This window comes from Otolemur garnettii, unplaced genomic scaffold (assembly GCF_000181295.1).
Source record: "Otolemur garnettii isolate 467f Iridium unplaced genomic scaffold, OtoGar3 scaffold00023, whole genome shotgun sequence".
Taxonomy (NCBI): domain Eukaryota; kingdom Metazoa; phylum Chordata; class Mammalia; order Primates; family Galagidae; genus Otolemur; species Otolemur garnettii.
The window spans coordinates 3,736,452-3,805,884 of NW_003852418.1; the positions used below are offsets into that span (position 1 = coordinate 3,736,452).

The 69,433-nt window shown below is 41.6% G+C and overlaps 1 protein-coding gene across 1 annotated transcript; it reads left to right on the plus strand.

The window, feature by feature from the left end:
* The first annotated feature begins 22,059 nt into the window (after positions 1–22,059).
* Positions 22,060–58,065, plus strand: TOP1 (DNA topoisomerase I). The gene is made up of 14 exons (XM_023511909.1): positions 22,060–22,365; positions 28,763–28,878; positions 32,400–32,521; positions 33,403–33,525; positions 36,738–36,925; positions 37,847–37,991; positions 47,319–47,462; positions 48,361–48,546; positions 50,176–50,244; positions 50,777–50,891; positions 51,952–52,079; positions 55,194–55,288; positions 55,513–55,662; positions 56,773–58,065. Exons 3-14 carry the CDS (start codon positions 32,408–32,410, stop codon positions 56,873–56,875), a joined length of 1,560 nt encoding a protein of 519 aa, XP_023367677.1. The 5' UTR covers positions 22,060–22,365; positions 28,763–28,878; positions 32,400–32,407; the 3' UTR covers positions 56,876–58,065.
* The last annotated feature ends 11,368 nt before the right edge of the window (positions 58,066–69,433 follow it).

A 69,433-nucleotide genomic window follows, 5' to 3' on the forward strand; every position in this document is an offset into this window, starting at 1 on the left:
TGGTTAACATAGCCTTCATGTTATTTTCTTAGTTATTGTGTTAAAACGTTCATATTCTACTCTTAGAAAGATTCACTTGTACCCTTGTAAGATAAACCACAGAAGTGATCCCTCCAATCCCCCTCCCTCCACCCGTTCCCCCCTCCCCCCACCCCATATTCTTATACAATCTTATATACTTCTTTTCAACACAGCATGTTTTTTAAAACCCCTGAACCTTAAAACATGCTGATGCTGGTTCTGTAATACTTCTTAGCCCTCTTAATATCATTCTTTTAGTTGTAATTTACCCTTGACTTCTTCTAAGTATCTTTTCTTCCACCTCCTATTAAGTGCTACTCTGTGTGGTCTCTGGTACCCTGAGTATATCCCTGTCTTAGTAATTACCAAGTTGTGTTTATGTTGTAATTGTCTCATTACTTTTCTGTATGCCCTATTGAGACTTTAGGATCCCTGAGAGCAGAGTTGGGGGCTTTAGTATTCATTTTACATCCTTAAGGCTTACTATGGTATTGATACATAGCTGGAACTTGCTAGTATACACTACTGGATCATTGACTGAATGACCTATGGGTACACCAGTTCCCATCTTCTCCCTTCTTTCTTCTCACATATTCCTAATCTTCTGTAGGACAGTTATTCCCTCCAGTTTTTGTGTGTGTTTGTGGTAAAATATATATTACATGTGGCTCAGTGCCTGTAGCTCAGTGGTTAGGTGCCGGCCATATACACTGGGGCTGGCAGGTTTGAACCTGGCCCCAGCCTGTTAAACAACAATGACAACTACTACTACAACAACAAAAATAGCTGGGCATTGTGGCTGGCACCTGTATTCCCAGGTAGTTGGGAGGCTGAGGCAAAAGTCCAAGAGTTAGAGGTTGCCGTGAGCTGTGATGTCATGGCACTCTAATATTAAGTACATTGACAATACTATGTAACTATCCATCTCCAGAACTTATTATCCCAAACAGTCTCTCACTTTATTAAACAATAACTCCTCATTCTCTCCTTCCTCAATCCAATTTCTTTTTTACTTTTTTTGTCTTCTCTGTTTTCTGTCTTTATTAACTTGCCTATTCTAGGTATGTCATACAAGTGGAATTTGTCTTTTTTGTGTTTGGCTTATTTTCCTTAGCATAATTTTTAAAGATATATCTATGTTGTAGGATATCAGAATTTCCTTCCTTTTTATGACCAAATATTCCATTGTATATCTGTATCCAATTTTTAAAACTCCATCTGTTGGTGGGCACTTGGGTTATTTCTGCCCTTTGGCTCTTGTGAATAATGCTTGTGAGTCTCTGCTTTCAGTTGGTATGTATCTAGGAGTGGGATTCTAGATCATGTTAAACAATTATTTTCTCCTGCCTATCATGTTCATGCTGTGCTAGTTGATGTGACATGTGAGAAGAAGAAAGATAATCTAATCTTTAGGCCTGGTGCAGTGGTTCACGCCTGTAATCCCAGCACTCTGGGAGGCCAAGGCAGGCGGATCGCCTGAGCTCAGGAGTTTGAGACCAGCCTGAACTAAAAAAATAGCTGGGCATTGTGGCAGGTGCCTGTAGTCCCAGCTACTTGGGAGGCTAAGGCAATAGAATCGGTTGAGCTTGAGTTTGAGGTTGCTGTGAGCTGTGATGCCAGGGTGACAAAGTAAGACTCTGTCTCAAAAAAGAAAGAAGAAAAAGATAATCTTTGATTATTAAGAACTTTATCATCCGAGGAAGGGGAAAAATACGCTTACAGATCCAATGAAGAAATGCTGATTTTTATGTTATTAGAAATCTATTCAAGATGACTTTTTTAAAAAAGAGGTTAGTATTTAGAACATAAGCTTTTTAAAACTGATCTCATCTTCTCTGGCACACCCTATTTCACCGACCCAAATTTATGATTGTGGTGGTGGGATGGGGGAAGAGATGGTAAAGTGGCATAAAAGGGCTCTGGGAAATAAATTTGTCCCTGCCCTATTTTACCAAACTCTTCTTTTTAAAAAGGATGTGATTTTGGTAAAAGTCCTGTCTGCTTAGATCTCTTGTGATCTTGGCTAGGTTACCTAACCTTCCTCAATTCAGCTTCCTCATCTTCATCTTGACACATTTCAGAGGGCAGCCGTGGGAGTTGTAAATCCAGAAGCTCTTTGACTGTGAACTGCTCTGCAGATGTGAGGAGAGAGATTTTATACGTCTGTTAAAAGCATACTTTCCCAAGATTATAGCAAATTGAGGAATTTGTTGTATGTACTCTTATGCCTTTGTGTATTTTCTTCATTTCTAAACAAAATACTTAAGAAAATAATAGCCTGTTTGCCAGGAGGTACTGGAAAAACCTGGCCTGCATTTCTGTTTAGGTATGACTAAATCTAGCTCTGGAGATCTAGTTGGCATGTGAGTAAGTTTAACAGCTTAACCAGATGATGTGTTGTAAGCAAATGTTTAAGTACTTTCTTTTTTGACCTCTGCTGACACAGTTCCTCTTCATAACCAAGCAAGTAAGTATATTGGTTATAGTCCAATAAATTCTATATACTGGCTTGGCACCTGTATCACAGTGGTTACAGCGTTAGCTACATATACTGAATTTGGTGGGTTTGAACCCAGCCTGGGCCAGCTAAACAACAGTGACAACTGCAACAAAAAATAGTTGAGCGCTGTGGCAGACGCCTGTAGCCCCAGCTACTTGGGAGGCTGAGGCAAGAGAATCGCCTAAGCCCAGGAGTTGGAGGTTGCTGTGAGCTGTGACTCCACAGCACTCTACCAAGGGTGATAAAATGAGACTCTGAAAAAAAAAATCTTGTATACTGGATCCTTTTATTTATTTATTATTTTTTTTCTTTTTTAAGACACAGTCTCACTTGGTCACCCTTGGTAGAGTGCTGTGGCATCTTATAGCAATTTCAAACTCTTGGGTTCAAATGATCCTCTTGCCTCAGCCTCCCAAGTAGCTGGGACTACAAGTACCTGCCATAGCGCTCAGCTTTTTTTTTTTTTTAGACATGGGGTCTCGCTCTGGTTTAGACTTGTCTCGAACCTGTGAGCTCAGGCAATCCACCCACCTCAGCCTCCCAAGTGCTGGAATTACAGGCATGAGCCACTGTGCCTGGCTACTGGATCCTTTTAAAATGACTTTTGATCTATTAGTTTTGGGTTTCCTTAGTTTGCTTTTTGTAGCAGATTAAGGAAGCCTTGAGGATTGCTTAATCAGATGTTAGCATATTCTGTTCCAAAGTGCTTTCATTTATTCCAACTCTTTGCTAATCAAACCTGGCTAGTTTTGTGGCCATCTGTTAGAAGGAAGCATCTGTTTGTAATGTGTTTCGGTGTGCCTTCCTTCTCTGTTAGACATTTGTCGACATTTGTCATCAGGTTACACTCCGGCACTTTACCGTCCTGTGCAATAGTAGTACTGCAGACTTGGAGACTCAGCAAAAGGGAGAACAGCTTTTCTGCCAAGAGAGAATGGGGCCATGGACCCCCCCCCCCACTCAAGGAGATCTCATCTTATTCTTTTCCTCTTTATTATTCTCACTTAAGTACAAAATAAAGGATATAAGATCATTTCATCTCTTCTTTGTGGTCAAGAGTCTGAGGTCATGTGCCCAAAGTCATACAACAATGTGGTAGCAGATAGAGGATAAGAGACGAGGGCTTCTGAGACCCCACTATATAATTTTTCCTAATTTAGAAAAAAAAAAAAAAGCATTGGCTCGGCACCCATAGACAGTGGTTACTGCACCAGACACATACACTGAGGCTGTCATGTTTGAACCCAACCCCGGGCCAGCTAAACAACAGTGACAACTGCAAAAAAAAAAAGAAAAATAGCCAGGTATTGTGGCAGGTGTCTGTAGTCCCAGCTACTTGGGAGGCAGAGGCAAGAGAAATGCTTAAGCCCACAAGTTTGAGGTTGCTGTGAGCTGTGACACCATGGCACTCTCCCGAGGGTGACAGAGTGAGATTCTGTGCTAAAAAAAAAAAAAACCCAAACCTCCATCTGTATGGTAAGTTAGTTGTGTATAGCCAAACTGTTTGAATGTAAGCATTCCTCTCTCGTATGCATGTGGTAGGCAGCTCACATTTTAAAATGCGAGATCATCTTAGGCACTGCCTGTCTCTTTGGGCCCCCAATCTCTAAGACTTTTGGCGTTGAAAGTATTAAGCTTGTCAGATTCCGACCCTGTGAAAACCCTGCCTCTGACTTTCTTCTGTTTGGTTTTACAATATCCCAGGAAGAGCTTACACCAATGTCAAAGGTAATTCTCTTCAGTCATCATTTATCTTTTGACACTGTTTTCTATTAGCATCAATATTATGTACTTCAGATTCTTTTAAAAAATATATAAATACTCTCAGAAGAAACAAAAGGAATTCAATTCTATGCAAGGAATTACTGGGCTGATAGGAGTTCACCCGGATACCTTTGTTTAAAGGGTTTTCTTCTTAGCCACAAATTATCTTTAGATTTCTTATGTAAACAAAGTATTAAAAGCAATTTGGAGAAAGGGGCTTGAATTAGAAAATAAAAGAATATTACATGAAAATAGGGTTCTTCCTCCTAGTTTTTGGCTGTGTTTTTCTTGCCAAATTTAAACCTGGCACTCAGACTGGAGTGACAACTTTGTGGAAAGCAAGAGAAAACAGAAAATTACTGCTGTGAAATAGCAAGGAAAGTACTTTTCCAGCCACATCGGCGGTGCTAATCTGTACTGTCAGTGTGAGGAACATCCGCGAATAAGGATGCTTTTGGGCTTCCTTTCCCTTTAGTTCCAAATCTACCTGAATTAACATTCAGAGAATATAGCATTTTAGTAATATGAACTTGAATTAAGCATTCAGTTTCTCAGATTAAGGGGGAATTTTCTGAAAGTAATCAAATTTAAAAGATACGTTTGCTTTTTTCCTTGTGAGTATTTTGTCCAAGCACTTCATTTGTCTGCATATCCTAACACCGGCTTGTTTGAGGGAAACTAACAATTAATTAACATAGGTAGGCAGAGAAAGTTGTGTAGTTTAGAAGTGAGGGAACTGAGTACCATCACTACCACCATTCACAAGAGAGTCAGTGTGATGTACTGAAAATAGAAGTTGAGAGACCAGCTTCTGTCATTTACAAGCTATGTAAATGTTATGTGTCATAACCCAGCTCCTTAATTTCTCTGAGTGTCATTTGTCATTTTAGTCAATGAAATACCTGCCCTGTGATGCTTTCAAGGTTGTTGATGTATGTGACAGCCCACTGGAAACTAACATACCAAATAATTGAGATAATGATGGTCATGATGATTATCATAAAGCCTAGTAGAATATCATGAAGATAAAGTAGAACTTTTGATTTTGGTAGTTGAGTATTTCAGTAATTAGTTATTAATAGCAAATAAGTTGGAGCCTTGATATTTTCCATTATAGCTAGCCCTGTTGTAGCAAACCATAATCATTGTTTTTAAGATTACATGGTGAAGGCAGCATTGAGCTAGCCTTTTGAAAGATGGTTCAGATCTTGACAAGTGAAGGTGATGGTTAGAAAGAGGGGCTTTCCAGACAGTGAGAAAAGCATAAATGAAACACGGAGCATTGTAATATATGCTTTGTTTGGGGAGGAATCTAGTTATGCGGGTGCCTGGGTTACACAGGGTGTGATACCTGGAGGTATTTCCCTTCTGCCCTGGTGCAGAAGTAGCTGAGGCCCCAAAGTAGCTTGAGGCAAAAATGTTTCAAGAAGTTAGTACTTGATTCTGAAGGGGGCTAGAAGCCATTGGAAATGAGTAAGAAAGAGGGATATAGGACTTAGCCACAAATGACATGAAAGGGTCTAAGAAAAAGGGTTTGTATCTTGGGTAACTAGGCAGCTGTTTATGTTGTCAACAGAGATACAGAACTTAGGGAAGGAATGGGAGCTCAGACTGTATTGGTTCTGGCATCTATGGACACATTCTCTTATCCTCTTTGACCTAAAAACAAAGATTAAATAGTTTCTAAATTTCCACTTAACTCAGAGTTTTGATAATTCTATAACACTAAACTCCAGAGTCCTTGTGATATTGCTCAGTTAACCTATAATGATGAAGGGCATTAAGAAACCTGCATTTCTGGCTCGGCGCCTGTGGCTCAAGCGGCTAAGGCGCCAGCCACATACACCTAAGGTGGCGGGTTCAAATCCCCAGCCCGGGCCCGCCAAACAACAATGATGGTTGCAACCAAAAAACATGGCCAGGCGTTGTGGCGGGCGCCTATAGTCTCAGCTACTTGGGAGGCTGAGGCAGGAGACTCGCTTGAGCCCAGGAGTTGGAGGTTGCTGTGAGCGTGATGCCATGGCACTCTACCCAGGGGGATAGCTTGAGGCTCTGTCTCAAAAAAAAAAAAAAGAAACCTGCACTTCTGAGAGCCTTTCAGAAGTTGCAGTCTTTTCCCAGATGCAACTTTTGAAGTTACCTAGAATTTTAATTTAACAAGCATTATTTAAGCTTTAACTATCTGCTTTCTTTATAAGGGTCATTGATTTCCCTGCTTCTGTGGCTTTGAAGCCCTCTGCTCCCTCAAGAATCTTTTGTGATCCAACTAGCTGTAACCTGCAGGGGTCTGCTGCCTTTAGTGTGGATAGGTAGCAGGGCTATTGGTGGCCAAGTCCTATTCTTAGAAGATAAGGAGTTTCTTCCTACCTCTAACAGTGCTGTGTTTTTACTTTGTTTTGGAAGTATGAGAGTGGAGAGGTACAGAGCTATACTGTTTCTCAGGCTGGGCACAGTGGCTCTCACCTGTTAATCCCAGCACTCTGGGAGGCTGAAGCAGGTAAATTGCTTGAGCTCAGGAGTTTAAGACCAGCCCGAGCAAGAAGGAGACCCCATCTCTAAAAATAGCCAGGTGTTGTGGTAGGCACTTATAGTCCCAGTTACTTGGGAGGCTGAGGCAAGAGAATCACTTGACCCCAAGAGTTTGAGGTTTCTGTTAGCTATGACACCATGGCACTCTTAGCAAGGGTAACAAGTGAGACTGTAAAAAAAAATATTTCTCTCTCATTAGATGTGTTTCCTTGAGTGAGTTACTTAACCTTTCTGTGCCTCTGTTTCCGTATCTGTAAAGTGGAATTACCAATTTTATTATGGGGGTTAAATGTGCTTGGATGAGTACTTGGCACTTGGTGCTATTCAAGTATTTGTTATGCTTTTATTACTAATAGAGAACAGATTTGAATGGTTTCTCAGTGCCAACATTCTAGCTTCTCAGAGTATCAGATATAGGTTTGTTTGTTTTCTTTCTTCTTAAAGAAACAATAAATGCTTTTTCAGGGCAGAAGGGAAATACCTCCTGGTACCTACTGCCAAATACCTCCTACTTCCTACCTGTACTCTTCTCCCATCCTCCTGCCTAAGTGCCTTAGAGAAAGTGCCTAAGTGCCTATCTGCTTAGCTCCAATGAGAGTCACAGATCGAGGGTTTCACTATTAATCACTTTCAAAATAATGTGGATAACTTTTTTCCTTAGTGAATTTAGCTAATAGAAGCATATTATAGGCATGAACACTCTGGAAATAAAGGCTTTGAAATCGTTTCTATTTGTTCTCTTTAAGGAATTTTATCCCCAGGCAGACACAAACTCTGAACCAAGGAGTTAGCTCTTGGGCGTTTTTTCTCTTAGAGTTCCTCATGCCTTTCATAAATTCATATTTCATCTGGAAGTATGACCATTACAGAGGTTTTAGTAATGTTGTCTGTGTTTTGGCCTTCAGCATATCCCAGACTAAACTTGTTCTTAAATGTTTGTCCACATCATTCGGTTCCTTCCTACAGTTGGTAAAAAACTTTCTTCCACATATTTTTCTTATTTAGCCCCACTGAAGTTTCTTCAGTATTTAGGCAACTATTCTCCAGCCTGAACTAGTCCTCCTGGTATCCTTTAGATGTATTTAAGCTCATGAGAGGATCACTTGAGCCCAAGAGTTCAAGACTAGCCTGAGCAACATAGTAAGACCGAGACCAGCCTGTACAACAAAAAAAGACGCTATCTCTCAAAAAAATAAAAAATTAGCTAGACATGGTGGTACACACCTATAGTCCCAGCTACTTAGGCTGAGCCAGGAAGATCACTTGAGCCCTGGAGTTCGAGGCCACAGTGAGCTGTGATTGCACTCCAGCCCGGATAGCAGAGCAGAATCTTATATCAGAAAAAACAAGATATAAAGACAAGGGTAATGTCTTTTGAAACAGTCAGTCAACAACATGAACTCTGCTGGTCAGAATTTCCATCATCTCACTATCAATGGAAAAGATGCAGCCCTCTAAACCACCATGAAGGTCAAACTCATCTTAAGCCTTTTGGAAAAAGACACACGTTAGAAAATCTCCAATGATGAGTCAGCCTGACTGGCCCTGCGTTGGCTCCATATTCTACATGGGCCAAATCCCGTTTCTGACTTTTATGGCATAGCCTTAGGCACACTCCTGTATTATAGGACTTTGTCTCCCAGTGCTTCTGCTACTTCCTTCAGATAGATTTTCTGATAGAGTCCTAGAAGAGAGTGGCAGTGGGGCTTGCTGTTTGCCATTGCTCTTCCCAGTGTGGGGGTTATGGAGAGTTGGGCTCCCAGGTACTTTGTTCTCCGTTAATGGAGGCAGGGACACTTAACAGCACCTGACAAGTAAAGATGTTAGCATTGTGCTCAGAGGCCTGATGTGCCTTCAGAAATCCACATTTCTAACAGTCTTGCATGTAATGCCTTATACCACAAACTTTCCTTAACCCTAAATCACCTGAGCTCAGCTAGTATAAAAATCCAAACCTGCTCTCTTATGCCTAAAGAATTAGGAGGAGAGGAAAGTTTGGTTTGGTTTCCTTTGGAAAGTCAGAATGATAGCTTACATTCTGGACTTTGTGATTAATTACAACCAATAAAAGGAGTTGCTACTCTAACAGGAACTGTGAATTTCCTGTATAGGTTTCCCTCTGGTTAGTAGTCAGAGGAAGTATCATTGACCTTTTTTGGCTTTCTTGTAGTGGCCTGGATACTGTAGTGTTGCCTTGTCATTTGTTGATTTCCTTTTCCTTGATCTCTGTTTGCTGTAATGATGAACAGCAAAGCTGGAAATCAGAGGGTCGTGCGCACATTTGTAGGTGCCCATGCTGATTGTCAGAGGGCTAGGAAGCCACTTTTCTAGTGAAACAGACCAATAATGTTCTAAGAGTTGCCTTTATTGAGAGGAACAAGGCGGGTGGGGAGCGTGAAACAAAAAGGAAGATGGCATGTTCTTGAACTTAGATCCCTGAATCAGCCATTTATAGTTTCTTGGCAAGACAAATGAAAAAAAGAAAAAAAGCAATCACCAAGATTTTATCCTTTCAAATACCCAAGATCTGTATTCCGGAAAGTTTCTACTTGGTGGTAAAATATAGTTAGACCTTAATACATCAAATCTGAAACTCACCATGCATTTCTCTATAATACCAGTCGACTTTAAGTGGTAGTTGTTAGTTTACTGGAAGTGTAATGGTATCAGTGTAGTAGAAGTTACTCTGAACTTGGAAATGGAAATGCTCAATTTGAATCTCAGCTTTGCTTCTAACATTGTAAGTTTCAGTAATTCTTAGTAGACTATCTCCTTTGTAAACCAGTATCGAGGGGTAGATAATAAAACCTACCTCATAGGAGTGTTGGGAGTATTGACTGAAATAATGTATTTGAAAACACCAAGTACAATGCTTGGTGGAGTTATTTTTGTACTCAGTAGGAGGTATATTCATCTGACAATATTATGGATATAATAATTTCATTTTTTGCTTTTAGGTAAAAGCTTCTATAGATGACTATTAATTCTTCTTATAATTGGTGTTTTTAAAGAAATAAACCTGTAGTGCTTTTATAATAGAATAATAAACTTAAACATTTTGCTGGTAATACCCAAACCATGTACCCATGATAGATATGTGTAAACTCCTGAAGAATCAGTTGCAGTCTCAGCAGCCTTGCTGGTTTACCATTCATTCTAAAACAGAAAAAACTAATGAGAACTGGTAGTAGCAGTGCTAATGCAATTGGGAGACTTTTTTTTTTTTAAACAAAAGATTATAGGAATATATTAAGTGACATAGTAATGCCAAGAACAAGAAGCCTGGTGGGAAAACTTGGTCACCACATGCATCCAGCAGTTCCTGCCCTCATGAGTTAGAGAAACTTTACATTTAAATGTGTGGCAGGTATAGCAACTTACCAAGAGCAATATAGAGGGAAGAATATGATAATAAGGGAAAGTGGGTATTGATTTTTATCGTCTTTGCGAGTACCTGGACCTGTAGTCCTGTTTCTAGTAGACCCTCTGTACTCCTGGCTAGATTTCTTAAGACTTTCTGCTTTTTATGATCCGAATGCCTGTCTCATATTGCAGCTACTTTTGTGTACAGTATGTGACTGCAGATGTTCTCCTGATCTGAATTTAGTGGCTCTGCATTACTGGGCACCATCATTTATTTCTCATCCTTTGCTCATCTGTATAGCCAGATATCCCTTTAGAACAAACTTCATGGGATGGATATAGTCTTAAGAGGCTCATTGCCGGTAAAGTCTTATTTTCCTCTGCATTGGTTAGTGCAGTGAGCACGGTCCTTAACTGCCAGCTCCAGTGCACTGAAGCAAACAGTGTTCTTCCACCTGGAGCTATAGCTTGTGCTTTGCTTCTTGCCTCCTTAGTCTTTGTGCACATGCATGTTCTTATACTTACGTACAGTTGCAGTCATTCTGTATATTCCTTTTCCATCTGTATATTTGTAGTTCCTCGTGATTATAGCATAATAGCTACATAATTTATTAATCATTTAGGTTATATCTACTTTTTTTTTTTTAAACTGGATTTTATTTATTTATTTTTTTGAGACAGAGCCTCAAGCTGTTGCCCTGGGCAGAGTGCTGTGGCATCACAGCTCACAGCAACCTCCAGTTCCTGGGCTAAAGTGATTCTCTTGCCTCTGCCTCCCTAATAGCTGGGATTACAGGCGCCCGCCATAACACCTGGCTGTTTTTTGGTTGCAACCGTCATTGTTGTTTGGCAGGCCCGGGCTGGATTCGAACCTGCCAGCTCAGGTGTATGTGGCTGGCGCCTTAGCCACTTGAGCCACAGGCGCCAAGCCTATATCTACTTTCTTGGTTTTTGCTTGTCTTTGCCTTTTGTTATTAAGGGAAGCACAAAGATGAACATCTTTACGTGTAATGGTATTTTCCTAAGAGAAATTTCTGGGAGCTAGATCCCAGGATAAGAAGGTATGAGTATTTCAATGAGTCTTGCCTTATAATGTCATATTTTGCTTTCCAAAGAGGTATAATGTCTTTTTACAGTGTTACCAGTATACCTACATACTCCTTTAAAAATGAGGCAGTGTGGGCAGCGCCTGTGGCTCAAAGGAGTAGGACGCTGGCTCCATATGCTGGAGGTGGTGGGTTCAAACCCAGTCCCAGCCCCCCCCCCAAAAAAAACATGAGGCAGTGACTCACACCTATAAGCCTAATACTTTCAGAGGCAGAGGTACTGTGTTTCCCTGAAAATAAAACCTACCCCCAAAATAAGCCCTAGCAGGATTTCTGTGTATTTGTTAAATATAAGCCCTACCCTGATAATAAGACCTAGTTTTGGGCACTGCTATGCAGCATATCTGCATAGTCACGCCATGCATTTTGGCACCACGGTAAGGAAGACTGGAATACCTTTCATCTGCCACAGATCCTTTCTCCAAGCCGTTCACACTTGCGCAGGTACGTGTGTGGTAACCACAGTTGCAGGCATGTGCAAATGGCTAGGGGAAAGGAGTTCACGTATCACTAGCGCCAGCCCCACCAACAAGGTCGGCTCCCCCTGTCAGGTTCCAGAAGAAGATGACTTGCCTGTATTTGAATAAACGTAGATTGTTGTATTATACTTAATAAAAATAAGACATCCCCTGAAAATAGTATAAGACAGTGTCTTATTTTGGGGTAAACACAGTAGAAGGATCACTTGAAGCCAGGAGTTTAAGTACAACCTATGCAACAGGGAAACCTGTTTCTACAAAAATAAAAGAATTAGCTGAGTGTGGTGGCAGATGCCTGTCCCAGCTTCTCAGGAGGCTGAGGCAGAAGGATCACTTGAGCCCAAGAGTTTGAGATTACAGTAAGCTGTGATGATGCCAGTGCACTCTACTCTAGCCTAGGCGTCGGCTTTTTTTTTTTTTTTTTTTTGAGACAGTTTCATTTTGTCACCCTGGGTAGAATGCTGTGGCGTCATAGCTCACAGCAACCTCATACTCTTGGGCTCAAGTGATCCTTTTGCCTCAGTTTTTTTATTTTTAGTAGAGAGAGGGTCTCACTCTTGCTCAGGCTGGTCTTGAGCCTCTGAGCTCAATCAGTCCCACCCTCCTCAGCCTCCCAGAGCGAGAAGCAAGGCTTTTTAAAACCTTTAACAAAGAGTGTGTCCCATGCTCTTGGTTTGTACATGGGTCTTTTTTTTTCTTTTGACAGAGTGTCACTTTGTCATCCTCAGTAGAGTGCCATGGTATTATAGCTCACAGCAACCTCAAACTGTGCCTGCCACAATGCCCAGCTATTTTTTAGAAACGGGGTCTTGCTTTGCTCAGGCTGGTCTCGAACCTATGAGCTTAGGCAATCTACCATGCCCGGCTATTTCATGTGGGTCTGATGCGGAAAGGACCTATCAGGATTTGTAAGCCTATCTAGAAGTGACTGGCTTTTTCTAATTAAAACTAGAAGGAAATATCCACTGTGTTGTGTTGCTTACTCCGCAAAGCCCTGGCTTGGCTTACATACGAGGTCTGACTGTTCATAAACTCATCCTAGAAAATGTGCTGTGTAACTCATTGCTGAATACCAGGGAAGTCACCTTTGTGAAGTACTCCCCTTGAGGAGCATGACACCAAGGCCAGCACCTAGTCCACCCTTTAGTTTTGGAACTCTTTCTGGAATGGCTATCAGAGCTGTTATTATACTACCCTTGAGGTCCTGAATGCCATCAAAATGTCTTCCTTTCAGTATTACCTTTATCTTCAAGTAAAGAAAAAAGTTACTGGCAGCCAGATCAGGTGACTAGGGAGGGTGTTCCAATGCAGTTATTTGTTTACTGGCTTAAAAAAAACTCCCTCACAGACAGTGCCATGTGAGTTGGTACACTGTCGCTATACATTTCTATGCCAAGATTTTCAGTTAAGATTTTCATGTTTCTCTATCAGTGTTTCGGCTGTGCTTCTCACAGTCGGCCAATAATTTCGACACATGGTCTGATGAATTTTTGCAATGTTTTTGTCAGTTCTCATTACCAGCTACCCTGACCTCTCTTCATCAGGGATGCTTTCCCCCCTGGAAAAAACATTGAATCCATTTGTACACCGCTGTTTCCTCATGGTATTCTCTGCATAAACTTGGACTAACATGTTTCTGATTTCACTTCTACCCTTGCCAAGTTTAACAAGAAACTCAATGTATCTTGCTCTAATTCAAGCTCAGACATTCTTGCCATAGCACACAAAAACAGGTGACAACAATAATGAATGCTGCTCAGCAAGGCACCCCCACACGTTAACACAAACACAGCTGAGAGACACTGATGTACCAAGATTATGAACCTTCCCGAGTTGTTTGCTCAGTGTTGCCAATGTAAGTGCATGGTGGCAAATTCACAGTCTAAATTGTTAGACTTTGTATGTGGTATGTCTGAAGTCTGGCACAGAGCCACCAAGTACATTTTTGGTGAATTGGTTTTAACCCTCTCAAATCAGATTTTGAGTCCTCAAGTTGAGTTTTCCTTATTTTTTTTTAACTGGTAGAATGTTGTAGAAGTATACTGGGTCTGCTGTATGTTCTAGTCACTTTTGAAAAATGTCTTCGTATTCTCAGAATAACTGTGTTTCTCTATTTGATTTCTTTGCAAAAATAAAAATATCAAACAGGATAAAGTCCAGTGTAGCCAAGAGCCTCTACTTGAACCTATTGTCAGAAGTATTTGTTTAAAACACTAAGTTTCCATGGTTCATGTTATCTTAGGGTATCTTGTCAGTAGGTCTTAAGAAATGAACCTTTGTGGTCCTCCCTCTGGGCTAACCATTGTGTCTTATTTTTCACAGTGAACATAAAGATTCTGAAAAGAAACACAAAGAGAAGGAGAAAACTAAACACAAAGATGGAAGCTCAGAAAAGCATAAAGATAAACACAAAGACAGAGACAAGGAAAAACGAAAGGAGGAAAAGGTACAGAACTGTCCTGTGGGGGAGGAAGAGAGTGAGCTGTACTTTTATTTTGTTTACCTTTAAAAGTACAGACATTGCATAGTAAAATCTCTTTGCCTTAGAGTGAAAGGTCTCTGTTAGGAGACTTTAGAGCCATCTTTACTCTATAAAACTTTCTTTTTTGAGACAGAGCCTCAAGCTGTCCCCTTGGGTAGAGTGCAATGGCCTCACAGCTCACAGCAACCTCCAACTCCTGGGCTCAAGCGAGTCTCCTGCCTCAGCCTCCCAAGTAGCTGGGACTACAGGTGCCCACCACAACGCCTGGCTATTTTTTGGTTGCAACCATCATTGTTGTTTGGCAGGCCCAGGCTGGATTCAAATCCGCCAGCTCAGGTGTATGTGGCTGGCGCCTTAGCCACTTAAGCCACAGGCACTGAGCCAACTCTAAGGCTCTGTAAAACTCTATAAAACTTAAACTATGAAGACTAAGCCTTTTGCCACCATATTTCTCTACCAAATCTTTCCATATTATTATTTAATCTTATTTGCCAATGGATAAATTAAGGATGTAGGATTTCTGGAAATACCGGCTTTCTTTACTAGGCAAAATTAATTATGTTTTAGGGAGACGGCTTAGTACCTTGCTGGTTTTCTGTTGATTGAAGGTTCTTCCTAAGTGAAATTGTGGTGATGCTGGTGCCCGTTGAGGCTTTTGGTTCTAGCATAACCAGTGCAAACCTCAGAATAGATGGGCTCATCTGGCTGGGAATGAATAGTACTGTGTGTAGACTTTTCAAAAAGATGGTTTTTATTTTAGTTTTTAAAAAAGTACTGTTGGTACTTGGTAAATTCAGACATTATGAAATACGAAATAAGGTGAAGAAGACAACTCTCTTTTATCCTGACTCACTGCCCCCACCCTTCCTAGTAACAACCACTATGTGATTGTTTTGTATCCTTCCAGAGTGTGCTGTGTGTGTCTGTGTGTATACATGAAGATTTTTTGAAAAGACCTATAGTTTCTGATAAGTCTAGAAAGTAGGAAATTGAAGGAGAGGGGCAAAGTGAGTATACTTTGCTAAATTAGAGAAAGCAAGGGAATAGCAGACTATTTCTTTTTTTAATGTTTTTGTGTCTCTTCTGCACTCCCAATGGCAGATCCTTGATAGTGGAATATATTCATTGCAGAAAGGGAACCTACCATCTGGGCAAAAAGCTGCCATTCTGAAGGGAAATCTTTCTCAATCAGTCAGGCAGTTTCACTCAGAAGAATTGTCAAAAACAAGGCCAAACATGGTAGCTTATGATTTGTAATCCTAGAACTCTGGAAGGCCGAGACAGGTAGATCGCTTGAGCTCATGAGTTCAAGAACAGCTTAAGCAAGAGCAAGACCCTGTCTTTAAAATTAGCCAGGCGTTGTGGTGGGTGCCTGTAGTCCCAGCTACTCAGGAGGCTGAGGCAAGAGAATCACTTGAGCCCAAGAGCTTGAGGTTGCTACAAGCTATGATGCTATGACGACTCCGTCTCAAGAAAAGAAAAAAATTGTCAAAAACAAATCTTGAAAAAAAAGTGAAGATCTTTAGGTCATCCATTCGGTTTTTCTAAAACATAGAGCCAACCTGGGATCAAGATGCCCCACAAGTTAATGCTACATATTCTCAAATAAGAGGGAGATTTCTTCAAACTTAGTCCTTTCAAGGTACTAATCAGTTAATTGTCTTACTTTGCAGATTAGAGCCTCTGGGGATGCAAAAATAAAGAAGGAGAAGGAAAATGGCTTCTCTAGGTAAGACTCCTGCTGCATTGGTATCCCTTTCTCTGGGCACCCAGTAGGCCAGCTGTCTGAGCTTACCCGGAACACACTGGCCTGGCTGCCTTGGTGACAGTAAGAGGAGCTGGTCTAAGCCAACTTCAGTACTTGTAGAGTACCATGTAGTGAGACTGACCAGCACATTTTCCACAAGGTTATTGTGAGTGGAGAAGGTTGATAGGAAGAGAATTTTAAAAATTGGGATGTAATTTCCATACTACAAAATTTTTCTTTTTAAAATACACAGTTTTGGCTGTTAGTATATTCACAAGGTAGTACGGCCTCCTCACTGTCTAATTTCAGAACATTTCTTTACATTTTTAATATGAGGTTTCCTGAAAAATCACCTCTCTAAATTCCTCTTTTAGTAAGACTGTAAGCCTCACCTATCAAAGCTTATGTGACCTACATATGGCATTGGTATAGATTTGGATAGAAATGTTATCTGTTTTCTAAGAGAGAAAAATGTGCACTATCTAGACGTCACTTCCTGTGATATTTTTGCTTTTATGATTCTGTTTTCCTCATCAGTCTCAGAAAATTCCCTAAACAACCCCCCCCCCAAACTAGTTATTTACAATCATATATTCTCATTTGCTCCCCTGAAAAAGACAGAATGGATTAATTAGTTGTTGGAAGTATTTGCATTATGAACTAGGACAAAATGTTTTGGAAGCTTTGCTTACTTGAAACTTAGAGCTTTCAGTTTCATTTGATAAAATATTGAAAGGCGTGCCTGGTTCTGTAGACAAGGAGAACCAGGTGCCCTCTTCAGACGTGTTTTGTAACTGTTCTGGGAATGCGGAATAATAAAATCCTGAAGCATTAGAGCTGCAAGCTGCCTTAGGAATTCTGATTTCTGAGATAAAGCGATTGAGACATGGGGTGGTTAATCTCTGCCAAGAGATTGCCTGAGACTAAACTAATGCTAAGAAGGCTTTGGACTCTCTGGACCTGGCGTGTAGTCATGGTTTATTTCCAGACCTGGGTTAGAAGGTTAGGAATACAGACTTCTGTGATACCATACCGTGGTCTCTGTATAACTCACTTTGCTGACCTGTTGCTAGCTTATGTCTGTGTCTTTGCAAAGAATCCAGATGCTTTACTGGAACACAATTTTTTTTGTAAATTATTTTAGGACTTCTGTCAGGCTTAAAAATCCTTTCTGCATGTTTTTAACTTCACCTGTAACAATCCTAGGATCTGGCATTTACTTAACTAGTTGGATAAATAACATTGTTTATTTCCTTCTGGACCCTTGGGGCTGTGATGGTGTTTTGAGAGGAAGAGGGAACAGCTGTAGAGATTGGTATCCGGGAATGGTGCTAAATAAGGAGAGCTAAATTCTTTAAACATTAAAATTCTGTCATAAGAGGACCCAGTTTATTTGTTTTGGTAGTAGTGTGCCCTGTCTACTCTTGAAATCCCGTGGGATATACTTTGTAGCTGAGTCTGGATGCTTATCCCTTGGACCCCTTCACAGATGGCAGCTTTGTTTATGGAGGTCATTCCCTGTGGTGATTCAAATCATGCTGGCAAAGATAGCTAAGAAATAGTGGGAAAGAACACTGACAGAAGGAGTCCTGATCCCGACTCCTGATGGTGCCTGTTCATCTGTAAGATGAGGACAGTACTCTACTTCACAAGGTTGTAGTGATAATTACATGAGAATCTTTGTATGTGTGTTGTCGTCCTCATGGCAGCTTCTTTTCAGGGAGTTATAGCCTGCTTTATACTAATGTAATGTAGATGGTCTGGCACTCAGTAACTAGTCATTTTTTTTTCTCTTTAGTCCACCACAAGTTAAAGATGAGCCAGAAGATGATGGCTATTTTGTTCCTCCTAAAGAGGATATAAAGCCATTAAAGAGACCTCGAGATGAAGATGAGTGAGTATTTCTTAATATTTTGACTTTTGAAAACAAAAAAGAATTATTTAGAAAATAAATGTGATGTGTTTCTCTATAGTACATAGAGAAACTATTAATTGGCTTTAACTCAGTTGGAATTATAAGACACAGAAAAACTGTATTAAATGGCTTTTTACTCATTTGGAATTGTGATTAATAGATTGGGTGACTGATTTCTCTTTGAATTATAAGAACTGGGGTTTGCTAAGCAAATAAGTAATGTACCTGAGACTTACATGAAGAATATATAAATTTTTCTTATTAAAAAAGCAAAGCATATTTTTATAGCAATTTTAAGTAATACAGAATTCATGGAAAATCTTTAAATTAATTAAGGTGCTTTATCATTGCCTATCACAGATAAGTTTCTGTTGGGATCTCGTCAATACATTCTGAGTGAACTTGCAATGCATGAAGTAATAAAACTGCTCTTAAAACAGTTATCTGAGGCTTACATGTACCTCTTCCAGATTCAATCAGTGAGATTAAATTCTATTCATTATTTCCAGTCTTATGTAGCTTATTAAGCTCTGGGATCCTCAAAGGATTCGTAGTAGATGGTGAATGGAAAGGGAGAAGGGAAATTACTTAATGAACTCGTATTTGTAGTCATGCAATTTCTTCTTCTTTCCAGCAAGTTATTACTGTGTGGTGGCCACTGTGCTCTGCATTTGGTTCCCAGACTTCCATGTTATAATGGTGTTTATTTCTGTGTGTGTCCCCCCACCCCTCCTTACTTCCAGGCCTGTGTGCTTTGTTTTGTTTATGACTCTTGGTGCTTGTTCTGGCCTTTTACTTTGTCTGCTTCTGTTACTCTTGACCATAAATGGCAGCCTAGAATCATATTGGCCACTGCTGCCGTGGAGGTGTGCGGGAGTTTGGAGGTCCTAATCCTGCAGGCAGGAGCTCCTGCGTCCTCACTGCGTTAACTGCATTTTCATGTTCCCCTTTCTAGTGCTGACTATAAACCTAAGAAAATTAAAACAGAAGATATCAAGAAGGAGAAGAAAAGAAAACTAGAGGAGGAAGAGGTTAGTAAAGAGACTTCAGCCCTTTGGGGGAAAGGAGTCTTTTATGAAACAACTTTTGAACACGTGAGTTTCAGGAATTTCTTGGTTCTTTATGATATTAACATTGTGAGGAAAAAATCACACACAAGTGGTGGCTAGGGCACCGTTAGGATTAAGACCCCTCTGAGTCCCCAGTGTGTCTTAAGTTAACCACGACCACCAGTGGTTCCACTCTTAGAAGAGGTTCTGGGTGTCTGTCTGCCCATAGCAATGTTGCCAACCGACACTCTTGGAGAAACTATGTTACCCCTGTATACACAGAGGCAGTGTTAATAAGAAACCACATTTGACCTATCATCCTGAAAAATTTTTCCTAAGAATTTTTTTAGGGCTCTCTTAATATGTAAATATGCTAATCAGCATAAATATGCTAATCACTCTCTTTGGGCAACTGTCGCTACTCAGAGTCCTTTAATGGGTGCCCCCTGGACATAGGGTGAAACTTAAACCCTTCACCACAACTCCTCCCGACCTGGCTCCTGCCTCTTGTGCCTTCTGTCTCGCTCACCTTGTGCCAGTCATACTGGCCTCGCTTGTTTCCTTTCTACACACATTCTTTCATGCTTCCGGGCTTTATGTTCCTCTGTCTGGAACACACATGCTCTTTCTCTTTATGACCTATAACCTTGCTTAAAAATCTCAGTTCTGTTTAAGTACTAAGGGTTCTTTTTGATGCTTACAATAGATTTAAAATAGAATGATAAGAACCAGTCATGGTGGTCTACACCTGTAATCCCAACACTTTGGAGGCCAAGACGGGAGGATCACTTGAGGCCAGGATTTGAGACCAGCCTCAGCAACATACTGAGACCCTGTATTTTCAAAAAAAAAATAAATTTAGCTGGGGGGGTGGGTGGTGTATGCTTGTAGTACTAGTTACACAGTGACTACAGTGGGAGCATCACTTGAGGAATTCGAGGTTACAATAAGCTATGCTTATGCCACTGTACTCTAGCCTGGGCAACAGAGCAACACCTGGTCTGTTAAAAGAAATAATAAAATAAAATAGAATAACGTAGTTCCTTCTTTTGATACTTCCCCGAGTCCCTACACTAAAAGGTTGTTAGCAAGTAATTCAAGGAAGGATGTCAGAAATTCACAGGGTCTTAATCTTGTACTCTTCATAAGAGAAAGGGGTTAGGTGAATTCTTAACCTCTTAACGTTGCTTTTGAGGTTAGCCCTTCTTGTGAGTAAAAATGGGTCCTCAAGTTATAAATTGATAATTGAAGTACTAGCAGTAAGAAGACAATGATAGTAAGGAGCAGAGTGTCACAAGAGCATAATTTATCATAGTAGTAGTAAGAGTAATAATGGTCACAATTAAATGTATAGCTGTTCCCTGTGTGCTGAGCACTGTTCTACACACTTTATATATGTGCCATTTCATTTAATCCTTACAACAACCCTAAGAGACTAATACCACTACTATTATCTCTATTTTGCTGAAGCAGAAACTATAGAGAGGTCAAGTCATTTGCCTGAGACCACATAATAACTAAGTGTTAAGGCCAGAATTTGTCCCATGCAGTCTGATTCCAGAATCACTATACCAGCTACCACAGCATTCTGCCTTCTGGGACTTGCTGATACTGAGAACTTCACAAGGAGGGAGAAGAAAGGTCTTTAATGAAATCATATATTAATGACTTAAGTTAACCATAGAGAGATGATCAATGTCCTGAATTTAGAAAAAGATAGCCTTTCCAACTACTGGTCTATTCTTGGCAAAAGTTTGTTAACGAAGGCTAATTCAAAAACTTGAGAGTGAAATGTTGAGCGGTGATGATGCTGGCCAGCCGCTCCACTTGCATGTCGTCAGTACAGGCTGGTCAATAGAGAATTGCCAAACAGGAGCTCTCTCTGTGTTCTCTTATTTTTATGTTTACGTTGCACTTATGCAAAATAATACCTTTTTTCTGAGTTTGTTAAACCTCTGGGGAAAAAATGAATGGTTGACTTCATAGTTTTACCATTCTACTTAGCAGCCCTTCCCTTACAGGGGGGGAAAAAAGGCTGGCTGAAAGACTCCGTGAAACAGTGTCGTTGTGGCAGGGACCCCAGATGGCAGAATCCATCATTAAACCTCACTCACCAACGATTTTTCCCCCCGCCATTTCTGGGAATAGTTCTGAACCCTATCAGAGACACATTATCCCAATTTGAGGCTTCAAAACATACGATATAGCCAGTAGTATCTTTATGGGGCCATCTGTATCTCTGCTCAGAAGCTGTTCAGAGAATGTCTTAACTAAAAAACATTTCCCTTTCCTGTGGTGTATTTCAGCCTAAATAGTAAACATTACCTGAATTGATGTGATCCTTTAAGTACCTTATCTTCACAAACATACATACACATTTATATTCTCCATGGCTATTCTAAAGTATGGGTGATACTATACATTTTCCCTTTCCCTCCACCCTAAAAGTCATTTGCTTATAGACCTTGTGTTTTTTTTTCCTGATCTTAATTGCCATCCTTTCATGAGATCTAGAATGTTTTTTCAGTCATTCCTCTGAATCACATGGTTTTTTTACTCGTACATTTAGGTTCTCTTTGTAGTTAATAGTAGCTGTATGACCTTAATCAAGTGACAGAACCCCTGTTTCAAAGTTATCTCCATTGTAACTGGAAGAGGTCAAACCATTTTGTCCTTCTAGTGCTTACCAGTCTTGCCGTTCTGTAATCGATTTTGAGATGGTAAAAACTACCTTTCATTGCTATATAAAATGTGTTGAATAGGTAGGACAAAGAAAAAGAAATGCCGCTATAAAACAGTTTGCCAGGCTCTTCCCCTATAGGATAAGTGTTTTTCTTTTTACTCGTGTGTGTGTGTGTGTGTGTGTGTGTGTGTGTGTGTTTGAGACAGAGTCTCCCTATGTCACCCTGGATAGCGTGCCATGGTGTAACAGCTCACAGCAACCTCAAACTCTAGGGCTTAAGCGAGTCTCTTGCCTCAGCTTCCCAAGTAGTTGGGACTATAGACGCCCACCACAACACCCGGCTATTTTTGGTTGCAGTTGTCGTTTGGCAGGCCCGGGCTGGGTTTGAACCCCCAGCCCCAGTGTATGTGGCTGGCATCCTAGCCGCTGAGCTACAGGTGCCAAGCTGTATCACTGAATTTTTATCCATTGATCAAATCAGAAGATTGGACCTGAGATCCTCTCCAGTTCTAATACTCTATAATTACAGTTTTTCTCTCTAACAACCCCCCCAGACTGACTATGGCCATGAAGTGTGACTCATCCTTATTTAAGTATTTTCTTATGATGTTTCTTTGTAGGATGGTAAATTGAAAAAACCCAAGAATAAAGATAAAGATAAAAAAGTTCCTGAGCCAGATAACAAGAAAAAGAAGCCGAAGAAAGAAGAGGAGCAGAAATGGAAATGGTAACATCTCAGCACTGGATCAAAATGTCACCTCTTGTATTGTGAACCTAATTAACCATGAGAATTGAGTTATTAAAATGAATAGCCTAATATTTGGGGAAGGTACTTTAAAGATTCTTCCCAGAGTAACATTCTGAAGTTAAGTTTTCCAGGTCCTAGTAAAATCATTAACTAGCTCTAAATCTAGTTTGAAAACTAGACTCCAAAGATTGGACTATAGAATCAGACCTATATAGAGAGGTGGGGATTTAGCATGTGGAGAAAGTGCATTTAAGATTCTAGGAAGAAGATGGATTATTTAATAACTCATATTGGAAAGACTGCCTCTTTGTTAAAATAATAGCAGGAGAAACCTCCACAAGAAAACCTTGGTAGATATTTTTGTCATCGTAAAATAGTGAAGATGTTTCGAGGCAAGATATAACTAGACCCATAAATAAAGGATTTATAAATTAGACACATCAAAATTGTAATTTTCTATATATCAAACAGATAACTTCATGCCATTAAAAAAAAAGCCCTGGCTGAGTACAGTGGATCATGCAAGCACTTTGGGAAGTCAAGATGAGGGGATCACCCCAACAGTTTGAGGTCAGCCTGGGCAATACAGCAAGACCCTAGCTCCAGAAAATTTAAAAATGAGGCATGATTGATGCATATCCCTAGTCCCAGCTACTCAAGAGGCTGAAAGAGGAGGATCATTTAAGCCTTGGAGTTTGAGGCTATAGTGAGCTATGATCATACCACCATTCTCCAGCCTGGGGTGACAGAGTAAAACCCTGTCTTTAAAAAAAAAAATCCTAAGGCATGCTATATTTCCAGTACAAAGGGCCTAATAGGGAAAAAATCCGTTAAAAAAAAAAAAGGAGCAGTCTAATTGAAAAGTAAGGAACAGGCAGTTTATTAAAGATGATAAATTGTTAATAAACATCTAAAACGTGGTGGACCTCACAAGTAATCAAAGATGCAAAGAAAAATAACAAATGATAATGTTCAATGTCTCAGATTGGAGAAAGAGTAGGGAGTGAAAATATCTTGGGTCATGACTGTGAGAGGACAGGCACTCTCTCCTTCCTTGTGGGCATGAGGATTCAGATGGTCTCTATAAAGGACAGTTTAGCCAAAACAGAAGTTCCTACTTTTGAGAAACATGTTTCAATGCAGAACTTTTATTTTCTCCTTTTGATGTTTAGAACTCTGAAAATAAACATGATTTTTTTAAATACTTGAGTTAAAATTTTCTAAAATTTTTTCATGAAAAAAATTAAATGATCAAGAGGAAATCCCCCTTACCCCTCTTTTTCCTCCCATTCCCATTTACCTTCCCAACCTAGGGGTAGCCACTGTTGATTTGGCGTGGTGCCTTCCAGGGCCATTTGCATGCTTTCATTTTATGACTTTTATAATTAAAAACATGGGTATCTCCTATCTCCAGCACCTCTGAAAAAAGGAGGAAGAGCAGTGACGAGGGAGGTGGGAGAAATACGCCTGCAAGTGACAGCTTTGTGATTGACATGTTGGTGCGACTTCATGGGGTTAAAAGGGAAAGATACAAAAGGAAGATGACAGGGTCCTGCAACCCTGGACCTTCCCAAAGTCAGAGTCATAAAACAAAAGAATACATAGTTTATTTTCCTTGTTTTTATTTTTTTCTTTGGACCTAATCAACTGTTTTCAGTCATCTTTCCCAAAATTTGTTCATAAAGTATTGAAAGAGTTTTATGATTTGCAATGAAATGATTTATTTATTTTAAATAAAGTATAAGTTAGGGGTTTATTGAGAGTCAAGAGAATGGTGAGTTAGAAAATTTTCAACCTGTTAGGTCTCTCAGGGTTCATGGTGGGTGCTCAAAAAAAAAAAAATGCTTATTAAGGCTTGGCATTCGTAGCAGCAGTGGTGATGGTGGCAGCCACATACAGAGGCTGGCGGGTTTGAAACCAACCTGGGCCTGCTAAACAACAATGACAACTACAACAAAAAATAGCCTGGCATTCTGGCAGGGACCTGTAGTCCCAGCTACTTGGGAGTCTTAGGCATAGTGACACTCTATCTCAAAAAAAAAAAAAAAAAAAGTGTTTACTAAATAAACAAATCCATTTCCTTGTCATTGGGAGCTCCCTGCTGTCTCCCCTCTTTGGAGTGTTGGCTTTTGTTAGGCCAAGGCACATTTATACCCTAGTTGTGTGGGGGGGGATCAGATGTCCTTGCCGGGTCTATTAGCCTAATTTTGCTTTCGTGGTTGAAAACCTTACCAGTGTCACCACACATTCTTGAGAGACCATGACTTTGGAGTTCTTTGTTTACTCTGATATAAAGGGCACCTGGCTGCCTTCAGGATGGTTTGTTTGGGGATGAGCAGTCTTTGCTACAGCTCATAGTGCATGCTTCTTTCAAGCCTGATTGTTAGACTTACATTTTTTTCAAGCACAATGATTGATGGTGCATTGTAAGTTTTTAGAAATGGAAAATAGGAATTAAGGAATGAGCAGCCTCTTAACTGATGGCCAGGAGTTAACTGTTGCCTTTTGTACTCTGGGATCAGTGGTCCAGTCCTCAGTGACTGCCACTGATGGCCTAGTTAGGGAACTTAAATGGCAGATAATTTTATTTAACCATCCCACTAAAAAAGAATCATACATATTACCAGTTTAGCAAACATACAGATCTTTTGCCTCCCTCCCATAGTCTGCAGACATGTTCATCCTGAGCCCCTACCTGCAAAGACAACTTAGACTCTGGTCCTTTTCTCCCTTTCTTTGGTAATTGTGGGGACAGGAAACTGGTCCCTCTGGTTTCTTTCATATATCACATTTTCCCCATAGGAGCAGGTGTTACGAGTGGTGGCAGTAGGCTCAGGCTTATTCATGAAAACCTATTTATCCAGATATCTCAATTTTTAGTTGCTCATTGTAACTTCACTGTGTTTTAGCACTGTGTTGGGTTAAGTATGCTTTTGTGTTAGGGCTGACCTGTTGGAACATATTAATTCTAAATAGATTATTCTTCACAAAGACTTTAGAAACTGGGGAGTTATTACTGTTACAGGTGTGACTTTAAGTGGAGTTTTGAGTCACATAATAAAATGTTGGAATGAGTTAGGATTATAATGTTGTAAGAAATAAGTCAGGCCTCCAAAGAGAAATTTTGATGTCTAAGTATTGATTTTATTAGTAAATTTTGAGGGAGAAGGTTAGCATTAATGGGGGGCCTAAATGCCAGTGCTGTTTTAATTCATACATTAATTCAATTGGTTAATATCAGTTTATTGGAAGATATGTTCTAGCTTAAACAGTGAAGAAGTTGCTTTGAGCCCTCAAGATATACATGTTGAAATAAGAATTGTAATAACAGTTTGGAATCTTAGTTTAAAAACATTGGAGTTGATGAGAAGAAGGGTGAGAAGTCCCAGATAAGGGGAAATAAAGGTGTTCTCAGTTCCCTTACAATTAATCTATGACTCCCACAGACAGATGTCTTGCAAACACTGTCATACATACATGTATACACATGTGTGTTTTCTCTGATTTGGAGAGTAAATAGGCCTCAGGATTGGGTGGGTTCCTGCATCCAGGCCTTTTCATGTTAACAGCTAGTTGGGAGCTCCTGCCCACTTTCTTACCTGTAAAGGGGTAGGTTGTTGAGAGAGGATCTTTAATGCTCCTTCTAAGTCTAAGATTATATTAAATCTTTTTTTTTTTCCAGCATGTATTTATTATTATTTGGGTTTTTTTTTTTTTTGCAGTTTTTGGCCAGGGCCAGGTTTGAACCCGCCACCACCAATATATGGGGCTGGTGCCCTAATCCTCGAGCCATAGGCACTGCCCAACTTTTTTTTTTTTTTTATTTTAATTGTGATAAAATACATATGACACAAAATTTACCATCTAAACCACTTTTAAGTAAATAGTTCAATTGAGTGTATGTTATTAGGTAATCATCATCAGTTGATTGCATCTTACAACACTTAAACTCTATACCAGGGGTCCTCAAACTTTTTAAACAGGGGGCCAGTTCACTGTCCCTCAGACTGTTGGAGGGCCGGACTGTGAGCCCTGGGACAAGTTGGCTGCTAAGCAGGACAGGCAGCGGTGGCAAAAACACCCAGCGGGCTGCATGTGGCCCACGGGCTTTAGTTTGAGGACGCCTGCTCTAGACCCATTAAACAACACTTCACCCACCCCACCCCCCCGCTCCCCTGTCTATGAATTTGACAACTATAAGTACATCATGGAAGTAGAATCATGTAGGATTTATATGACTGACTTATTTCACTTAACAAAATATTCTCAGGGTTCATATGTGATATGGCCTGTATCAGAATTTCTTTCCTGTTTAAGGCTAAATAATATTTCATTATATAGAGCATATTGGATTTATCCTTTCATCTGTTGGTGGATGGGTTATTTCCACCTTTGGCTGTTGAGAATAGAGCTGCTGTGAACATTCATGTATAAGTATTTGTCAGAATATCGTGTGTATACGTGGGAATAGGGTTGCTTCGTCATAGGATGATTCTGTATTTGACTTGGTGGGGAACAGCCTTAGTGTCAGTGTCCACAGTGGCTGTACCATTGTACGTTCCCACTAGGACCACACAAGGGTGCTGGCTCCTCCACATCCTCACCAGCACACTGGGTATCTTTTGTTTTACTGCCATCCTGATATGAGTGAGTGTTTTTGATCATAGTGGTTTTGATTTGTATTTTCCTAATGATTAGTGATGATGATCTTTTTAGGTGCTTATTGGCCATTTGTATAAAGTGTCTAGTCAGGTTTTTTGTCCATTTTTTAAGTGGGTTGTTTGTTCTGTTGTTGAGTCTCAGAAGCTCTTGCTATATTCTGGATATGTTATAACCCCTTACCAGGTGTATAATTTGCAGATATTTTCTTCTATTCCATGGGTTGCCTTTCAGTTTTCTTTATGTTTCATTTGCACAAAAGTTTTTTTAACTTTGGTGTCTTCCAGTTGTTTTTTTTTTTTCTTTTTGTTGCCTGTGTTTTTGGTATCATATTCAAGAAATCATTGCTCAATTGCTAAATCCAATGTCATGAAGCTTTCCCCTATGTTTTCTTTTAAGAGTTTTGTATATTTGCTCTTACAGTTAGGTCTTTAGTCTGTTTGGATTAATTTTTATATACAGTATAAGATAAGGGCCCAATTTTATCTTTTAGCCGTCACCATTGTTGAAAATACTGATGGATATTTGTGTTCTTTACACCTTTGACTGTTTGCCTATTTGCCTGTTGAATGGTCTTAAGTGTCCCTTGTTGAAAATCATTTAACCATATTATGTTGACCTTGGTTTTATAGCAATGCTTTTGTTACAATTTTGTTTGATAATAATTTTTATTTGATGTTTCTGAACTTTAAAATATTGGTCTTGGAAAGTGAATGTGAGGGTGGTAAGAATGTCTGTCTATTCCAGAGAGAGACTTGAGACCTATCAACCAGTTGGAGTATGTAATCCTTAATTAGATCCTGGTCTACTAAATACATTTTAGATATACTGGGAAATTCTTAATAATGGATGGAGTATTAGAATGGTACTAGAGAATTAGTAATTTTATTAGGTGTGATAAAAGTATTTATTACACTTATATAAGGGAATATTTTTATAGAAATGCTTGCTGAAATATTTAGTGGTGAAGTATCTAAATTGCAATTAACTTTGAAATGGTTCAGCCAAAACCAAGAATTTAGTAAAATATTAACAATTGTTGAATATAGAGGTGGTGAGGATGTGTTTCTCATTGGTTTCGTCTGTTTGGCCATTTTAAAAATAGAATGCTTTTTTAAAAAGTTGTTTCCCCTGAGTTTTAGATCCACTTATCAGTGTCTGCTGGCACAACCCGGTTAACCCATAAGTACCTTAAATCATTATCCCCCAGTTGAACTGTTATTTCCCGGTTGTCTTGTTCTGTTATGTGCTTTCTCGTAGGATTGTTTTCCTCTGTACCTTCATCTGACATCTCCATTCTCAGGAGGCCTTTTCCTACATGTCAACAACACAAATACTGTTAATGTACACCTTTGTGGTATGATGCTGTTATAGCATTGTGGCAAGACACCTGTTTCCATTTTTTTTTTTTTTTTTTTTTACATTTCTCACTTGTTGCTGAGCTCCTTTAGTGTTGATCTCTTACATCCAGTATCTTTGAACTGAACTGTTGAAATACATTTTCCTCTGTTTGCTAGAGTATTCCATCTTTCTTGTGAGTGTTGGCTTGTTTAAAGTGGAGCACACTGGTCCTTTTGATCCAGGTCTTGAAGTAGGGCCGAGAAGTCATTCCAGAATACTAATTAATTGAGTAGATAGATATTTTGGCATTTATTGGCGATGATCTCTGTATTAGGCAAGGTGATCACTAAATGAGGCTGTGCCTTGTCTTTTAAAGGTGGGAAGAAGAGCGCTATCCTGAAGGCATCAAGTGGAAATTCCTAGAGCATAAAGGTCCCGTATTTGCTCCACCATATGAGCCTCTTCCAGAGAGTGTCAAGTTTTACTATGATGGTGAGTTATTTCAAGGTTTTCTGAATCTTGGCCAAGAAAAGAGTCTGCTTCTATTTAGGGATAGAAAATGAGGAAGGATCCTATGGTGGATAATCCTTTTTATTTCATTTTGTTTCATTGTCATTGTGTGCTTTTGAGGAAGGGATATCAAGTGTTTACTTAACTCTCAAAGGCCCATTTTTTGGCTGATAAAGTGCCATAAAAAAGGGCCTATTAGTGTGTCATCTACCCAGTCCAAAGGAGGTCCATCTACACGGCTCTCATCACATGGTCCATAATGTGTGAACTTCATTTCTAGGGAGCTACTTTTTGCAAGAGTTACTCATTAGAATGGTAGTATTTCATTTTAGTAATATAACACAAACTAACAAGCTGCTCATCGCTAGAAATATTACTAGTATTTAGTCTGCCACCAGCCTCTAGATAGGGCTGGCAGGTGTCCATTACTCGCTCTACATAACATAACAGTGTGTGCCTTTGATACTTGTGCAGTCATGTCTGATGAGCTGCTTTAAAGAAATGCCCTCTTAGAACCTCAGAACTGTTCACTGTCGTTGGTATTTCTTTCCTTGGGTTGAAAAATTTGAGGGTAGCTTTTGACATGCCTTCTGTTGGCATTGTAGCACTGTGTAGATGGTGATGCTCAGCTGATTTTCCCTTGTTCCAGGAGTTTTATCCAGAAATGGCTAGAGCATTGTTCCTTAAGCCCTGGGTGCTTATGATTCACCAGGGTGGATCTGAGCCCATTTAAGAATTAGTGGAGTAATAGGATTGGGTATTTCTGAACCAAGTGGTTTGCTAACCAAACTTTAGAAACACTGGGCAGAGAACTACTAAAAGGCTTCACTGCTGAACACTCAGGAGTTCTGATATATCTCTGCCCACCAGCAATAGCCTCAGGGCCACCAATGCTAGGTCTAGGTAGTAGTTTATACCGAAGGGTTTGGTCTGCAAGTGAGGAAAGTGTCAATCTTGATAAGATGAAATTTGTTTTTTTAAACTACATATTTATTGACTGTGCTTTGGTTCAGACATCAAGACCCAACTTAATTCCTGGGTTAGTCCCTTATATGGGGGAGTTAGCAGTATCCCATAGTCTCAATGGCAAATACTTGTATTGCATAAACATTTTGACCTGTGTTGACCAGAGAGCCTAAGAGTTCTTTCAGCCCCTACACTGGGTCATTCCTGGAGCCTCTTAAGTATGACTCAAAGTTAAAACTCCCAGTGATGAGAAAGGGCCTGGGACTGGAAGAGGGACATCTTAAAAGTACAAATACTCTACAGCCATGGGCTCACTGTTAGCTTTAGAAAGCTCTGCTGGTAAAGCTTCACTTTGAGATTCAGTGTGATTGGAAGGAAAGGTAGATCTCCTAGACTCACAGTTTCTCTTACTTTTCAAGATGGGAAACAGGCCTGGACTAGTCTACCAGTCATCACCGTCCCTTCTCCTCATTTGGCCCCCCTTTATAGGAGCTCAGGCTTCAAGGCTCTAGCATTTTCTCAGTTGGTCTTCCCTCTGGGGTTTCTTCTTGATTGTATAAACTCCCACTCTGTAGTAAGTCAAGAAATGGCATTTGACTTATACTGTAATTGCTGCCTACTCTCTAGGGAGAATTCAGACTCCTTTAGAACCTGCCAGGAGGTGGGCCTGGGCTGGCTGAAGCAGTGAATTGTTGCCTCTGCTAAGAACTTTCAGTTTTCAGCTTTGACTCAGCAGTTTTCCTTTTCCTGGAGCTCAACCTTTTCCACAGAGTGTTACTGTTGGCAGGAACCTTCAAGTCATCTTCCCACTACTCTGCTGCAGGGAGCTGTCACTGTATCTTTTGACAGCTCATCTGAAAGAGGAGGAGTCACAATTGCTTCCTCTATTGGGACAGAATTCATAAAGTGCCAAAAGAGTCTCAGTTTTATTCATAGTACTGTTAGTATTTTGTCTATAACAAACATACCCAAGAACAGTTTACATTTTTTTTTTTTTTGCCATTTATTTTATCTCATTATTTTTTTTATTCCTGGTGACTTAGTGTTTTATTTTAGAAGCATGTTACAGTTTCATTGGCAACTCTAGTTTAGACCTGAGTGGGGAGTTCTGAAGAAGAGCAGGATATTTTTAAATCCAGTTTGTCCTCCCCAAAGTGTCTTCCTTTCAAAGCAGAAGCTTGGTTGGGGATGTGGGAGTTGAGTATAAGAGGGAGAAGCTGCGCCACCTGTTGGCCCTTCAAGTTAATTACTTCCAAGGAAGTTCTGTCTACTGTGACCATTTCAATTTTGTCCCTACAACCTGGGATGACTTCCCAACTATCATGAGATGAGATGTCTTCTGAATTTTGAAATGAATGGACTTCTGGTTAAGCTTTAGTTTTCTATAATGAATGTGGACTCCTTGGTGAATTAATACCTACGTAATAGTAAGCCAGTGGACTTACATTTAGCCTCATTTTAAGTATAGCCAAATGCTGTTATTATGGCATAGATTAGTTCCAGATGGTGTTGTAAAGTTGGCTTTTCAAGAAAAAATGGAAATTAGCCCTAAGAGTATTGTTAAAAGTACTCTATTTGAAAAGTAAATTAAATTCCCAAGTACTTTTCTTTTGTTGGTTTATTAACTAATTCAGGTACACAAAACCCTTAGGCCATATTCAGATTTTCTTTACCATTTCATTGTGAAACATCAGGGTTCCGTTAGAACAGCTTTTACAGAAACACTTGCATAATGCAACCCCACCCTTTGTGCTATGGATGTATCTGGTTTCCCTGAAAGAGGCAGCCTCATAGTATCTGTCCTGGAGCAGTGCATTGCAAACTCTAATGTGCTTGTGACTTTCGTTAAAATGCAATTTCTGATTCAGTAGGTCTAGGGTGGGGCCTGGGGTTCTGCGTTTCTAACAAACGCCCATGTGATGCCAGTGCTGCTGGTATGTGGACCACATTTTGAGTAGCAAGGGTCTAGAGGAAGGTCTTAGTTAGACTTTTTGTGTGGGAATCTGGGCTTACCTGCTATGGATATATATTTTTATTCTATTCCACCCACCTAACTTTGAAGAAGAAAGATGCCTATTTCTTTTCCCCACAATTCCTTTCTTCCACTCCCTGCCCTATCCCTTCCTCCCCTTCTTGAACAGAGGCTGCTTAGCTTAGCAGTGGCAGGAGTCCCCCTGAGGATTTGATTTTTAAAAACCATTGAAGAGGTGTAAAGGACCCTGCTTGCTGAAAGGAAAAGGAAGAGTGACTGGGCCTCCCCCAGGTCATCCCTGTCCTGAGCAGGCACCTGGGAACAATTAACTGGCATAGTCTCCAGAGAATGACCCAGGTAAATATCTGCTAAAGAGAAGGAGAATTTATACAAGTAGATATAAATCAGTATGTTGTCTTTGTTATTGTTGTTCTTACTATGTGTCACCAGACCTTTAATGTTCCATGGGAAGGTAAACCATTATTAAAGAAGTCTCCAGTGTTCAGTATTTATATTTAGAACATGAATACTGCATCTCACTATTTGGAACCACTTTTTCCTCTAGGTAAAGTCATGAAGCTGAGCCCCAAAGCAGAAGAAGTAGCTACATTCTTTGCAAAAATGCTCGACCATGAATATACTACTAAGGAAATATTTAGGAAAAATTTCTTTAAAGACTGGAGAAAGGTATTGTGGCCTATGCATTAATATCCTAGTGCCTTGAAAATATGTTGATCACATACTAAGTAATACATTATGATTTTACCCAAAAAAGCCTAGTATAAAATTTGATTTTTTTGAATTTTGTTGTATTAATGGTTATATTTTTTGTCTGATTGTTTGCTATATTTTATAGCATTTCTATCCAACAAGAATACTTAACATTTCTTTCTTCTGTCAGCTCTCATGGCTATAGGAAGGGGGCTACTAGATTAGGCCAACTCAGTAGAGCAAAGAAGCGTTGATCCCTGCAAGAGTGCCCTTTGTTGCAAAGAGAAACGTTTATCGCCTTCCCATTCCCTCTTGATTCTTGCTCATTCGCTTTAGGAACTTTCTGCTCTTGAAACCACATGTACTATATGTGCCTATGTGATTTGTAAGATCTCTTTATTTTCAGTTTGGATGATGTGGATAGAGGCAGAACTGAAGTTACCTGTTGAACTAGCTCTGAAAATCATATGTAATACATGAATAGAGCACGGGTAATGTTTCTGATTCTAAGAGAGAATAAGTATGGAAATGTTTCTCTTAGTATTAAATGATATATATTCATGTTCCTCAAACTAGTAATTGTTATATATGCCTGGGGATTTGTGGCAGTGTGCCAAGAAGCCTAGAAATGACACAAATTAATCTTTTACAATAATAAATCATTTAAAACATTTTTATATTAAATATGTATTTTGTAATAAAACAAAGTAATAAAAGTTAATGCATTTCTTTCAAACTCACTAATGTAGATTGGCTACCTCTTCAGACACTGACTGAAGAAATGGTGCTTTACTATAACTACACTAAAACCCAGGGACTTACTGCTGTATTATTTATTTTCTTTTCCTTTTGATTAGGAAATGACTAATGAAGAGAAGAATATCATCACCAACCTAAGCAAATGTGATTTTACCCAGATGAGCCAGTATTTCAAAGCCCAGTCGGAGGCTCGGAAACAGATGAACAAGGAAGAGAAACTGGTACTACAGAATTTATTAAACCTCTGGGGAATTTTGGAATAGTGATTAGTTCATCTCATTTTCTTCTTGGTCTTTGTGACACAACATTGACTTCAGTCATTTTACATCCTTCTATGCTAAAGGTTGAGAATTCTCAGCCTAACAAAGTCTAAATTTTCCTAAGGACTTTACTTAGACTGAAAATTGTGAATAAGCACTTTGTTCAGCAGCTCAGTATAAGAACTCTGGTGTTCCACTTTATCAGTAACTCCTATAATATAATATTTAAAGATGAGCAGATCTGTCCCACAGTGACTACTGGATATGAGGATTTAAGACAGGTGAGATAATACTGGCCATTTACCTGCCTGTTCTTTTATCTATTTCACTCTGGAATCTACCCATGCCTTTCCATCTCCATCTTTTCGCCCTGGCCATGCTCATTGCTGAAGGATCTTTCTACTTTCTAGCTGGGATATCATTTTCCTCTATAGACTTCCTATTTTTCTAAAAAAATTTTATTGGAACACAGCCACCTCTACTTATCCACATACCATCTATGTCCTCTTTTATACATTAGTGGCAAAAAAGAATAGTTGCAGTAGAGACTGCAAGCGTGAAATATTTTCTATTTAAAAAAAAAATTGCCTCCTCTCTCTTTCTCCCTCTCCCTCCCCTTCCCGCACCCACCATGGGGGGAAAAAAAAGAAAAACAAATTTGCCAGTCCCTGAACTGGAGGAATTTCATTTTTTTCAATCAAAAGTTAAGGAATTCTCTGCACATCAAAGCCCTGGAGATTCAGTGTTTTAAAGGACTTGCATGTTTACATAATTTAGGCCATTGTATCTATATAAAACATTGGTTCATATAACTTATTTGACCATTAGTGTAAAAATTAATGATGGGTGTGGTGGTTCACACCTGTAATCCCAGCACTTCGGGAGAGAGAGGCCAAGAGTTTGTGATCAGTCTGGTCAGCATAGCAACACCCTGTCTCTACAAAAAATTAAAAAAAACAAAAAACAAAAAACTCCAGGCATGGTGATGCCTGTATCCCATCTACCTGGGAAGCAGAGGCAGGATGATCACCTGCGCCCAGGAGTTGGAGGTTGCACTGAGCTATGATTGCATCACTGCATCTCAGCCTTGATGATAAAGCCGACTCCTGTCTCTTAAATAAATAAAAGGGGAGGTGCAGTGCTCAGGCCTATAATCTTAGCACTCTGGGAGGCTGAGCTGAAGCTCAGGAGTTGAAGACACCCCGCCCCTAGTAAAGATAAGACCCCAACTCTACTAATAGAAAAGTTAGATAGGCATGGTAGTAGACACTTGTAGTCCCAGCCACTTGAGGGAGGCTGAGGCAGGAGGATCACTTGAGCCCAGGAGTTTGAGGTTGTAGTGAGAAATGATGACACCACTGCACTCTAGTTGGGCCTTTAGAGGAAGACTCTTGTCTAAATAAATGAATGAGTGAATGAATGAATACAGCAAGATTCTGTCCCAGTAAGTAAAATTAATGAGTTACTGTAAGAATGATAATTGCATCAGACTTTTCAGTCTGAAGTTAATCCTGTTATTTCAGATTTGTAACATTTAGTATATCATTTACTATAAGACTGTTTGTAAACTTTAAAGATCACTTTGGAGCTTTGTTTTTAGACTAGTGTCCCAAAGATAGAGAGGCTTTATAAACATCCCTTTGTCAGAGCCCCTACCTAGGAAACCTTTTGCTAGCAATTTGAGTCTTTTTTCCACCCATAAGACAGCAAGTCTAAGCTAAATTGAATTGCTTAGATAGTATTGAGTCAGTAAAGGTAAGGAGGCACAAAATTCTCCTCTCTCTCCTGCTTTTTTGGAGTAAGGTTGTAGAGTGTATGTATCCAGATACTTAGAAAAGAATCCATGACAGATTTGTCTGGCTTAAAACCCCGTGTGAAGTGCTAGTCAGCTAAGCGGCTCCAGAGCTATTCTGTCATTAGGCCCTAACTATCAGAGACACTTCTTCATCTCCTATTTTGACATTACTCATCAAAACAATATGAATACTAAAAGTATATTTAATACAACCTTTTTGGAAGGAAGTATGGAGAATCCTCAAAAAACTCAAACTAGACCTTTCATTTGATCCTGCAATCACATTACTGGGCATATACCAAATAGAAAAAAATCATTTTATTATAAGGACATTTGCACTAGACTGTTTATCACAGCTTAATTTACAGTTGCCAAACTGTGGAAACAACCTAAGTGCCCACCAATCCAGGAATGGATTAACAAGCTGTAGTATATGTATACCATGGAATACTATTTAGTCACTAAAAAAGATGGAGACTTTAAATCTTTTGTATTAACCTGGATGGAGTCGAAACACATTGTTCTTAGTAAAGCATCACAAGAATGAAGAAGCAAGAATCCAGTGTACTGAATTCTGATATGAGGACAATGATGACCTAGTACATGGTAGAGGGTAAAGGAATGGGGGAATGGGGAGAGGGAAGGGAGGAGGGTGGGGAGGTCACAGTGTGTGACACACCTCTTAGAGGTGAGACACAATTATAAAGAGGGACTTTACCTAACAAATGCAATCAGTGTAACATGGTTCTCTGTACCCTCAATGAACCCCCAACAATAAAAAAAATAAAAATAAAAGCACCCAAACAACACTTGTAAATATAATTATTTAAGACTGAACTCCCCAGCCCTTGGGCATGGACTAGGGCAGGTCCAGAGCTCCACAGCCCTGCCTCCCCATCTGTGGAAAAATTGTCTTCCAAGAAACTTAAGAATCAGGGTGCACCACAAGAGATGAGCAGTAGAGATCAGTTGCTTGAGAGCTAAGCAGATTCCTCTGTATTCACAGCTGCCAGCTGCCCCCATCACTGTCATTATCTCATGCTCCACCTACCACCCCACCCTACCACCCCCCACCTCAGAGCAGTGGTGGTGGTGGAGGTGTCTTCCATGAAATCAGTCCTTGGGGCCAAAAAGGTTGGGGATGGCTGCTTTAAGGTACTAGAATCAGTTTCAAATCTAATTGATGTTAACTTTTACTGGCAGATATATTTTGGGGAATTTTATTGTATTTATGAAATCCACTGGAGATTTTCCTTCATTTGAATTCTTAATGATTTTTAGACTTTTCTCTACCATGACCTGTTCTCCCACAAGAGATAATGATGATTAGAGAATAGCAATTTGAACCCATTTTGAGTACTTCTTTATTATCTTCCAGAAAATTAAAGAGGAGAATGAAAAATTATTGAAAGAATATGGTTTCTGTATTATGGATAACCACAAAGAGAGGATTGCCAACTTCAAGATAGAGCCCCCTGGGCTTTTCCGTGGCCGTGGCAACCACCCCAAGATGGGCATGCTGAAGAGAAGAATCATGCCTGAGGATATAATTATCAACTGTAGCAAGTGAGCACATACCTCATCCTTTGGACCAAAAGTGAAGTGGGCTTCCTTTTTTCCTTTGCTGTAAGAGGTTGGGACTATTTCCAGAGTTAACAGAGTATGGTTTGAGAAGGAGCAACATGATTATTTTCCATGTATAGGTCTCCAAATGTTTTTTAGGTATAGTAGTCATCCCTTAAATATGGGAGATACATTAAGGCCTCTTAACTCCTCCCACCCAGTAGATGCCTGAAACCATGGGTAGTACCCAACTTGATTGCCAGTAATCAGAACATGTTTTTGTCCTCGTCTTCCACTCACGTTTCATATTTCATGCCTTTTCAATCTTAACTAAGCACTGACCATACTTTTGCAGTTTTGAGGTGCAGTAGCAAAACTAGCATGATTTTTTTTCCTTCATAGTTTCACAGATTCAAGATTTGTTCTGAGTATAGATATTTGATTTCTTTTTTTTCTTTATTGAGTCAAGAACTTTTACCTTTCCTCTTAGAGGAAGCAATTTACGGCTTCTTTACTGCTATAGCACTTTGAGGCCTTTCTTAAGTAAGTGGGTTACTTGAACTGTGACAATTGATCTGATAGGCTACTAAGTGACTAGCACAGGGTATATGCAGCATGTGTGTGCTGGACAGAGAGGGATGCTTCACAGCCTGAATAGGATGGCAAGAGATTTTACCACACTCCTCAGAAGGGTGTGTGCTTTAAAACTTACGAATTGTATGTGTCTAGAATTTTTCATCTCATTTTCTAATCATGGTTGGCCTTCGGTAACTAAAACCGCAGAAGAAGCGGGGCTGCTGTATTATTGAGTGGTAAGGAGGAAACCTGAAAATACGTGCTCAACAGATATATCCACTTTGGGTCATGAAAAGTGAAATTGTTCCTCACTTTTCCTTTCACTGCCCTCCTGCTTAATTTTCACAGAGATGCCAAGGTTCCTTCTCCTCCTCCAGGACATAAGTGGAAAGAGGTCCGGCATGATAATAAGGTTACTTGGCTCGTCTCCTGGACAGAGAACATCCAAGGTTCCATTAAATATATCATGCTCAACCCCAGTTCACGAATAAAGGTAAGAGGACAGCTAAGGGCTGCACTGGTTAGTGGGGCTGAAGATCTCTGTCTTTTTGTTGTAATGTTAGCTATCATCTTAGCATCTATAATCACTTCAATAAATGAAAAACCCTCCCCACTAAAGGCAGATACTTCATGGTTAGAATTATCTGGTGATTTCCTAAGGTGTATGTGTTTTTTGCATCACATTGAAATCTTACCCATTTATTAATTCACAAGTATTTACTGAAATCCCAATATGTGTCAGGCACAGGGTATGTTTGTGGTAGAATCTCACTGGTAAACGAGACAGACACAGGCTCTGCCTTCATACTGCTTCCTGGCCACTGGTCAGAATGGGGTGAAGAGTATGGAAATGTATACTGAGACCTCTGTATCTTCTCTTCCCTTTCCTCATGTTTCTTGGCTTTGAGAAAAAAATGTAATTGCTTGAATCCCAGACAAGTTGTCAAATGTATTGCCTTACATATTTCTGGTTTCCCCAGGGCTCACTTGAGTAGGTTGAGATGATAAATGTGAAAGCACGTCATAAACTATGTTATATACTTGTGTGCTATTATTTATTGGTATAGTTACTGAAAGGAGAAAACTGTCATGGGAGGGAATCAATTCTTATTAGCCAGCTTGCTGTATACTCTCTGCTTTTGACAATCTCATGAACTTTCTCCAGCATACTGTGGAAATGAGAACAGCAACCTAAAAGAGTAAGCTTTACAAAAAACAAGTCAAAGACTTTGTTCTTTATAGACTGTGGATGTTTTACATGCAGGACTTAACAACCTTCTTGATTTCTGGTTTATAGGTTGCTTAACAACTGTTAAGATACAAAAGCCACAGCTCAAAAGGCCATATGAATTATTAAGAATAAAATGCATATTCTGTGTGTCACTACTTGTCTAATGAAACAAACCCATGTATATATTTTCTTCAATTGGAAAATGTACTTTTCCTCATTTAGAGTAGTAATTATAGCATCAGAAAGAGAACACTGATGGTGAGCAAATGTCAAGTCTTTAAAGAAACACATATTCCTCTTCTGAAATAGCATGGAGTTGTGTGGCTCTGGAGGTGGAGAAACAGTGGTTTTAGCCCTCACAGAACTTGTAGGTTGGTGAGCGCATTGAGTAAGAATTCATGTGTATTAGCAGAAAGGCAAAAGTTAAATGTGTCACACGAATAAGCAGTTATTCTCTGCACTTTCAGATCAAGAGTGTGATGAAGGAGATTAATTTACAGTTGGGTCTTAAAAGAGTTATTCCAAACAAAGAATTGGGTCGTTAGGGACAGAGGGGTGGTCAGCACAAGTGTAGTGGGTATGAAAAAGAGTGACAAAAAGTAGTGAGAGTTGCACAAAGTATCAGGATCCTGTGTGTTACTATTAAAAAGCATTTTCATGGAAGTTGACATTTGGTTCTCCTAACCATATCAGACATACTAATAACCACCATTTTATGGATGAATAAATTTAAGCAAGCTTACCTAAGATCCAATAGGTGATAACTGTAACTTAGATCTTCTTAGATTCTTAACTTCTTAAGTCTTCATTCTCCTCATGTTTTCCTGTAATATCCTGCTGCTAAATTATGGACGGTCATCCTTAAGAGAGACTAGATCATTAAAGGACATTGAACAAAGGAGTGGCATTACACACAAATCACACCAATAAATAGAACAGTTACAAATGTGCAGAGAAGCACCGAGTATTGTTGGAGAGTGTAGCAGGACACCTGATCTGCCTTCCGGGATTCAGGGAAGGCCTTTCTAAGGAGGTAACAGTTAAAATGAGGTTTACAGAATGAATGGGTTTTTTATCCCTGGAAAGGATAGGGTAATGGGTGTTTCAAACAGGAAAAATAGCCATTTGAAATCCCTGAAGTAAGAAAGAGCTTAGTAGTTTTGAGGGCAGAAAGAAGGCCGGCACAGTAAAGTACTATGAACAAGAAAGAGGCAGGAGAGGAAGACCAGCTGGATCCTACAGATCCTTTTTGAAATTTTGTACGTTGTAAGTCCAGAAGGAAGCCACTGAGCTGTGTTTTACGAAATAACACCAGATACAATTGGTCATTCTGACCGCTAGTCTATGGGACCTGAATTGGATGCAAACAGGAATTAGACCAATAGGAGGCTGTTTTCAGTGCTCAGGCAAAAAATGGTGGTAATTTAGACATCTGATGGCAATGGAAATGGAAGTGGGCAGACAGGGTCCATGTACACCAGATATTTGTACTGGTGAGGCTAAGAGTTGATTATGGGAGTCTCTCTGAGGGTTGAGATCCTTGTTAGACAGGCCAGTGGGCACATCAAGGGCAGAGAGCCAGCCAGTTTTACTCCTGACAGTATCCATATAACTGTTCTACACAGGCATTTGTGCAGGTTTCTGGATAATGATTATGGTAGCACACCTAGGAGTCACCCAGAATTAAGCCCTGTCTAGAACCTCATACTCAGGACAAGAGTACCTGATTTTAGTCAACTGGAATGGGATCCCAAGAAACAGGCATTAAAGGATTAGAAAAGAGGTACCATTGAGGGAAAGAGAAATATGATTTCTTCAGCTTGTTCTCGATCCTCTCCTGGGATGTCTCCCATTCATCAGAACAGTGACATCTTCAGAGGTTGAGGTTTGAGAGCACCTTGAATTGTTTTTAACTTTGCGATGCCTCAGGAGAAGCATTCTTTCTCTTTTTAGGTATAAGAAAAAAAAAAGAAAGGTACGAGCTTTAGGGGATTTATTTTTAGTGAAATACTTCAGTTATCCAAGAATAGATAAAGTAATGAACACAGGCCCCCATCTGGCTTTGTCACATCTTAACACTGCGTCCTGTACGCTCAGTTACTTTATTTCACTCAAACAATACCGATAAACATAATGGAGCCATTTGTGTACCGTTTACCGTTTCCCTCAGATTACTGTGATGAACTCCATGTCTTTTGTTGTTGTTGTGTGTGTGTATTTTGTAGATACATGTTTTTTAGAGGCAGGTCTTGCTTTGTCACCAAGGCTAGAGTGTAGGGGTATAGGCATAGCCCACTGCAGCCTCAAACAACTCATGTTTCTTTTGCTTAAGTTTTACTTTTCATTTTTAAAATTAGTCATCCATTAAAACCCTAACCTTCTCCCTGTGACAGTTGTCACAGTCAAATATTTAATCTCTGTACTCTGGGTTTCTTGTATCTCAGACGTTCTGGGTTTTCTTGTGAAGATCCAGCAGTGACAAACACTACCTTTGTTGACCTTGAAATTTTATGTAATTTTCATCCTAACTCATAATCTTTTTTTTTTTTTTCAATAAAAAACATGTTTTTACCCTTGATGGGCTGTGGTTTCACTATGCTGTGTGTAGGTATGGATACTTGGACTTTTAGCTTGAGGACTAACATTTTTATTCTTGAAAAGTCTCAGCTCTAACATAGATTTTACCACCGCACTTCTCTTACAGTCCTAGTAGATGAGTATTGGAGCACCTCAATCTCCACACCATCTTTTTAAATTGTATTTTCACATTCTTTATTATATTTAGTCTAAAGTTTATAATTTATTTCATTTACTATTTCATATCTGATTTTATTTCATTTGTTTTATAATTTCATGTCATGTTTAGTAGATTTTATCTTTTTCTGCGTATTAAACATGTATTTTAAAGTCTTTGTAAGATAGTCATATAAAATGTTACCTAAAGTGAATTCATGTGCTAATTATTGTTTTGTTGACAGTTTTTCTGAGCCATTTTCCTTGTGTTTTTTGATTATTTGTAAACCCTTTAATTGTGAAGTGTTTTTTTTTTTTTTTTTTTTGAAACGGAGCCTCAAGCTGTCCCCCAGGGTAGAGTGCCATGGCATCACAGCTCACAGCAACCTCCAACTCTTGGGTTCAAGCGAGTCTCCCACCTCAGCCTCCCAAGTAGCTGGGACCACAGGCGCCCGCCACAACACCTGGCCATTCCTTGGTCGCAGCCATCATTGTTGTTTGGCGAGCCCGGGCTGGGGATTCGATCCCGCCACCTTAGGTGTATGTGGCTGGCGCCTTAGCTGCTTGAGCCACAGGCACCGAACCAATTGTGAAGTGTTTTTTGCCTGTGTGTTGTTCCTTTTTCTTTTCTTCTTCTTTCCTCTCCACTTCTCCTCTCATTCCTTCCTTTTTTAGAGGGAATCGGCTAGGCCAGCTCAGCCCAAGCTAACACAGGCTCTGGCGCGTCAGGTCCCCCTCTTGCATGGAGTGCTTTCATTGGAAAAGGTGATTAAAGCATGGTTCCACTGACTTCCTGCGATGAAGCCTGTGTAAAGAGTATGTTTCTGCAGCAGGATGGTGAATGATGGTTTTACTTCAGGAAGACATTAGGTCTAATATATGGGAGGCCCGCCATGGAGTTTCTGTTACACGCATTTCTGCTCAGCCTTCAAAGATGTCTTCCCATTCTAAGACTTTCTGCTTACTCTTGTATCTGTATTTTACTAACTCGCATTCCTCGTGTAACATTACTGTACCATTTAGCACAAGCATGATATGAACTGCACATTTTTGGCAATCTGAAAAATTAGAGCATTAAAGAGTAAAAAGGACGCAAAAGTATAAAGCAGCTGAAGTGTGTGTCCCTTTGATATGCCCTATCCTTATCCCCTTTCTGGAAACTTGGATTAGCCTACTTACAGTTATAGGCATGTTTCACTACTTCCAGCGACTTCAAAGGTCACTGAAAAGATCAGGATTTTTGAGAACCCCATAACATGCTCCAGGTACTAAAAAGGTTGTCCTGAACTCATTCACGTGTTCTACGGTCATCCTAGTTTGTTCTGTTTTTCTTCCCAGAATTTCCATTTTACAGACATTTTCTTGCAAGTAGTTCCCTTCCCTTTTCCTCCTAGTCTGTGCCTTGTGACCATAGAATCTTAAATAGCAGTAGAATGACAGCCAGCCTTCTCAAACCTATAATTTGAACAAAGGAAGCTCTCTGATCCCAGATAATCTAGGAGTTTCCAAACAGGCTGCTTATAGGTACTCAAGCTAAGTACAACCTACTGCCAAGTTTGCGAGCATTATCTGCTCTCGTAACCTGGGGAAACAGCCCTCGATAAAAGGTTCTCTAAACAAGCCTTAACTTTACAAACAATCCATTATGATTTTTCTTTCAAATGAAGTACAGCTAACTTTAGAATCAAGGTTATCATCCCATTGCATGTAGTCTTACTCAAATATGGTCGGTACCAAATATACACTTCTGCCTTTTTTCTCTTTAGAACCTATAATTCTTTGGGGTTTCAAAGATATATGTGCCTACAACCTTTTAAGTATAACCACCTAGTGATTAAAGGGCTAGATGTAAAGGAAAATACTTTTTAAAAACTGTAATAGTCTTGGAAAGCTCTGATTTTGGTGTTATTAGAACAAGAAAATAAGCCACATGCTTTTTTTTTTTTTTTTTTTTTAAACAATACAGGAGGGCGGCGCCTGTGGCTCAAAGCATAGGGTGCTGGCCCCATATGCTGGAGGTGGCGGGTTCAAACCCAGCCCTGGCCAAACACTGCAAAAAAAAAAAGAAAATATTTAAAAACAATACAAGAAACAATTGATAAAATTGACTTTTATCAAAATGGGAACTTTTTGTTCAATTAAACATTGTTACCATGTTTATCTGACAGAGAACCTATTGAGAATATACAAAGAATTCCTATAGCTCCACAGTAGAAAGATAAATATCCCCACAAAAGAGAGCACAAGACTTGAACACATACTTTACCGAAGAAAATGTAGGACTAGGAAATAAGTAAGTACATGAAAGAGTGCTCAACATCACTTAATTATCATTGGAATAAAGATTCAAACCACAATGAGATACAAACTCCAGTTCTAAATCTTTTTACCTCAAGTGAGATGAAAGACTTGTAGACAATTATTCATAGCAGATCTATATTCATAAAAACCTAAACTGGAGACATCATGCAGTTCCATCTACTCAGGAGACTGAGGCAGGAGGATCACTTGAGGCCCCAAGGACAGAGTTGAGACCCCATCTCAAAAAAAATAAAGGCTTGGCACCTGTGGCTCAAGCGGCTAAGGCACCAGCCACATACACCTAAGGTGGCGGGTTGGAATCCAGCCCAGACCCGCCAAACAACACTAACACATAAAAAATGCTCAATGTCATTCGTTGTTAGAGAAATGCAAATCAAAACCACAATGATGGCTCGGCGCCTATAGCTCAACCGGCTAAGGCGCGAGCCACGTACACCTAAGGTGTCGGGTTCAAATCCCCAGCCCGGACCCGCCAAAACAACAATGACGGCTGCAACCAAAAAATAGCACCTGCCTGTGGTCCCAGCTACTTGGGAGGCGGAGGCAGGAGACTCACTTGAGCCCAGGAGTTGGAGGTTGCTGTGAGCAGTGAAGCCATAGCACTCTACCCAGGGGGACAGCTTGAGGCTCTGTCTCAAAAAAGAAAAATAAAAACAGGAATGTGTAGAAAGCTGGTTAAATACTGTTTTTAAGCACGGTATATATATGTAGGGCCAATTTGTTGTGAGTTTTATTTAAATGATACATTTTGGGGGATCAGAGTACATTCACCCTTTGGTATTCTAAATTATGGTAAACTCATATGGGATCACCATCCTAGTGAGAATAGCCATGTAAGACTAATGTCATCATTTCCAACATAAGTCTCTTAGACTATATTAGAAAATGGGATCTGGTTTGCCCCTTTACCTCCTACTTTGCAGTTTTGAATCTTGTTCCCACTTAACCCACTCTACTGAATGGGTAAGCAGCTATATTAAATAAAATATCATGGGTCTGCTAGGGGTTTTTTTTTTTTTTTTTTTTGCAGTTTTTGGCTGGGGTTGGGTTTGAACCTGCCACCTCTGGTTTATGGAGCCGGTGCCCTACTCCTTTGAGCTATAGGTACCGCCTCTAGTTTTTAAAAATCATCCCCTGGGGGCGGCGCTTGCGGCTCAGTGAATGGGGCACTGGCCCCATATACTGAGGGTGGCGAGTTCGAACACAGCCCTGGCCAAACTGCAACAAAAAATAGCCGGGGGTTGTGGTGGGTGCCTGTAGTCCCAGCTGCTCGGGAGGCTGAGGCAAGAGAATCACCTAAGCCCAAGAGCTGGAGGTTGCAGTGAGCTGTAACACCATGGCATTCTACCGAGGGCAACAAAATAAGACTCTGTCTCTTAAATAATTAAAAAAAAAAATCACCCCCCCTGGGCACAGTGGCTCATGCCTATAATCCAACCACTTTGGGATCCAAAGCAAAAGATGGCTTGAGCAGGAATTCAAGACTAGCCTGGGCAAAACAGCAAGACTTTGAGATAGGCTGGTAGGCCTGTGTGCACTGGAGTGAGTGGAAAGAGGCCACTCTTGAGCTGGAAACTGTGCTATAGAAGATGAGTCTTTTGTGTCTAATTTTTCTGTGTAAGCAAGAGTGACGGTCATGGAGATTTAATGCTGACTTGTTCATGAGGACCGTGTGTATCACACCTTTTCTTTTCTTGGTCACCCTCTTAAATGTCAAAATGTACTGAGAAACATCAGTGAGAAATTTTCAGCTCCCCAGGAAATAAGGCTTAGGTATTTTTTCTGCGTCACCAACTACCAAGTCATCCACCCACGATTAGCAAGTAGTTACTGAACCTCTTATTTAGTAGCCAAACAGATACATATAGCTGTACACACATGACTGTGGGAGAGTGCTGGCGACTCCCTAGCATACCCATATGAGCTTTTATCTCTGAGCATTTTTCAGGATCTAGATGTGGAAGACATTTCTTGCTCTATTTATGCTACACCTCTGCACGCTGAGAAGGATGGTTACATTGACCACAGTTCTTATGACCATGGTTGCCCATGTCATAGGCAGGACCCAGGCAAATGCTGCTAGAGATCACTCCCCTTACCTTTGTTACAGGTGGGGTAATTAACAGCAAAGATTCTTGGGTTCTTAAATTCTTCTTTATGTTCACGTCATGTTCTGTGCCTTTTTTTCTTTTTGGAGAGACAAGGTCTTGCTTTGTCAGGCTAGAGTATAGTGGCACAATAATAGCTCAGTGCAGCCTCAAACTCATGGGTTCAAGTGATTCCCCCATCTCAGCTTCCTGCATATGTGGGAGTACAAGTGTGCACCACCGTGCCTGGCTAATTCTTTATAAAAATTTTTTTTTTTTTTTTTTTGCTGTTTTTTGGCTGGGGCTGGGTTTGAACTCACCATCTCTGGCATATGGGGCCGGGCCCTACTCCTTTGAGCCACAGGCACTCCCCTTTATAAATTTTTTTTTTTTTTGGAGGCAGTGTCTTACTATGTTGCCCACACCACTTTTAAACTCCTGGCCTTAAGTGGTTCTCCCAAAGTTCTTGGCTCAAGCAATCTGACCTGCCTCAGGATCCTGAGTAACTGGCACTACAGGTGCCTACCACACTGCCCAGCTAGTTTTTCTATTTTTAGTAGAGACAAGGTCTTGCTCTTGCTCAGGCTGAGCTCTCAAACTCAAGTTCAGGTGATCCTCCCACCTCAGCCTCTGAGTGCTAGAGTTACAGGTGTGAGCCATTGTATGTACCCAGCCTTAATATTTTTTAAATTTCAGAATGTTACAGAGGTATGCATGTTTGGTTTATACGCACTACTTCTGTGTAGTTTGAATTGAGATTATAATTGTGTCTATCCCCCAGAAAGTGTGCATTTTACCCGTTAACTATGAATTTACCCATCAAAGCTCTAATTTTTCCTAAAAATAAAAAATCTTTACAGAAACATTTTTAATCTCTCAATCTACTCAGGGAACAATTTTAAGTGCAGAAGATAGAAAATGGTGAATAATTATGGCTGTTCCTGGAAGTCATTGTGTTCCTTAGTAATTACATGATACATGTCTGGTTCTGCCTCTTTGACAGTGCCACCAAACTGTGAATGATAATCTTAAGTTTAGTGGAATTCAGTCTTAGCAGAAAAGTTCTATCGGGTCACAGATCTGACAGCAGGGCTATGTATGGTGCAGATGTGGAAATGGGGGTGTTTATACCCTTTGTGTTAGTAGAATTCAATTTTGGGGACATGCCATGTGGCCTCTCCCCAAGAACATAAATATTGTACAGAATAGAAACTGGAAGCTTTCTTTGTGATTAGATCAGGAGCCAATTGTACTTGACAGTGAGATGGGACAGCGTGTGTTCCCTTCAGGTTAAATGCCCCAAACTTTCTCTTTAGTACTGTTCTTTTTCAGTTTTGTTTAAGGTCAGATTCCTGCTCTTCAGTTCAGATCTCTGAACTTTGACATCCAAGTTTGTTTTTATTCCACCATTCCTAAGCAGTCTACCTTTGGGGTTGGATCTTTGCAGGGTGAGAAAGATTGGCAGAAATATGAGATTGCTCGGCGGCTGAAGAAATGTGTGGATAAGATCCGGAACCAATATCGAGAAGACTGGAAGTCCAAAGAGATGAAAGTCCGGCAGAGAGCTGTAGCTTTGTACTTCATTGACAAGGTGAGACCATCTTCTCCTTAGCATCACGTCTAGTGTTCAGCTTAACAAAGGTGTGGGGAGTGTCTGTTCTGCCCCAGGCCCTGTGCCAAGTACTAGAGAGACAGTGACACCCTAACACCTGCCGGCTTGCACCAGTAAGGAAGACAGAAGTAGAGAGAGAGAGAGGCATGCACAGTGTGTCTGCTGCTGTATGGGTACATCCTGCCTGATAGGATTTGCTTGAATATGAATGTGTCAGAGATACTGTGACATTTTTAAACTCTTTGGCCAGGGCCCACAATAATTTCTTTATATCACAGCCCACCACACATGTAAATATATTTGTGTATAACTGAATCAAAAGTTGTATGAAACTTAGTTATACAAGGAGTGGATTCTGATTTTTTTGGTCATAACCAAAGATAGTTATGACCCATAAAATTGGTTAAACACACCATGCTTGTATCACAACTACAATTTGAGAGACAGTGCTCTGGAGATCAGTTTCTCAGTGTTCCTAAGAAAAACAAGATTTCATGTTTTTCCCCTAATTGAATACTGGTTATATTTTGGCATAAGTTCTAAATTATCTCAAAATTAAAACACTAGCTTTTTTTGCATCTACTTGCCCAGAATAATAACACGCATTCATTTGCTGTCTTGTTTTTAAAGTTTTTTCTTCCTTTTCTCTATCCATTTCAGAAGACAAAGTAGACAGAAGAGAAACTTGAATCTTTTTAAGTTTTATAGCCCTGTAGGTTTTATAAGGGAAGAAGTAACACTGCAGAGTGCAGAATGTCCAGGCCATGCAGACTGATGCTCTGTCCCCAAGGAGAAGTGGGTGGCTTCTATTGGTGGTTTCCTATGAGGGTCAGTCTCTTTGTTCATGCGCACCTTTTCTTCCGTCTTCCCCGGGTAGCTTGCTCTGAGAGCAGGCAACGAGAAGGAGGAAGGAGAGACGGCGGACACTGTGGGCTGTTGCTCACTTCGTGTGGAGCACATCAATCTGCACCCAGAGCTAGATGGTCAGGAATACGTGGTAGAGTTTGACTTCCCTGGGAAGGACTCGATCAGATACTATAACAAGGTCCCCGTCGAGAAACGAGTAAGTTAACGTGGCTTGTGCTCCCTGACCTGTTTTTCATTCATTCAACAAATAGTTACTGAATCCTTTTCATGTGCTCTGCACTTTGCTAGGCACTCAAAAAAATGACTTGAGCCGGATGTGGCAGTACATGCCCATAGTCCCAGCTATGTGGGAGGCTGAGGTGGGAGGATCAATTGGGACCAAAAGTTTGAGTGCCATGATGGCATCTATGGTTTTTGGGTTTTTTTTTTTTTTTTTTTGCAATTTCTGGCTGGGGCTGGGTTTGAACCCACCACCTCCAGTATATGGGGCCGGGCACCCTCCTCCTTTGAGCCACAGGTGCCGCCCCATGATAGCATCTATGAATAGGCATTGCACTCCAGCCTAGGAACATAGTGAGACCCTATTTCTAAAAAATAAATAAAAATAAATGGCTTAAAAGAGGGGAGAGACATTGCTGTCCTATGTACCTCCTTTTAATCCCTGTCCCCTACCCTGTGCTACTTCCTGGGAATGAAGGGGCATCTTGCCCAGCAGTATCCAACAGAGCATGTGCAGAGAGTTGGCTCTCACAGCAGATGGAACATTTGATTGACCCTACCACATAGCTTCAGTTATTTAGCCCCATCTCGGTATCCCCAGTCGCACTGCACGTTTATCCCTTTGCATCTAAGCTCACCCTCTCCCTGGCTCCTCAGTGAAAGTGTAACCTTTAGTCCCAGATCTTGAGCCTATCAGTGAAGCAAGTCCATAGTCCCAACCTAATCTTTCCCCAATTACTGGGCTTGAACCAGAGACCTAGCACTTGGAACTCCAGTGATCTAGCCCATCAGCATTCTGATCATTATCAATAATTAGGCTTCGCAGGCTATGGAAATGCTCCAGGTTAAAGGTGAACAAAGAGACCTGACAATTAAATGAGTATCTGACCTTAGATTAGATTCTGTACTGGCAAAATAAAGAGCATCATTAGGTCAACTGACAAAATTGGATTATGGACAGTAGATTAGACCACTATATGTAGCAATGGAAATTTATGAAGCTCATAAGTATTATGTAAATGTGAAGGAATACCTGTTTTTCAAAAATATCCACTGAAATGTTTAGGGATGAAGGATCATAATATATGGCTCAATTATGTATATATGTACGTAAACACACATGTCTACAGACATGCACACTGCACAAATGGTGGAATTTTAACAGTAAAGCTGGGTAAAGGATGTATGTGTATACCTTGTGCCTTTTCTTTGCAAGTTTTTGTAAGTTTGAAATTATTTCTGAAATAAAGGGTTTTTTTCCTTTTTTTTTTTTCCTGAGACAGTTTTGCTGTGTCACCCTCAGTAGAGTGCTTTGGCATCACAGCTCACAGCAACCTCAAACTCTCAGGCTTAAACGATTCTCTTGCCTCAGCCTCCCAAGTAGCTGGGACTATAGGCACCCGCCTCAAAGCCTGGCTGGCTATTTTTTTGTTGCAGTGGTCATTGTTGTTTAGCTAGCCTGGGCTGGATTCAAACCCGCCAGTCTCAATGCATGTGGCTGGTACCATAACCACTGTGCTACAGGTGCTGAGCCTACAGGTGCTGAGCCCTTTAAAAGTAAAGGCTTTTAAAATAGTAATAATTCAGCTTTACCTATTTCTTTTAGGTTTTTAAGAACCTACAACTATTTATGGAGAACAAACAGCCTGAGGATGATCTTTTTGATAGACTCAATGTAAGTAGGAGTTCCAGCCATTCTCACAAGCTCCTAAAAGTAAGGGTTTCCAAGGAGTGACTTGGGTTGTCCCTTCAGCCTACCCAGTCCTGTGGTATCCTGTAGACTCTTCCTTACTCTCTCCACGCACACTGTCTCTGGCCAGGAGCAGATAGATACTTCTGTACTGTGGAACAGCTGCCAGAGCCTTAAAGGCAGGGGTAGATGAACCTAGCCTTTTATCCTCCCCTGACCCCTGGAGCTCCGCTTTTGGCTAGATATCCAACAACTTCTGCTGGAGACCCAAAACCTGTCCTCTTATAATAGGGAGGGACAAATTAGCTTTATTGGCTTAAGAGTGAAGTATTTTATAAGGGAGCATCCCATGACCCTGTATATTCTGGAATTCTTTTCCCTTTCTTCCCAACTGCCTGCTTGTAATAAACTTGACAAAATTGTGACTGCTCTGGCATAAGTGACTCCAGAAGGGGAAGCGTACAGCTTTTACCTAAAACTCAGTGTCTTCTCTGTTGGCTTTGTCTCTCTCCTCCAGACTGGTATTCTAAATAAGCACCTTCAGGATCTCATGGAGGGCTTGACGGCTAAGGTATTCCGTACATACAATGCCTCCATCACGCTACAGCAACAACTAAAAGAACTCACTGTCCGTAAGTATTGCTTGGGCAGACAGGGCTTACACTGTCTACTAATGGTGTCCAAGGTCCTTGCTTAGCTGTGTCCTAGGTCAGTTCTACCGTTTTTCTTCACCATCGTGACTGGAAACTTTCCCTTCAGATCTCTAGTAGAGAGCCAAGCCTTAGTTGTATAAACACAGGATCAGTGCCGTTTCCCTCTCTTATCCCCAGCTTTCTAGATTAATCTCAAGGAATGCTGACAGTTTTCTACCTGCTATGAAAATGTCTGCATTTTGTGCTGTATGTATGTTGTTTAAAAGCTCACAGGGTAAAGATATAATAGGGTGATGTTCTGTTGAACTGGAGAAAGTAAAGTTGTCATGGTTACCAGAAAAATATAGGAACAAGTCCTTTCCCTGAGGTTAATGTCATTTTTTTCCCCCATAGGAAAGTAGGTAATATTCTAAAAACTACCAAGAGCCACAGGCTTTTTTTCCTGGAGCCCAGTTACTACTAAATTTCCACTGTCCTCTAAATATGTCAAATGGCCTCAGAATATGAGCCACAAAAGCCAGAGGTAATTACGCTGAAGGTCATTGGTATTAGGAATGAAGAATGTCATATAGTACAAGTAAAGAAATTTCTTTGGAGGACATTTTTACATTTTTCTTTTTAAATATAGCTTAAAAATGTAAAACTTAAGGCCCCTTTGTCTCACCCTGCTCTATAGACCTTTTCTGTCCCGATCCCACATTTAGCAACGTTGGATGGGGAGGGAGGGAAGGAATGAGGCAAGCAGATGAAGGCCCCAGCCACATACCCTGAAAGGTGTAGATTTGATTCCACACACTCAGAATCTCTCCTGGGATGGGAATTTACTCAGGCTAAGCTTACATAGAAACTTCCTGCTGTCTTTTTCTCATGACTGTTGACTCAGATTTTGACCTCGTGCCTTGGGGGAAACTTGAATAGATCATCTGAGTGAGATAAGGGCCAGTAAAGTCCTGGGGGTGAGGCACTGAGGAAGACACGTGATGTGTGCAGCCCTGGTGTACAAACTGACTCTCTCCCTGTCTTGTATCTTTCTTTACAGCGGATGAGAACACCCCGGCAAAGATCCTTTCTTATAACCGTGCCAATCGAGCTGTTGCAATTCTTTGTAACCATCAGAGGGCACCACCAAAAACTTTTGAGAAGTCTATGATGAACTTGCAGTCTAAGGTATCTTGTATAAAAAATATCAGCAGGCCAGTTCTGGGTCTATTCTGGAAGAAAGATTCATTCTAAAGATACACAAATGGAAATACCATAGTAATCTCTGATGAAGATCCTTGTTCAGGACATCTTTATGGACAGAAATTCTACGTTGATCATTCCTATTTGAAAAGCTAGCTTTGATGTACCCTCTAATTCCTCATTATTGTCCTTACTGTACATAAGGAAAATGGATGTAAAGAGTCTTCACAGATCCTTTCCACAGCCCAGAAATACAACTGTTTCCAAATTAGATTGTTTCACATTGAAAAGATGATGAAACAATTATATTTAAGTTCTCCCTAATCCCATCACAATTATTTTATTTCTACACATTCCACATGAATCATATTTTTATATAGTTCGTCATCAAACATTTGTTGGATATTGGCTGGGTGCCAGAGCGGCTGCCCTAGAGGGGAAGAGGGGTGTGCAGACAAGTAGATGCTGTTCCTCTTCCATGCGCCTCTCGGCCTCCAACTCTGCCTGGTACTGAGCTTCCAAACCACAAGGCACTTAGCATTTGAAGATAAGCATTTTTATGCTAGCAAGGGCTACATAACTAATCCATCCTAATTTGTTAACTCACAAAATTTACAGATGTTTAATTTTACAGAACAGATAAACAGGGTTACAAAGGAAACCAATTACATTGAAGTGCAGTTATCAAAACTTTTATCTTTACTTAAATTTAAATTTTAATAGGAGGGTACAGATGATTAGGTTACATTGTTTGTGTTTGCTAGGTAAGGTGTCTGTTGTTGAATCCCACACCTAGGAGGTTGCCATATACCCTTACACTGTGCCCATTAGGTGAGCTCAAAATATATTTTAAAGTCTACAATACAGAAATAGGTGTACTTCCTTACTAATGTAAGGTCTTTAAGTAGTTATAACTCCTGTATATTTGAAGGTAGTAATGAATGTAAATGACACTTGAAGATTACTGTTAACAATTGTAAATGACATGACAGCATATGGAACATACATTGTTGATGAAGTCATAAATAGTACTGATATTACTGTGGTTTGTTTCCCACATTCATAAATGAAATAGTAAATTTCATTTTCAGATTAATGAAATTATAGATGTAATTTTTATTGCCATTTAAGTTCATGGGATTCTGTATACTCAAAGACAACTGGAATTTAAAACTGCTGTGGAATGAAGACTACATACACATCTTCAGACCCACAGTGTTTTAAGATTTCTTCGAGATAAATTCCCAGTTCAGTAGTATCCAACAGTAGGTCAAAAGGCACAGACAGGCGATGGTTTATGGTATAGATGCCATCTGGCTTTTCTGAAGGGGTGTTCATCCTCCCAGGGAATGAGTGTCTGTCTATAGACCGCAGGAATTCTTGGATCATGTGGGGGGCAGGCCGAGAACCCTATAGACCACCTCTTGTAACAGCTCCTGCTGGCTACCACTCCGTTAAATGGCCATCTGGAATTATTTACTCTCATGTTATTATTCTGAGCCAGAAATAAAAGCACAAAATATTCAGGTGCTGTTTACCTAATTCAAGAGACCCCTCCCAGGAGAATGAGGAGGTCTTTTGTTGCTCTCACTCTGGAACCACTGTTTGGGCAGCCCAGGCTGCCTGCCAGACGAACCCTCTGAGCCCAGGAATCTTCTCCTGTATGCCCACAAAGCAAACACACGCCCCTGTTTGCCAAGTGAATCAATGGAGCCTTTGATGCTTTGAGAGAATTTGACACAGCCTGCCAATGTGGCATTCACAGAAATGGTTAAAAGATTGTGGTTTGCTGTATTTCTAGCCGAAAAGGAATCTGGCTGGTGGTGTCTGTAATACTTTTGGATATAGAATCAATTCCCTCAGTTTGGCTTTGGACAACATAGATGTTGGAAGTAAGCCATTCATAGTAAAACAGATTTAATGATTTATCTCACAATGGTGGCCTCTGTTCCCAATCTTGTGCTGTGTGAGTGTGTCTAACAAACAATTCTAGTCCCTGTGAGCAGCAGCCCAGTTGTGTCAGTCAAGCATGTATTTACTCTGTGGAGGTTCTCTTGACCTCAGGTCAGCAAGATGATCGCACATCTGGGGTTCTCCTGCTCCCAGCAGTGTAGGCTTTAGCCAAATGCCAGTACCCACTGCTGTTGCTAAGCAGGAATCTAAGATTAGATTCTCTGAGGTGCTTTAGGATTCTAATAAGCAAGAAAAGCTGAAAGTGCGCTACTGTCTTCCTTTATAGACATGGATTCTACAGGGGTAGGGGTCAGGGGAAGACAGCTAAAAATGTTTTCATACTCATTTTGAAATGGACTGATAATTTCCTTTTAAAACAATCCTAAAGCTAGGCCACGGTTTGGGGACAGACTGGCTGAGCATTTTGGCTTCCTAGGTTCCTTTTAATTGCCATTTTTTGATCCCTGTGCTGTTCTCTCTAGTGCATCCAATCTAAGGGCTAAGCTCGGCTTGCTCTGTATGTGCAGATACCCTGCCTCAGCTTCCTAAAAAGCATCTCCTACAATAGTGAGCCCCAGCCTTTTTGGCACCAGGGACCAGTTTCATGGAAGATAATTTTTCCCCAGGTGGGGCGGTCGGAATGGGACAAGAGGCACACAAGGCTCAAGTGATGATGCCATGCTGCCTGGTTTTTACCAGGCCACTGACTGGTACTGGTCTGCGGCCTAGGAACCACAGTCCTACAGTATTCATGGAAAGAAGACTAAAACTTGGCCTAGATCTTTATTGTAAACAGTAGTCATTTATAACTCTCCTCTCAGATGTCTGAAGCCAAATTGTTCTCTGAAAGACGAGCACCCAGATTCCCAGTCCCAGCAGGTTCCTTTCCCCGAGCCCCAGGTTACTGCATTATAGAACCTGCATTTCTCAGAGGATCACTGAAGATCATAAATGAATAAACAGCACTTGAATTAAGTAGCCACTATGCTTTTCTGCTCTGCTTTTATGACTGCACCCTTGATGTTTTTACCCAGCAGGCCACTGTCTGCCTGGTGGAGACAACTTCTAGGTTTCACCTTCTCTGGTGGAGCCCTTTATTCTCTCTGGCTCATTTTGATCCTAACCTTGTTGTTCTTCCCTACCTAGATTGATGCCAAGAAGGAACAGCTAGCAGATGCCCGGAGAGACCTGAAAAGCGCCAAGGCTGACGCCAAGGTCATGAAAGACGCAAAGACCAAGAAGTATGTACCTGAAATTGCACAAACTTGGGGTTATTTGAGAAAAAGTGTGTGTGTGATATTGATTGGAGGCCCTGGGGCTCCAGCCTAAGGTCTCTGAGAGGTATCTTTGCAAATCTCTATGCTTGAGGCTTTTATGCTTTTACTGCTTCAACTGGCAGGGTGGGGCTCCATTGTGCACCTATCCAGAGGCCAGGCCTCATTTTTGATAACTGCCATTTTTCTAGGGTAGTAGAATCAAAGAAGAAGGCTGTCCAGAGATTGGAGGAACAGTTGATGAAGCTGGAAGTTCTGGCCACAGACCGAGAGGAAAATAAACAGATTGCTTTGGGAACCTCCAAACTCAATTATCTGGACCCTAGGATCACAGTCGCTTGGTAAGTGTTGAGGTCCTACTGCTAGCTCAGGAAAAGTAGAGGGGGCTTCAAGGGCACTGTCAGCCTTCACAGGCCGTTGCTAAACACATACTTGGAGTCAGCTGGGAACCCTCTGCTTCTGCTGTGTACATGGTGCCTTGGTTGCTAACCTTTTCTACAGATGCATTGGAACACCGGGATGATCCTAAGTGGCCAGTGTTATTGTACTGCCTTGGTGTTCATAATCTGTTTATAAAAGGCAAGTACAATTCCTATCCCTTAAGGAACTTTAGGAGGGGAATGGAAACTCTTCTCTATTGAAGGAAAACTAGAATAGAGCCCATCCATCTACACTTTAACAAAAATTATCAGTGAAATTTTTGAAATTGGAGGAAGAAAGGTAGGAATGAAATAAAACAAAAATGAGAATACAGATCAAAGCAACCCACACAAAGAGGTTTAGGGACCTTTTAATAAAGGCAGATAGATCCTCTATGGCACCACTTCTATGGTGGTGACCCCCAACCATATTTTCATTGTTCCACCACATGAGGAACTGTATTAAAGGGTCATGGCATAACGAAGGTTGACAACCACTGCTCTCTGCTGTTCTCTCAGACACACAAACACACCCATGTTACAACATCTAAACCAGGTGTCTTTTCTTGAAGATGTTTAGTTTGAGCTGTTAAATTCTGGGCATGGGTGGAAGTGTTATTCCCTATAGCATTTATTCTACTGACCAGAGGTTCCACCCAGCTCTTCTTCTCTTTTCTGCTCTTTTTAGCCTTGTTTGGTTAGCTCTTGAGAGGCAATATAGTACAGCGGTTCAGAGCATGGAGCCAAACTGTTTGGGTTCAAATTTCAGCTCTACCACTTACTAGCTGCATGAGAACATAAGTAAAATACATAATGTCTCTGCCTCAGTTTTTTCATCTGTACATCTCTGGAAACATCTATGTTAGAGATCACAGCCGAGATTAGATGAGTTGATCACATAAAGCTTGGTACACCGTTGATCCACATCCTCACTAGACTGATATGAAGAAGGCGGGTTTGAGCCTGAGCCCTGGGTCTGGGCTATTGCTTTCTGACTCACGCTAATCTCCCATCTTTCTCCCTTGTTTGCAGGTGCAAAAAGTGGGGCGTCCCAATTGAGAAAATTTACAACAAAACCCAGCGGGAAAAGTTTGCTTGGGCCATTGACATGGCTGATGAAGACTTTGAGTTTTAACCAGTCTCAAGGGGCAGAGTTCTGTGAAAAGGAACAGTATGGTTTGGGGAAGATGGATAAACTGAGCCTCGCTTGCCCTCACAACTGAGGGAGAGAGGCAGCAAGTCTTAACCAACATCTTTGCGAAAAGATAACCTGGAGATATTATAAGGGAGAGCTGAGCCAGTTGTCCTATGGACAACTTATTTAAAAATATTTCAGATATCAAAATTCTAGCTGTATGATTTGTTTTGAATTGTTTTTTTATTTTCAAGAGGGCAAGTGGAGGGGAATTTGTCAGCATTCTGCCGGGCAAATTCACTGTTTCACTGAAACATTTGGATTCTCTTAGCTACTGTATGCGAAGTCCGATTATATTGGTGCGTTTTTACAGTTAGGGTTTTGCAATAACTTCTATATTTTAATAGAAATAAATTCCTAAATTCCCTCCCTCCTCCCCCATTTCAGGAATTTAAAATTAAGTAGAACAAAACCCCAGCGCACCTGTTAGAGTCATCACTCTCTATTGTCATGGGAATCAACTTTCATTAAACTTGAAGCAGTCTGACATCGGCAGTGTTTTGGTTCAGACACTTGTTCACAGAAAAGCATGATGGGAAAATATTTCCTGACTTGAGTGTTCTTTTTTAAATGTGAATTTTTATTTCTTTTTAATTATTTTAAAATATTTAAACCTTTTTCTTGATCTTAAAGATCGTGTAGATTGGGGTTGGGGCGGGACAAAGGGCGAGTGAGTCTAAGGATAATGAAATAATCAGTGACTGAAACCATTTTCCCATCATCCTTTGTTCTGAGCATTCTCTGTACCCTTAAGATATCCATCTTTTTCTTTTTAAACTCCAGTCTTTCAATTGAAAGATTTTATTGTATAAAAAGTTCCACAGGTCAGTAAATTTAGAGGAAAATGAGTATTTGGTCCAAAAAAAAAAAAAAGGAAAAATAATCAAGATTTTAGGGCTCTTATTTTTTTCTTTTGTAATTGTGTAAAAAATGGAAAAAAAAATAAAAAGCAGAATTTTAATGTGAAGACATTTTTTGCTATAATCATTAGTTTTAGAGGCATTGTTAGTTTAGCGTGTGTGCAGAGTCCATTTCCCACATCTTTCCTCAAGTATCTTCTATTTTTATCATGAATTCCCTTTTAATCAACTGTAGGTTATTTAAAATAAATTCCTACAACTTAACGGAAACTTAAGTGTCTGCCTCATTGTTACCAAGGGCTCCAGGTCAGCAGCTGAGGCTCTGTGGGATGTGGCCTGAGCATGCTGGTCAACAAGGCTAGGTTCCTCCCCAGGAGCAGAAGGGGCAAGGCACAGCCTGGCCTGGAAGGCCTACCCTCTGTCCTGTTGCTGCAGATTGAAGGGGATCCAAAGTCCACATCCCTAGATAAAGACAGGCCCCGGAAGGAAGGATGCAGAAATCCACAAGGATAGATGAGGTGCAAGAACTATAGCTGAGTCCTAATGTGGGTAATATTTATTGAGCAAGTATGTGAGGGAGGCAGATTTTTGGAGCCCTTTCTGTGAGTACTGGCCAAAGCAAAGGACTTCTTTGGGTTTGCATAAGTGGCTGAGCTTACAATCAGGATGAGGGGAATTCAAGGTACAAAGCCAGTCAGAACCTAGAAGCCCCTTCTCTGGTAGAACCCTGACTTCTCCCTAAATGGAGTGGTTAATTGAACAAGGGAGTGGTCTCTCACCACTTAACTTCCCAGAGCTCCAGGTATCCTAGCTGGCCATGGTCTCTACAAAAATGGTTCTTTCCTCACCTAGGGTTACAACCAAGTCTGGAATTCAGGATGAAAGGTGAGGTCTCTAAGTTAAATGGAGAAGAAAGCAGGAAGGCCAGAGTAGTCAGAACCATAGCTCGGCGCCCGTGGCTCAAATGGCTAAGGTGCCAGCCACATACACCTAAGGTGGTGGATTCAAATCCAGCCCAGCCCGCCAAACAACAATCATGGCTGCAACCAAAAAACAGCCAGGCGTTGTGGCGGGCGCCTGTGGTCCCAGCTACTTGGGAGGCGGAGGCAGGAGACTCGCTTGAGCCCAGGAGTTGGAGGTTGCTGTGAGCTGTAATGCCACGGCACTCTACCCAGGGGGACAGCTTGAGGCTCTGTCTCAAAAAATAAAATAAAGTTTTAAAAAAAAAGAACCAGTCACTTGATAGAAGAGCCCTCTAGCTTGCTAGCGCGGGCGGGTATCTTCAGGGAAGATACATCTCCTTGATGGTCTCTGGTCTCTCTGGGCTGGTCTTGGGCTCAAGGCAGAAAATCCTGGAGATCCTTGGAAGCCTGTGAGAGAGGCAGCATCCACCCCAAGGAATAAAGGAGGTTATATAGCCATCACTGCTTTGAAGCAAGAGACTGCAGGTATTTTTGAATTCTGTGGTACTAAGGTAGCTGGGCCACTGAAGGTAGGGAGTAGAAACAGGTTCTTCTAGTGCGTAGGTGGATAAGTTGACCTCAGATCTGGAACTCGGGCAGGACCTTTCACAACTAGGGGATAAATCTTGATCTACAGCTAGAAAGCAGGGACAGCAAGCTCTGGAGGCAGATGACCTTGCTGATGGGCAAAGTCTCTTAGGGCAAGTACAGAACAACTAGATGATGGTCAAGACAATTGTGAAGGCCCTCCCAGGCAGCCACAGGAAAGCAAAGCCAGAGAAGGGAAAGCTGATCTGGCCACTGGAGAAGAGAGAAGCTGGACAGGTAGGTGGGGCCAAATGTAAAGGGTATTGTAGGATGCTTGAGCTTAAGAGTCAGAAGTAAATCTACCCCCTTGCTGATCCAGTAGGTCTCAGTTCCATCCAAGTCCAAGAGCAGGCCAGATGGACAGGGTCTGAAAAATACCCCATCAGGCCCTTTTATGATGCCTGAGTCCAGCTGTGGGAAAAGGTGGACATCTTCTGTGTGTTATTCAAGACAGATAACTCTGAGTGCTGACTTGGCTCCTCTCCCTTACCTGTCCCTGGTCAGCAAGTCCTGCCCTCCCTGCCAAAAGCTGTTAAATTACCTCAGACCTCTGCCACATTAAAGAATACAAAAAGAAACCTCACAATCCTGAGCCCTCTCTGGCCACCACCTCTTCTTCATTTCCCAAGGGAGCTCCTGCAGTGAGTCAGCCCCACCACCCAGCTTTTCCCCACCCACATAGTGAGCTTCTGTTCCATCTGCCCCAAATTCTTCCTTCACTCTGACCACCATCACCAGTGACCAAGTGACCAATCATCAGGCTCATCATTTTGCACCTTACTTAAGCTCTTTGTGTCACTAGCCACTGTTGACGACTACTTCCATCATTTCAAGTGTACAATGATTTTCAGCAACTGAATGGTGCAACCAACACTATAAATCAGTTCTAAGACAAGAATCTCAGTTTGTTGCCCTCTAGTAGAGTGCCATGGCATCAAAGCTCACAGCATCCTCAACCTCTTGGGCTCAAGTGATTCTCTTGCCTCAGCCTCCCCAGTAGCTGGGACTACAAGCACCCGCCACAATGCTGGGCTAATTTTTCTATTTATAGTAGAGGCAGGGTCTTATTTTTTCTTGCTCAGGCTGGTATTGAACTCCTAAGCTCAAGTGATCCTCCCGCCTCAGCCTCCCAGAATGCTAGGATTACAGGGGAGCCACCGAGCCTGGCCCTTATAGATCAGTTTTAGAATGTTTTCATTCTCCCAGTAAGACCCCCTCATGCTTATTTACAGTTAGTCCACATCTATGCCCAGCCTCCACTAATCTCTCTCTATAAATTTGTATTCTGGACATAGCATGTAAAGGGAATCATGCATGTGACCCCCCTCCCTTCTAAAAACACTTCTCTGTGGTTTTCAGGATGTCACACTCTCCTGGTTTTACTTCTGTCAGGCTGTGCCTGAGTCATCTATCCTATCAGGTCATTAAGTGCCATGATGGTCTCACTTAGGCTAGCTGATTTCATTCACACCAAAGGGCGATAAACACTTCTCTGTCTCTATCTCCAACCTAGACCCCCTCCACTCTGTTCTGAGCTCTAGACATACGATACCAACTACACCTCCTTAGGGGATGTCCACAGGCACCTCCAATCTCAATATCTCTGGAACTGAGCTCAGTACCCACCACTCCAGGCTTGTTGAGCCTAAGTCTCCCATCTCAGTGAAGGGTACCATGTCTATCTACTCAGTTCCCCCAGCCTAAGGACCATCCTTCACTCCATTTTCTCTTACTTCCACATCCAGTAAATTACTGACTCTAAAATCACCTACTAAGTACCATATATAGTACATAATACACATATTTCCCCTGCAGGAAGAAAGTAGTTTAAATTTTGTCTGAGAAAAGTGTTGACTCTTCAGTTCTTACTTGCTCAAACAATGAGACGCTGTCAACTTGTTTTGAACCAAAAAGCAGTTTTTGGAGAAAACACATTACCCTGAAATGACCTCAGTCAAGCTAGTTTTGGATACTCGTAAGTAGTCCCCTGACAAAAATCAGTAAACAAGGAGACAAAGAAATTTAACACAGAGTTGGTAATTATTACTCTCCATCTCAAATATTCCAAGTAAACAAGGCTGTTAAAAATCACTAAATAGCAAGGCAGATTTTTTTCTTTTCTTTTTTTTTTCTTGAGATAGAGTCTCACTATGTCACCCTCAGTAGAGTGCAGTGACATCATAGCTACCTCAAACTCTTGGGCATAAGCAATTCTCTTGCCTCAGCCTCCCAAAAGCTGGGACTACAGACGCCCGCCACAATGCCCGCCTATTTTGTTGTTGTTGTTGCAGCTGTCATTGTTTAGCTGGCCCGGGCCAGGTTCAAATCCTCCAGCCTCGGTGCGTGTGGCCCACGCTGTAACCACTGTGCTACAGGTGCCAAGCCACTCAAGTTTTTTTTTAAGATTTGATAATTGAGGCCCGATGTGGTGGCTCAGGCCGGTAATCCTACACTCTAGGAGGCCAAGGTGGGTGGATTTCCTTAGCTCATGGGTTCAAGCATGAGCAAAAGCAAGACCCCATCTCTAAAAAATAGCCAAGCATGATAAGGAGGTTTGTTAGATCTTTTTTTGTTAGGCAGTCATATGTATTTCGGAATTATTTACTCTTAGTCCTTTTTTGAGTGTTCTACTTTATTTCCTTTGGTATTGTGCTTTTTTTGGCTGTTTTTTTAAGACTGGGGGCAGCTCCTGTGGCTCAAAGAGTAGGGTGCTGGCCCCAAATGTCGGAGGTGGCGGGTTCAAACCCAGCCCCAGCCACAAATATCCAAAAAAAAAAAAAAAAGCCAAGCATTATGGCAGGTACCCGTAGTTCCAGCTACTTGGGAGGCTGAGGCAAGAGGATCACTTGAGCCCCAGAGTTTGAGGTTGCTACGAGCTATGACGCCACAGCACTATACCGAAGGCAACAAAGTGAGACTCTGTCTTAAAAAAACTGAAATGGTAATGGATAATACAACAGAGTTGAGATTTGTATGAAAACAATCTGAGAGGGGTTAGTGGTTAGAGTTTGGCATGACACAAGAGTGGCTACCAAATTCATTATTGTTAAAGCTAAATGTTGAGTACATGGGAGTTTACAATACTATCCCGTCTACACAGAGACACATTTGAGATTTTTCACAAAATATTTAAAGCAAGTGTCCTCAAACTGTGGCCCGCTGAGGACATTTACCTGGCCCGCCGGGTGTTTTTGCCGCCACTGCCTGTCCTGCTTAGCAGCCAACTCGTCCCAGGGCCCGCAGTCCGGCCCTCCAACAGTCTGAGGGACAGTGAACTGGCCCCCTGTTTAAAAAGTTTGAGGAGCCATGATTTAAAGCAATACAATGACTGGTTGTTATGAAGATCATTAATATATATCTATGGGAGAAATGGGGGGGGGGGAACAATTTCTTTTAATGTTATACTAAAAGGTAATTATGCTTAGGTTAGAATTTCCAGTGATAGCATCACATACTGACTCAGAAAGTATTCTCTCAGCAACAACATGGATGAATCTCAAAACATGCTGAACGTAGACAAAGAGTATATACCTGATTCCATTTATATGAAATTCTAAAATAGGCAAAACTAATCTGTAGAGACAGAAAGTAATCAGTGGCTGCCAGATGGGGGCAGGGACCCTGCAAAGGGGCACGAGGAAACTTTTTGGGGTGATGGAAATGGTCTATGTCTTGTTTAAGAGAAGGTTAGTAACCTTTTATTAAAAGGATTTGTTCTATACAATCTGCATTCATTCAAAAGGCTACACTGAAGGACCTAGAAGGCCACATGCTCCCCACTCATGGAAACTTGAACTATGCTTAACGTGGATGCTTTTGACATGTATTTTTTTTTTTTTTTTTGTAGAGATAGAGTCTCACTTTATTGCCCTTGGTAGAGTGCCGTGGCGTCACACAGCTCACAGCAACCTCCAACTCCTGGGCTTACTTAGGTGATTCTCTTGCCTCAGCCTCCCGAGTAGCTGGGACTACAGATGCCCACCACAACGCCCGGCTATTTTTTTTGTTGTTGTTGTTGTAGTTTGGCTGGGGATGGGTTTTTTTTTTTTTTTTTTTGAGACAAAGCCTCAAGCTATCCCCCTGGGTAGAGTGCATCACAGCTCACAGCAACCTCCAACTCCTGGGCTCAAGCGAGTCTCCTGCCTCACCCTCCCAAGTAGCTGGAACCACAGGCGCCCGTCACAAGGCCCGGCTATTTTTTGGTTGCAGCCGTCGTTGTTTGGCGGGCCTGGTCTGGATTCAAACCCACCACCTTAGGTGTACGTGGCTGGTGCCCTACCCACTGAGCCACAGGTGCCACCCTTGACATGTTTTGAGAAATAATATTTTAGATAACTAAGAACATAGTTTTCATGGTGAAAAATATACATAAAGATTTATATAAAGATTGAATATAATTACTGGAAATGTGTGAGAAAAATCAATATTATGAATTAAAATATTATTTTAAATAAGATGTGATCTAAAGTATGTATAACTAAATACCACACATAATGTATGTGTAACATTTATGTATATTAGACAATATGCATGTCCACTATTGTTTGTGGACATTTGAATCATGCATCTCTAAAAATGTTTATATTTTACCTGCAAAAATACCCCCACAAAGTGACGCTATCATGAAAACAAGTGTCCACCCTCTATTTCTAGTAGCCATACCTTCAGGCATATACATACTCTCACTCTGCTGTATCCGCACAGCAGACAACACGCCTAAATAAGGCCAGGTGTCCCTTCTTAGTGCTCCTAGGGCCCTTATTATGCTCAGTCCTCGGGTCTGTTGTCATTGCCACATCCATTGATGGAGTGGGGGACTCAGTCTGATTCAGCTCTCCTGTCCTAGTACTGCAGAGGAGGCATCAGGGATGTCTGCTGGAGAAGGGAGAAAGGACCAGCCCAGGCCAGTGGCTAGCAAGGGGTTTCCCCTTCTCTTCCTTCAGTGTAGGCAGGTAGCAAGGTCTATGGAGAGAGCAGCATCCCTGGGAGTAGGTAAGCAAAGTGTAATTTTGCCTCCAATGAGAGAACCACCAGGGCTCTTGAGGGATTAAAAATATATCCCAGGTAAGGAGGAAAGCAGACGGTCAGAACCTAAGATGCATGAGGCCCAGCAACTAAGCTGGAGCCATACATAGATTCAAGGTCAAGAGCCTAGACAGCCGGCTGTGAGTAGAGCTCAAGGTACGCTGAGCCGACTGCTCAGGAGGTACTGGCTGTGTGCTAAGGAGCAGGCTAGCTCACAAACTTAGAGGTCATCTAGCAAAAAACTCAGTACAGATTAAAGAACAGTTTAGAGAAAAGGGACAAAGTTCTATGCATAGGTCAAATTAGACACTGCAAGACATAAAACTGCCTCCCTTCAAATGTGGAATTGCCCTCTATATTCATTCAAGGCCATTACAAGGAGCACATGAAAACTGTATCAACATTTTCTAATCACCTGTTAAGAAAATTCGTCACTATTTCAATCAAATGACTATAAGAAACTTCCTTTACAATTTAAACCCAGGAAAATTTTCTCCTCCAAGGAGCCAATTATCAGGATAGAAAGAGATTGCTTTGGCTACCAGGAAGTTCAGCTACATTTGCATATAACTCAAAGCAGGTACTGAAGGGGGGTACCCAACAGGTACGTTGCACCAGTATACTGGGTGAAGGGCACAACTATGACCCGGACTTAACCTTACAAAAGCAAACTATGTAACTTAACCCATAAACCATATTGTGGTCCTCTTTGTAATCTCATTTCCTGTTTCTATAGTACAATACTTTTGTTTTTTAAATACTCAACAGTTTCTTAAAGGGCTAGAAAAGAATACATTTATGGTGGGCATAGCACTGTGCCACCCAGAACCCCTTCAAGAAAGAATCTGTTGCCCAACTACTGGGAAAGCTGTCGGCCCCTCAAAGACCACTGCAGCTGGACAGAGCCATCCGGCTGATGGAACAGAGGCTGAACTCTTTCCTCAGGCAAGCCACAACAATTTCAGACCAGTGCCAGACAACAGAGCTCCCTGGAGGTTGGCTGGCTGTCATCAGGCCTGCATCGCACTTTCTTTAATTTCCCCCAGTATCCACTTGTTTCCTTCCTGTCCTTTCCATGGTGTTAATCCCAAGAGCATTCCTCAATAAACACTAACCTGTCAGGGAGGGGCCTGTGGCTCAAAGAGTAGGGCACCGGCCCGTATATCAGGGGTGGTGGGTTCGAGCCTAGCCCCGGCCAAAAACAAAACAAAACAGAAAAACCCCCACTAACCTGTCACAGAGTCTGCTTCCCAAAGAACCCAACCTGTGGTAACACTGAACAAGATGAAAACAGGAACTATATCAGATATGGGTATTTTGGAAAGTGATAAGGCTAAGTGGTAAGTGTACACACAACACATGAGTGAAAACAGCAATGATCCTGGAGCCACACTGCCTGGGTTCGAATCCTGTCTCTGCCACCTCTTAGCTGTGTGACCATGGGCATCCCTCTAATCTCTCTGTACCTCAATTTCTTCATCTGTAAAATGGGATAATAGAAGTACTTCTCTCAGGGCAATAATGAGGAGGACAAAAGCCAATGTTGGGTAAGCAGTTAGACAGTGTTTTCTGAATGCCAACCACTTTTCGCAGGGTTATTAAATAAACAACTGTGAGGCCAAGTTCATAAGGGCAGTGGGGCTGGGACTCTCCTCACATAGGGGACTCACCTCTCTACGCACAAGTGTGGTGTAGGCCAGGGCATGTTGAAGCATGTGTGCTCACAGAAAGAGGCCCAGGCAGGGCTAGCCTGGGTGATGTCACGGGCGTGTGCCTGGTGTGGGTGCAGGGCTGCTCCTTCCAGACAGCACAGATGCACACACTGCTAGTTACACCCACATACCCATATATATGCTGAGCTGGGGGAAGCCCACACAGCCTACACCCTCTGCATGCCCTGTTTTTCCTGAACCTCCTTTGGTAGAAGGAGGCACTGAAAGCTTGGGATGCCGGCCCAGAAGCTCCAGGAGGAAAAGGACCTTGTTCCCTGGCAGCAGGTTGAAAACTCAAGCTCCTAATAGCAGGAATTTCTGGAGCTACTGTGGGGCACAGCCCCAGAGGCAAGAGTAAAAGGAATACAGGCTGGGGTGCATGATGGGAAGCTCCCACAAAACGGAGAAACAGATTTTAAAAGTGTATCACAGCCAGGAGGCTGCTCTCCAGTTAGTACAAGAAGCTCAATATAGGCCCCAACACTTAGGAAGGTGCCTCCTGAGAAAACGGGAGCTTGGGAAATGGGAGAAAAGATCAGACCAGTGGAGAGGGACCTTATCATCTCCCCCTCCTTTCCCTCCACCCTGCCCAGGAAACTCCAGCTTTCTATCCCTAAACTCAACAATCTTTTCCTGCCTCAGGACCTTCATAGCTGCCATTACCTCTGCTGGCAAGTACTTTCCTCCAGCCCACCCTTAACAATGCCCCTGGCCATCTACTCAGATCCTTTAGCGTCTGCTGAGTCCTAAAGAGATTTTCCTCGTCTACTCCATCTGAAGGCGGCCTCCCCTTGATCTCATGCCCTCTGTTCTTTTCCTCTGTAGTCTTTGTCACAATTGTCTTCACCTAACAATGTTTATTTAATATCTGTGAGTCCCTGGAGAGCTGGTGCTGGGTCTCTCTTGTTCCCCTAACTCATATTGCCAATATCTAGTACAAGGAAGCTCAGGGGCTGCACCACTTTAACTCCAAGCTAATCCAAGTCACACCCTGTGAACACTTGTGTTCTGCTGGGTTTCCTGTGCCCAAGGACCAGCTACACACAGGCCTCCCGGACTGGGCTGATTAGCCAGCTAGCCTTCCTGCCCACTGACGACTGACCACCAAGACTTACCTAAGTCAGACGCTCTCTCGTGAGGCAGAAAAGACTTGGAGTAAGGTGGAGTAAGGCCGAGTAAGGGTTCCAACTCCCATTTGTTAGTTACACGGCCTTAGGGCAAGGCTTCGAAGGTTCTCAATATTCCTAATGCTGGGACCCTTTAATACAGTTCCTGTGGGTCACGACAGGAACCCACTGGCTTAGAACATCTCTAAATCTCAGACTCCTCAACAGTAAACTAGGGACCATCAATTCCTGATTAGACGGTAATTATGAGGATCAGGTGTGATCCTGAAGCACCCAAGCCTTGGAGCACAAGGCCAAGCACTGGGTCAACTCCAGTTCCTTCCCTCCCATTTTACAGGCCTGCCACTAGGTGGCAGTCCATCTCACCACCCTACCACTCAGCAGGGGGGCTGAAGCCTGCCAGGACAAAGCCTCGACTTCAAGCTGAATTCCCAGCTTCTTGGGGGCCACCCTTGAGGGAATCAAAACACACATACACAGGCAAAATCACCACTGCAGCACAACCAAGTCAGAGGCAGCCTCACATACTGAACCAGTCACCATCCAGCCGGATGCTTCGCCCAGAGCACATACTCTTATATATGTACTCACCAGTCCCAGGAAACCCGGATTTCTCTGGCATCAGCTGGAAACTCTGTTGGGACTGTGACCTCTGAAATGCAGTCAGCTGTCCTGTTCTGCCTGGGAGCCAACTGCCTAGCTCAACCTGTTAGGCAGGCTCCACCATGACCGAAGGTGTCCTCAGTTCTGGCAGTGCTGTGACAGGGCTAGATAGACTGTAGGGGTGAGATTAAAAAACAGCTTCAGAAAGATGAAGACTATGAATTATTCAACAGTAAGAAAGGCCCTACGGCTGGAGAATAGAGAGTGAAGGGTTGGGGGTGAGAGAGGAAGTTGGAGGCCAGGGGCCAGGTCACCCAGGAAGGGCTGGGCCAAGTAGAGAGTGAGGATTTTAGGTGCAATGGCAAGTCTTGCAGGGTTTTAGGTCAAAAGTAGGGGATCCTGACATAATTTTTAAAATGCAAAGCGTAGAGAACAACAGATCCAGGCAAGACTAAGGAGGATTAATAGCCTGGGTGAGAGAAGATGGAGCTTTGGGCTTATGGGTTGAGTGGACCATTATCTTAGAGTAGAATTATAGATTGACCTGGGGGTGGTGCAGAGAGAAGATTCAAGATTTTCGCTTCAGCAACTTGTTTTGGGAAAGTGAGGATGAGGGACAGTTCACAGGGAGGGAAGGTGAGAGGCTTGCATTAAGTGGGGATGTGGAGCAGGCGGTGAGACACTGGGGAGTGGAGTGAAGTGGAGATACAGACTTCTTGTTGCGGAAGCCTGCATAGCGGGTGAAGCCAAGGGAAAGAGCAGGTCGTCATGGGAACTAGGTCGCACTGGGTTTGGAGGAGGGGAAGATTTTTGAGGCCAAGAGGCAGCGGCCACAGAGGAAGGAAGAAAAACAAAGTTTGGGGAGAACAGGCGCAGAAAGAGTTGCGGTGAGGTAATGCCTGAGTCCTCGCCCCGCTTGGGGACCGAGCGTGAGACAGGGTTATAACGCATAGATGCGGGGGCTGCAGGTTGTGCGGCTGTGAGTCTAAAGGTCTTGCAGAAGGTCCTCACGCCGGGGGGACCCTCTCCGAATGAGGGGACCCTTGAAAGCCAGCCAGGCCACAGGGGCAAGACAGACGTGGGTCCTGCCGTCGCAAGAGCGGCCTACTAGCTTGGCTGGGGAACGGGGCGGAACAGGCCCGCTGTCCATCACTGCCCGCCGGCCAATCCGCAGGCGGCCCCGCCCCCACCACTCCCGGGAGAGGGCGCCGGGAGGACCCGCTCCCGCTGCCGCCGCCGCCGCCGCCGGTGTGAGGCGGCCCGGCCTGGCCTGGCTCCCTCCGCCGGGCAGCCCGCCCAGGTAACTGGGTCTGACCGGGCGGACCTGGGGAGGGGGGCGCACGCTGCATCCTCACATCCCCTCCAGGTCGCTGCGCGGGCGGCGTTCGGAACGCGTGGGCTGCTCCAGTGCGGGACAGTGGGTTGGTGGCCTCCTGTGCGTGTGCGCCTGACTTAGGGGCAGGCCAGCGCGGGGTTTGCGGCTTGTGGGCGGGGCTGCCGTGCGTGACGGGGCCGGTCGCAGTCGCTGGGCTGTGTCCCCGGCGGAGTAAGAAGGCTCTGCGGGGCTGCAGACCAGGCGGATCGTCTGGGAGCCGTGCGCCACCGTCGCGCCCCGCGCCCC

What these genes read in the sequence shown, in the direction of transcription:
- TOP1 (XM_023511909.1), top strand. Translation starts at nt 32,408, where the DNA reads ATGAAGCTGAGCCCCAAAGCAGAAGAAGTAGCTACATTCTTTGCAAAA. An exon ending in TCTTTAAAGACTGGAGAAAG is followed by an intron (nt 32,522 to 33,402) that starts GTATTGTGGCCT and finishes CCTTTTGATTAG; the next exon opens with GAAATGACTAATGAAGAGAA. An exon ending in ACTAAAAGAACTCACTGTCC is followed by an intron (nt 50,892 to 51,951) that starts GTAAGTATTGCT and finishes CTTTCTTTACAG; the next exon opens with CGGATGAGAACACCCCGGCA.